The sequence below is a fragment of the Manacus candei genome, unplaced genomic scaffold (assembly GCF_025592945.1).
Source record: "Manacus candei isolate 608988 ecotype Guabito, Panama unplaced genomic scaffold, ASM2559294v1 h1tg000095l, whole genome shotgun sequence".
NCBI lineage: Eukaryota > Metazoa > Chordata > Aves > Passeriformes > Pipridae > Manacus > Manacus candei.
The window spans coordinates 3,593,622-3,665,710 of record NW_026138143.1 but is presented as its reverse complement, the minus strand read 5'-3'; the positions used below and the strand labels follow the sequence as shown (position 1 = coordinate 3,665,710).

General features: G+C 39.1%; 2 protein-coding genes across 6 annotated transcripts in view; one reads left to right on the top strand and one right to left on the bottom strand.

Annotated features, from left to right (window-relative positions):
• The first annotated feature begins 40,234 nt into the window (after window positions 1-40,234).
• On the top strand, window positions 40,235-63,117 carry STARD3NL (STARD3 N-terminal like). Of its 5 annotated transcripts, none has more exons than XM_051768601.1 (9): window positions 40,235-40,331; window positions 51,445-51,741; window positions 53,329-53,406; window positions 55,264-55,341; window positions 57,042-57,095; window positions 57,190-57,307; window positions 58,796-58,894; window positions 61,893-61,962; window positions 62,628-63,117. In XM_051768601.1, the coding sequence occupies exons 2-8, from the start codon at window positions 51,517-51,519 to the stop codon at window positions 61,943-61,945; spliced, it is 705 nt and encodes a 234-aa protein (XP_051624561.1). In that variant the 5' UTR covers window positions 40,235-40,331; window positions 51,445-51,516; the 3' UTR covers window positions 61,946-61,962; window positions 62,628-63,117. The 5 variants fall into 5 exon arrangements, with proteins under 5 accessions (XP_051624561.1, XP_051624563.1, XP_051624560.1 ...); XM_051768603.1 differs by lacking the exon at window positions 40,235-40,331 and adding an exon at window positions 40,415-40,548; XM_051768600.1 differs by lacking the exon at window positions 40,235-40,331 and adding an exon at window positions 40,717-40,888.
• A 4,103-nt stretch (window positions 63,118-67,220) lies between these two features.
• Window positions 67,221-72,089, bottom strand: part of MLH1 (mutL homolog 1) — a 17,552-nt gene continuing 12,683 nt past the window's right edge. Inside the window, exons 6-11 of the mRNA XM_051768592.1 lie at window positions 71,207-71,315; window positions 70,287-70,350; window positions 69,578-69,742; window positions 68,635-68,727; window positions 68,161-68,274; window positions 67,221-67,626 (exon numbers count right to left, since the gene is read on the bottom strand). Of these exons, the coding sequence (XP_051624552.1) occupies window positions 67,459-67,626; window positions 68,161-68,274; window positions 68,635-68,727; window positions 69,578-69,742; window positions 70,287-70,350; window positions 71,207-71,315 (713 nt within the window). The 3' untranslated portion in view covers window positions 67,221-67,458. The remainder of the gene's footprint in view (window positions 67,627-68,160; window positions 68,275-68,634; window positions 68,728-69,577; window positions 69,743-70,286; window positions 70,351-71,206; window positions 71,316-72,089) is intronic.

Genomic DNA, 72,089 nt, shown 5'->3' with positions numbered 1-72,089 from the left:
GATAAATAATTACAACCCCATTAAAGGCTTTATGAACAAAATCCAATATGACAAAACTCTACTCAGCTTTCAACAGATGAGCATGATTTACCATGGAAAGATGTGGCTTTCAGTACCAAGCTGTGACCTGAATCTTGTACTGCCTTCCACTTCGGGAAAAGCATCAGGTATATCTCAGTAAGTACATCTCAGTAAATCAGTCCAAAGTAAACAGCTGAGAAACAAAACCATTTCTCTGCACTGGAAACCTGTGATCACCAACAGCAATGGCTTTATATGATTGACATAGGTGTTAACTAAACCCTGAATCATTGCTTTTCCAGGTGATATCACTGCCAGAGATTGTTTACTCAGACTGACTGACATGGAAAACTACTCATAGACTTTTGCAAAGTGAAAAATTTAGCAGATAATCTTCTCTGAAGAACTTTGCAGAGTTGTTTAAGTATCTACCAAATGTCTCCTAAACGCTTTACTCCATATTCCCAAAGCAGGTCTTAGTTTAGGTGTCAATTTGTTACAATCAGTACTCGCAGAGCAAGCATTGATGGAGGAGCATCAGAGCAAGACAGGAGGATTTATTTGAAAACTTACTGATTTTCTCATCCAGACTATTTGTTAACACTGTCCATCAGTTCACATTGCAATTAATACTTTGAAGGGAACTCTGGAAGAAGTATCCATACTTACTTTCACATAAAAAGTGCGTCTTTGTTACTGACCTGTTGCTGACTTGCTGTGCCTCTTGGTAAATAGATTAAACTGGTCTCGCTTCCTTGTGTACAGAATTATTTGGTAATATTGTTTGCTAATGTCTGTCTTCCAAGAAGAAGACCATGTGCCATGTATATAAAATATTTTTTATTGTAAGTGTTGGCTGATACTTAAATCTGGAGAAAAATGGCTCTCAGAAATTATTTTGTTTTGCAGAGCAGCCAGCAGTATATCCTATCACAGTATAAATAACACTGTGTAATAAGAGGTTCATTAACAACACCCCCTCATCCCCCTCCCCAAAAAAAAGCCAAAAAACCCCCAAGAAACAACTAGGTGTAGGTATAGAACTGGAAGAAATCATGAGAACTATTGTAAAATGTTCTAATTTTGCATAAATGTAGCAAGCACAACAATCAAATGTGCTTCCAAGTATTCCCATTACCATTTGCTCATGATATTTTTTGAAAAATGGCTCCAGAAGATAGATGCCTGTCCATTAGCCAAAAATCTAAATGTTTTAACAGTTATCTACAGAGCTGTATGCCAAGCCAAGTTAGAAAGATGAAGCAGCTCAGAGGTTGAGCAATCTTGGAACCAAACGAGACAAAGACACATAAGATGTGATTGTAAGATGGCATCATACATGGAAGAGCTCCCATATTTTCTACTTTGTCAAATCCCCAAATTACATCACATCTTTTTAGAAGCAGAACTGTTTTCTAAACTTAAGCACAGAGCACATAAAAATTCAAGGAGAGTAAAGGATCCTCAAGCCCAACACACAAATCCTTCTCATGGCTTGAGTGCTGGTTATGACAGCTGTCCTTTTTTAGGTTATGTTGACCATTCCAGATGTTCATCTTCAACATTATGTCACAAAGTCCCCACGGGAACGTCTGTTATCTTGGCTACAGAGGGATGATAAACAGTATTGAGGTTCTGGACATAGATGGTAAAGTATAGACTATTACAGCTGTATTGCAGAGATCATGGGATGTAGTAATAGATCCCCTCTCTTAGTGGAGGCTGGTGGTATTTGATAGTGGGTAGGAAAAACTGACACAGGCAATGCTCGAAGCCAGTTTCCAGCCTTGGATAAAGATCCTATTGTAACAGTCTCAAAACAGGGCAGGCAAAGCACATCCCAAGGAGCCTCCACTGACTCATAGGTGTTAGTGGTGTCAAACTTAACTGGGATCAAGGAACAGTTGCAGACACGCGGTGAATCATTCTTCCAGTTTTATTCTAGGCAAAAACTCCCCACTCCTCCGGCTATATTATTAAAGCATAAAACATTTCAAAAACTGCTTAAAACCATCTTCAAGACAACAAAATGTTTCCTCCCTGCACGCTTCTCTTCCCAGTTACTTAGAGAAACTTGCCTCTTTCTATCATTCTGTCTCATTGTGTCTCTAATAATTTGTCTCTTACAGGGTAGGACTTCACCTTCAGATACCTATTGAGAAATGTAGAATATTAAAGAGAGGCATTGAAACTGTTCCTCAAGAGTCTATTTGTTTATTTTTAAAATTCCATTTGCATTGGTTAGGATAGGGGTTTTTTTTAACTGAAGTTGTAACAGATGATTTGTTATCTGATAGTGTTACCACTATCCAAATTATTAGTAGCATGTTATCTGCAGATGGTTTTACGTGCTAATGTAAAAAGATGTGTGTGCAATTCTTCTATTATCTAGAACATAATTGGTAAAAATTCTGAAGATTTTACCAACAAAATTAAGAACAATTATTTAGGCAGCTAAATTTCTCTTGAGCTCAGCATGAATTTAGGAAAATAAACGCAGTTTGGGACCTCAGAGACCTGGATGACTCAGGCTTCTTTTGGCTTCTCGAATCTACCGTGACAGATAAGGTGAACGATCACTGGTTTAGCATCCCATTTGTAAAACAGACCATATTCTTTGCAAATGCTTTTTTATTATTATTCCAAGATAAAAGAGAAAGAAAGTATTCCCTTCATACATAGAAAGCTCCCGAAAGGAATTGCATTGCAACAAGTTCAAAAAGTTACATGAAATAGAAGTGTGCCAGATGTGCCTGGAAGACTATACACTTCTGATCATCACTTTTCCAGTTTTTGTTGGTCTGAAACTCAGACTAATGACTGTCAAAGTTCAAGCTGATGAAACAATTTTCGTCATGCCTTGATGTCAGGAGAATTAAGTCAACAGCAATTGTCATGTAATACAGGAAAATGTTCTCAAGTATCAAGCATTGAGTGAGGGCTATCAAGGCATTATAACTGTCAGCAGCAATGTAAACTAGCATAAGTGCCCAACCAGAATTATTCACATCACCTTGAATTTCTGATCACAGAAACCTGTGAAATAAGGTTTCTTTCCACTGGCAGTTATAAATACATTAAACTCAGTTCTGACACTACAGTGAACATAATTTTCTTGTTTTGCTGTTTTAGAAGGAAGCAAGGGAAAAAGAAGAGGTCACCACATTAGGATCTAGGAGGTAGAATGTGTTATGGAGCTGAAAGACAAACTGATCAGCCTCATTCTGTTAATCATCAAACAGATGGCAAATTTCAAAACTCATATATAAAAGGTGGTATTCATTAAAGAAATTGTTGTTCAGAAAATAAAACACTTGATTTTGCTACTGTAAGAAAAGAATGAGTTTTTCCATCATCTGTGCACTTCTTTAAATTGAAAATTAAGCACTGCCTCTAACAGACTTCTGAATTTCTTCCCACACAGACTTACTAAACATCCAGATGTGACCACCTCAATGACTGATATTTGACCTGCTTCTCTCAATGGTTTAATGCTTGATATTTCCTGTCTTGTGTACCATCTGGCTGCAATGAAAGCATTCCAGGGATTTGCACACCTTCTCAGTCCAGAAATCTTATGTTAAAACCTGCTTATACAGCTCTATAAATCTGTTAGATCTTTAATATCTTGACCTCTTCAGCAATACCTTCCTCTGCAGGATTTAGTTCCCTGATTTTGCTGACACTGAAGCTAGTACCAGTTTGGAAATCTCTCATCTATGTTGTAGCAGCCTGCTGTGGTGTAAAGGATGAGGAAGACCCCAAGGCTATATAATTCTGTCATTAACCTCAATCCTTCCATGTTGCTGTATGTTCGTGCAACTTTTCATGATGCTCAGATCGGGTTCTGTCTTTTCAGGACTTTTTATAAGCATTATGGAACTTAAACGTCAGAGCTACTCCTTGTAAAACCTTGATGAATAAATGTTCATAATAAAATTTCAACAAAGGCGCAATTTCAGTCCTCAGTGAAACATCTTCTGTAACAAACCATCAAAATAGGATAAAAGAATAAGAGCTATCTGCAGCATCAGACTATTTTTAACCAAAAGTTATTGGGCATGTTATTCTTCACATCGACTCCCCACAGTTTTTTGACACTGTTTTTTATCCCGTTATTATCAAAAGCTGTTTCACCATAAGCATTTACATGGTTATATGGTTGTGCACATTTGCTTTTTTGAGACACAGTGTTTCACTATGTGTCACATATAATTTATTACATAAACATGGCCCAAAAGCTGTATTACTAGGGCTTTAGTAAAATACCAACACAATAGAGCCCTGTCTAACAAAACCTTTGGGAACAACAGCTCATTGCTTCTGAAAGTGTTTTCAGGAGCAGCTCTAGCTATGGGTACCTGGATCAGTTGACCTCAGGATTTTGATCCTGCCTTTTTTTTTTTCCCCTGTAACCTCCAGAGTGATGCAATTGTTATGAGAGACCTGAGTGGTACCTGAAAGGAGCTCAAGCACAGTGAACATATCCAAAGTGGTGGTAATGCTTGATGGCAGCCTCTGAAGTTATCTAAGAAACTGATTTCGATGTAGTTCAGGGCCCTTTTGGAATAGATACCTTATTTTGCATGTACTCTGAGATGTAAACCAATACAAACTAAACTCTATATAATTTTTTTACCACTTTTCTCTTTATCTTAAGGTAAAATGCTGCAAGCTAAGACATGTGGGATAAAAGCTTTCTTGAGATGTTGCAATGGTGAGAAGAGAGTGACTAAATTAGACAATAAAAATTTTTTTACTGCCACCATTGGATGGCAAGCATTAAACCTTTGCTTTCTGTCAATTGCTTTCAAGTGGTGTCATACAGCCCCGTCTCCCCACAACATAACTGCCAGAGTTTCCAGGCAGCCATGAAAAAGAGCTGTGAAGTTGTAGTTTCTTTGAAGTGGTATGGACTTATTTTTAAAATAGTTTTGAGCCCCCAGTTGTATTTCAAAGTGTTGTTTTACTAGGTCAGTGATTTCCACCTCAGCAGGCTATCCAACCCATTTCTGCTGCCCCATGACTCGATCAGCTCTAACTGCATAATTCCTGATCAGCATTTAACCAGACTGCTCCCAGCAGTCTCCAAAACGTGCTTCCTCTGGTTATTTACCTCATTCTTTGCTTCCCATGCTCCTAGGAGTGTCCTAGCTGATGTGCAGCCCAGGGTCATTTTTCTTACCCTATGATACATATTGAAAAATATGTGTCACCTTATCAGCAGTTTTTCATGGTGTGTAAACCTGTGATGTCCCTAATAAGCCATCCCTTCTTCTTCAAGAATAACACAACTAAATCCAGCCTTTCTTCAAAGACTGTATTTTCCAAGTTTCTTCCCTTTGTCATTTTTTTTTCTCTAGACTCTTTCCAAGTAGTTATGTCCTTCTTTATGTGCAGTCCCCCAGCTAGACACAGAGTTTAAGTTTTGGCTGTGCTGTAGCACAATGATTCTTATGAGTCTTATTGGTCACCCTGTTGTTTATGCAGCCCAGTTTTTGCTCTTCATGTAGCTCTACAGCTTTGTTGACTCATGTTCAGCTTGTAGTCCCTTTCCTGCTGATGTGCTGCCTAGACAGTTGTTACTCAGTGTCTGCACACCACACACTTGTCTGTGTTGAGAAGTGTTTTATTTTCTTTTCATGATGTATTTCCTGTATGGCAATATTTCTTTGAGTTCTAACCTTACCCTTCTTCCCAGCTTCGTGTCACTTAGTACAATACTTTTTTTAGTACAATGCTTTATTCTATTATCAGGTCACACATGAAAATATTCCATTGTATCAGACTCAGAGCGAGTCCCTGTGGAATCCTGCTCACTGCATCTCTCTGACTTTGCAGATGATATGGTTTTTTAGAAAATTTTCCCCACCTAGAATCTTTGTTTTGTCTTGACCATGCTTCCCTAGCCTATTTATAAGTGTTATATGAAGCATGGTTAAGATATATGACACCTACTGCTTTTCCTTTGCCCACAAAGTCTATGATTATGGGAAATTAAATAACTTTGACAGACAACTAAGAGCAGAGAAAGGTATCTAGTAGTTGTGGTGAACAGTAATCAGTAAGACCTACAGAAGAACTATCTTGACTGGTATTTCAGATTGGAAATAAATTGAATTTCCAACAATTTCCAAGTGCACCCCAACAATAAGCGTTTCACCAATTTTCAGCTCAGCAGCTGCAGGCCACCCTCAGGGGAAGGCCAACCAGACATAGAAGAGGTTTGGGTGAACACTCATACAGAAATATAGGGAGGTTGTGGCAGCCCATCTTAAGTTAGGCCAGGGTTCGCACTGTGAGAGATGTGGGTAAGTGCTATGGCAGTCACATTTTTAACATTTGTAGATTTTATACATATGCATGAGCCAAACTGAAACCTCTTGATGTGTCTTAGATGCTGGTAGCTGTTGTGGCACAAACTGGTCATGAAATCCCAAACCCGAAAATCCAAGACTTGTTTACCGAATAGTAGGTAAGACATCTGTTTTTGAAAGGTTTTGTTGTTGGGAATTTTTGTAAAAAACAAGGAGCTCAGAAACATGACGCTTCTCTTCAAACATTTGATTATAACTGATGCTTAATTAGACAGGGAAAATGTTCCCAGGGCTTCACAAACCACAAGTCAAAATAAAAAATGGAGAGGCTGCATTCCTTGTTTTGAAGGAGTACTCCATACTTGAAACTACAAGTGTTTCCTCACTCACATTACAAAAATCCATTATAACACATCTACAAAATATGGAAAACTGAATTTGTTTTGCCCTATATGAATAAGCAGCTTTCCTAAACTCACCTTTTCTACCAGTTAAGAGAGGGCTAGGATTTCTTGGACCACCAAGGCCAGATCCTTTTATTACTACACTTCCCTTTCACAAGCACAGGATTGCTCCATCTTAAAAATTATCATATTGTTTTGCCTCCTGCTGCTCCTATGAATAGCGTGTTGCAAGATCTCCCTACTCTAATAGTTAGACACCTTTTACTCTCCAGCTTGACTTTACTCATGTATACTTTATACTCCATTTCTGTATTTTATCACAGAGCACAAGTTCATTTGTGAGGTCCCATATTACTTACATCTGATAGTGCATGCCTCTCTTCTCCTGGTTCCACTTCAGCCCTACCAGGAATGGATATTCAGTGAAGTAAACCAATGGGGAAAGCCACAAGGGTTGTATTGGGATCTTGCATGTACTGAATGTAACATTAACTGAGCAATGTCTGAGTCAGTGAAGCAAAGCATTCACCCTAGCACTGATTATCTTTCCCATCACTGTCATCTGGTTCAGCTGTCTCCCAGAAATTCATTCAGCTTGGTAAAATTTCTGGGAAGGGAAGGTTTCCTCTGTTGCCTGTCCAAGTCCACAGCTCTTAGAGTGGAAAATAAGGACAAGTCACTTTTAGCAGATGGATAATAAAAGTTATCTTTATTTCTGACTCTTTGAAATCTTTTCTTCTTGCACACAGGGTCCACATGTGCTATGCCATCATAATCATTGTGTGTTAGCACTCTCCCATGCCTTTCCCACCTTAAATATAACTCCGTAGGTCAATAGGGAGAATCCATAGGTCTCTGCTAGCCCTCCTCAAGACACCCTTCTCCAGGGCATTGAGCAGTAACAATGATATGAGACCAGAGGAAGGCATGACCCAAAGGTAGAGGAAGTCTTTGAATGTTTCTGATGTGTTCTAATACTGCCCAAGCATTCAGCTGTTCAGCACAGTTCAGCTTGGCTCCTCAGGGCACACTAACCTGGCAGGGTGATCTGGTGTGGGACCTCAGTGTAGTCTCCTGAGGTGCAGAAGGAGGTTACCAAGAAGAGGTCAACACCTTGGAGGCTTTCAAAGCTCAAGCAGACACAGCCTTATGCAACATGGTCTGAACTCAGCTCTGATCTTTCATGGACCAGAGACCTCCTAAGATCCCTTCCTGCCAGATGGACTCTGTGAGTCCATTACACAGAAGACACAGATAAGTGATCTAATCCATGACCAGCTCACAGCTAACATCCTTGCTGCATATAAATTGCCAAGTGTCAGCCACTAACAAGCCCTGCAATTGACAGCTGGAAATGAAGGAAGGTAAATAATCCAACATTGCAAAATACAGAAAGCAAGATGAAAGAGTCATGGTTACTTCAAAGTAGATACCAGGCATTGGAAAACTGAATCAAGCTGAAGGTCGTGTAAAATAAGTTGGCCTCTGCTTTCAGTTATTGAAACTATGCCTTCATTGCCCCCCACTGAGATTCTGGCAGGCATTGTTCCTGGACATCATCTATTGGAAAATTATTGATTCCTCTTTGACACAGCATCAGATCATCTTTGGAAATTAAGTTTCCTTATGTTTGGCGAGCACTTTGAATTAATAAGAAATGGAAACATCAGAATACAAGTGCTCACTACTCAATTTTATGACTGCATTGCCCAAGTGACAGATCTGTGCAAGATTAGAGACCTGTTTATGCTGGCTATTTTGAAACCTAGAGAAGCATTTTATTTCCTTGCAATACTATTATTTTCTGCCAAATTGACCAACAGAATGTTTCTAGATTCCAGGACTTCTCCAAAAAGTTCTTTGCACCTGTTATGTTGCAGGCAGGAAAGTTCAAAAATTACTAAACCTGTGTTGCCATTGCTGACCTCACTTTTTACATGGTCGGTTCAGAAGCTGGTAATTTATTTAACCATTTTGACATGATGACATTTAAAATAAATTACTCCAGAATTATTCTGTACTTGTATTTGGTCTTGCAGTCAGGAATCAAAGCCTAATGGTACATATGAAGTGACCCTTGCTTAAACACACATCATGCTAGTAAAAAGACAATGCATGTCAATACAGCACAGTGCATTTGCAACACTCCTTCAGTTTGTTCCAAAACTCTCATGCTAATGCCTCTTCCAAACAGAATGGGTGATCTCTTTTTCTGTATTTGTTTCATGCAATTCACCTGGGCAAATTCACGAGGTATAAATATTTAATGTGACTAGACTATTTCTCTCAAACCAAATGCAAATTTAAAAGTACAAAAGAACCAGAAAATGTGTTCCATTCCCAAATTAAACATCAGACCATTGCATGTCTTTCCTGCCTCCAATAAAGGCCATAGATTATAATATTATGGAGATTTTAAGCCTTTCACATTCCTGCAAATGAATGCATGTTCATTTTTTACTACAATAAATTACCTCAAATTGCTGCATAAGTTGTATTAAAATATTTGGTTCAAAGTTCTTGTTTGGAAGGAAATTATCTTTTTATGTTAATTTTTTTTCTGTTCATTTTACAGGTCTCAGTTCTTGCTCCTTCTCTTCCAAATGCCATTTGCATCCCTTATCCTAGCTCAGAAAACTGCTGGTTTCTGCTCAGTTACTCGTAGTTGCCATGCAAGAGCATCATGCATCACACTGGGGATGGGCAATCTTTTTAAGGAGGATCTGGAAGCACATGGTTGCAGACACTGAAGGATTTTTTCTGTTTTGAGGTATTGGCCAAGAAGACCCAATATAGGCAGCCCTTTCCTGGGTTTCCAGTCTGTACATGCCTTCCTAGGCACCTCAAGGCTGTAACTGTCGTGCTCATGGAGAACGGGTTGAGCATGAAACCTAACAGCAGGATACGAATGGTGGCATTGCAGGTCTTTTGCAAGCCTTGCTGAAAGCTTTTTTGAATATTTGATCTGGGGAAACTTTAACATTTAAAAGCCATTATCTTGTGAAAAACAATGGGTTTGTTACGGTTTCCTTCAAAGGCCTCAGTGTTTAAGTTCACTTCATTGTCAGTTTGTTGCAAATCAGGCTTCCTCAACTATTACTCCAACAAAATCCTGCCAGAAGCATCCTATTTCTCTTACTCAGGCCAAACGCTTTACTGCCCCAGTCTCAACTTCACCAGCCCCAGGCCTTTTCCAGTCTAAGTCCTAAGCCCTCCTCCTGGGCCAGCACTTGGAGATCTCTCAAAATGCCTTGTATTCCTGAATTGTTTTGCACAAGCTACACACTGGCTTCTCTGGATGCTGGAGAGGACAAATCTGTCTCACAGCAAGCTTCTGATGCTTTAGCCTCACAGGGTCCCCATCACAAAAAGAATATGAAGCTACTCCAGCACGGACAGCAAGTCCTGAGAAAATTTAGTTCTCCCGCAGCTGTGTGTTTAGCTCAGTCGACTTCTCTGATGTATATGTACCATGGTGGCTGAGCAAACTTCTGGTGCTAATAGCCCCGTACCTTTCTGGAGCTTAATTTAGGAAGGCACCCACTGACCTTGGTTGTCCTGGGTACAGTGGCCTGTTCTGATCAGTAGCAAGCCAATGGTAATGGGCTCTTCGCCCAATTGCTCTTGCCACATGGTCGTTGCGATCACATCCTGTCTTTTCACTACAGCTGGGTTCATACTTTGAAAACTCTGCTTTTCATTCTTCAAGCATTTATTACAAAATCAAATTATTAATCTCTGGTACTACTTCTTGATCTATAAAAGTCATGTCTACAAATTTTAGAAGTGTAATTGGAGATGGAGCATGTTTTCCCACTAGGGAAAATCCCATTGGGGTTTAGTTATATACTCAAAGTAGCTTCAGAAATTTTTAGAGAATTTTACTTTTAAGGTAGAAAACATCTCCATAACTTGGCAGAACACACATCTCAAGGAAGAATTTAAAGGGAGATGATAGCGTTGCTGTAGATTTTTTTACAGACAGATGCAGAATGAAGAAAAGTCTCAGCCATAAATAACTCCCAGGTTTCATGTTCTAGTAGAAATATTGCCACTTTTTCAAGTAAAACCGTATTCAACATAAAAATTATACCTTGTCATTTATTCAGACAGTCTGATTTATAGGGACTGTTGTTGTTCTGATCATGCAACTGTTCTGATTGCATCCTTGTATTCTCCATATATTGCTCACAGTATCTCACTTTGTGGCAATAAAACCTTGGTGTGTAGCACTTTTATTGGGCTTCCCCTCATTTATTGGGTAAAAGTTGATTAAACCTAATCAGTCAGGGTCACATTCTATACTTAATAGAAATTTGTTTAAATAAATTAACTATCAAGTTTGACAGTATAGCACATTACGTTTTCTTTCTATGTATCCACATATCAGTTAGATGAGAAATACACAAAATAGAAACAGAATTGCTGCCACGTTGTCATCATCTTTTTTACCTTGAGTAAAAACTTTCAGGGATTATACAGTGTCTTGGAAGAACTAAGTGCGTTGATCCTGCTTCAATATGAGATTTTATGTATCGTACTTCTTGCCAGACTATATAAGATAAGTACATATATTATGTATATAGTATAAAAGTATATGGATTGCCAGACTGTAATTAATTCATGGAAATATTTTTTTTTTCACTTCTTCTTCCAAGAAGGGGGAGTACCGCTCTGTATACAATGAGAATTTCCACCCAGCTGTATTCCCAGTAGTCTGGAACTCTTTCTTGTCATGTGCTGCTGAAGAAGATCATGTATTTGGTTTGTCTGGGAAGGCAGAGACTCTTAAGCACAGAGCCTGGAAGAGATGGGATGTTTTGGAATTTCTAGAAAAGGACAGTGGTTTGATTTGCATAGTTTTGCTGCTGACTGGTGGCACAAAATTTGGACAGCATCTGTTTTATTGCATCATCGTTACTGGACATCACGTGATATGATAAGACTGATCCACCCTGGAATGACTAATCGAGTGGGATGCTTGAAAAGGTTTTTTTCTTTTTTACAACCCTCAATTACAGAAACCACATTTTCCAGGGCAAAAAACAGTAACTTTTAAGCATGTGTGAATGTGTATGTGTGTTGTGCTTTTTGCTTTTTGGATTTTTTTTTTTTTAACAAAAAAGGTTCTCCTGCCCACTAAGGAATTTGGTCAGAGACTTTTTGTTTTTTAAACCTGTAGTGAATCAACATGAATCATCTAATTTTAGCCATCATCTTTATAGTTTGAGACAAAAAGTAAGACTTACTCCCTAGGCGAGGCAAAAATGTATTTCCTGGCTCATGAAGCTTGTCGCCCCATTTATTGTGTGATATACAGCCACGTTAATTTTCCCACTTTCAGCTATGCCTATTGGAATATGTTTGGTGTGTCAGCTAACCTTTAAATATTAAAAATGGAGAGTGGTTTTGACAACTTATGCCAAAATGGAAAGGTGTAAGGAAACCGCAGTCTGGAACACAAGAACTCAACGTTCCTCATGCTGAGGCCTCTCTGCATCTTTCAGCACTGAGGCCATGGGTGGTTTCTAGAAATAATATTGTGTTTGTAGCTGTGCACTGCTAGAAAATGGTTTTCAGACCTACCTGTTTATGACAAAGTCCCAAGCAATAAGCAATGGTCTTTTTTCTCTTCTCCTGCTGAAATTGGCATGTTTAATCCCTCAGTGAGATCTACGTCGCATTTTGCCCCTCTACCCTCCGCAGGATATATGTTCTACTGACCTCAGTAGGGCTTAACTATAGCATGCAGAAGATGGAGTGTGGGACAGCCACCATTCATTTGGAGCTGTTCAGGTGTATTTAGATGTCTTCAGGAGTTTTGTAAGAGTTTGAGAGTATAAATTGACGTGCATCACAGTTGAGGACCTCTGTGTCAGCTTGTCATGGAGCAGATTGAAAAGACATCCTACTAGTCACCACAGTGCAGTAATAACTATCCTTTCAGCCTGGTTGTCTAGGCTAAGTAGAGCAGGCAAACAGTTGCTGACCCAGGTTTTGGACAGCTGAATTTGGAGGAGATTACTGTCTACCAGGCAGCCTATGGAAAACCCCCAATCTTCACAGAGATTGAGAGGTCAGACATCAGGCGTGGCAGGATCCCTGGTGCCTGACCATATCCATAAATAAGTTTGAGGCTTTACAAACCATCTTCATATGTGATACATATGACATTGTATGGTTGGGGTTGTTTTTGTTATTTCTTTCTCTTTGCTTATTTCTTTGTCTTCAACAAGGTTTGAATCTACTCAAAACTGGGGAGTGGGAAGTGGGATTTCTTGCATCTATCCAATATTACTGCAAGAACATATTTCCATAGTAGTTATCAGCCTCTTGCAGGAGCTTCAAGACTTTTCCTACATGTTTTGGAAAGCTAAACTTTTAGAAGTAATGTGGTGATAAACTCTATGTTAGCAACATGCTCAGTCTTTCTCTGCCTGAGCATACTGAGATGACAGAATGGGCCATTGGGGTATAATATTTTACACTGAACAGGGTGAAGAAATGGCTTTCTTCCAGCTCAAGTTTATCTAAAATTCCTTCTAGACATACTTTTTAGGAAGTGCTCTTGGACATGAAAACAGCAATCTCACAGACATCTTCAGGGATGAAACATCCTTTCTATAATTTTTTAACCTAGTTGCACACTTTCTTGGTAGCTGTAGAGTGGGACAACATATTTTCTGCAGATCTCTTATGGTGCCCAAGTTACTTTAAATGAGTACAAAAGACCTCCTACCTCTCTGAAAACCTCCCGCTTTAGGTATCCCTGGAGGGCAGGTCTGCAGCTGGAGCTCTAGGGATGCCAAAATACAAGAATACTCCTTCAGGCAAATTGTGGGTAAATTAAAAGCCTGTGAAATGCTAGAGAAGAATTGGGAAAGCACAGCTAAGGCCTCCGGGGCTTATATTCCTGTCAGGTATACTCTCTAAAACAGTGGAGATGGATTGTGGTTTGTAGCTTGTAGTCAACTGGTGGATTTGAGCTGCCTTCAGGGCCTCCACAGGCTGTCAAAAGAAAACAAATGGTTGCTGCTGTGGCTGCAGCCCAGGAAATCCCTTGGGCCATTGGTCACAGTCTTCACACCCCGAGCTTCAAACTCAGCAACAAAACAAAACACTGCAAGAAGCTTCTCAAGACATCAGCTTCCAGCCCAGAGAGCTGAAGGGAGACAGGTCCTGTAAAAGCATCCAAACAGGTTATGGGAGGGATCCTGGCCTGCTGTAAAGGTAACAGTCTGTCCACAAAAACCACTGGTATTTTAGGGAGATTTCCTGCTCACTACAACAACTCCTTTGGATCCACAAAGCCAGGGCTCACTGGGAGCAGAGCAAATCCTGGTCACCCTTCACCACCTCCCACTCTGCATGAATTGTCTTCCCAAGGGACATCTGAAACAAAAAGTTGGGGATCTAAAGAAAACAGTTATGAATATGTCCCACACTTTTGCTGCTTTATTGAAAAGGACTAGCCTCTGGGCAAATGACCAAAGACTTCCTCTAAAATAATCTGCAGAAAAAGCCCAGGATATTTAGCAAAATCTTCACCTCCCCTTCTTCAGTTTCTTAGCTAGAAACCATTATGTAGCTGAGAGTATAGCTGGAAGGTTATAAAGAATTCAAGGAGTACTCTGTGACCCTTCTTCTTTCTGCCTAAACCTGCTAAGTGATCTGACTTCAGAGACCTTGGAGGATTGGTCAAGGTTTAAGGACAACTCAAAAGACTGTGCCATGCCTTAGCACTCTGCCTTGATGGGCTGAGCAAGTAAAATGCCTGCTACCAGGGCTGCCTCCAGCACATGCGGCTGCTGCCCTCTTCCTCTGCTCCTGCTGACACTGATGCTCTTCAGGTCTCAACAGAGCTTATAGGAAGTGCCCTGGGCTGCACTCTTGGGGACTATTTGCTCCCTATTAGCAGCTCTGACAGCAGTTCCCCATCTCCTCTCAGAGCACAACAATATGGATTACATCTTAAGGGCTGCTCACAAATGTATCAACTACAGTTTTTGGCCTTTCTATTCTTTAGGACACCAAAATAGATTTTAAAGAAGAAATTTGAAAAATTACTTATTTGTGTTCTTGTAAAAATCTGACACACATTTGAAGATACCGATAGTGTTTTTGTGCTGGCTTTTCAGTTTATGCTTTACCACAAATTTCCTATGGCTGTAAAGGCAAACATAAGCATGCAATTATCATGGTTTTCATCATTCAGTGGCATTAACTGGCTGGTTATAGTGGCTTTTATACTCTGGTTCCTAGCCACATTCTAACATTCACTCATAAATTTGACCCCTGAGTCAGATCCATAGTTCATGTCTTATCGTGGTAGATTATTGTTTCCTCTAGCTGTTCTGTACCTCTCCAACCCCGTGTCTACTCACAGTTACTGTATACATACCCCAAAAAAACCTAAAGTAAAACTTAGGGTAAGCACAGAGAAAACTCAGCATGGATACTATGAATGACTGAATTAAAAGAAATATGTGCTTTAATTAAGATTGTTATAAGATGAGCTTTTAAGGTGTTTGATAGAGTAAACCAAAATAACCATTTTGCAGTGAAATCACAGGAGGTTAATGGGACAGTTTTTTAAATATCCACATCCACTGACTGGAAAGGGACTCAACAGAAAAGCACTTGGATGCGCTGGTCAGCAGCTGGCTGAACGTGAGCCAGCAGTGTGCCCAGGGGGCCAAGAAGGCTGATGGCATCCTGGCCTGTATCAAAAATGATGTGGTCACCAGGAGCAGGAGAGTGATTATCCCCCTGTACTTGGCATTAGTGAGGCTGCACCTCAAATACTGTGTCCATTCTGGGCCCCTTACTGCAAGAAAGACATTGAGGTGCTGGAACGTGTCCAGAGAAGGGCAACAAAGCTAAAGAAGGGTCTAGAGAATAAGTCATATGAGGAGAAGAGAAGACTCAGGGGACACCTTATCACTTTCTACAACTAAATGAAAGGAGGTTGTAGCCAGGTGAGGGTTGGTTTCTTCTCCCAGGCAACCAGCAACAGTACAAGAGGACATAATCTCAAGTTGTGCCAGGGAAAGCTCAGGTTGGACATCAGGAGGAATTTCTTCACTGAAAAGGTTATCAAGCACTGGAACAGGCTGCCCAGGTAGAAGGTGGAGTCACCATCCCTGAAAATGTTCATTAAGAAATGACTGGATGTGGCACTTAGTACTATGGTTTAGTTGGTGTAGTGGTGTTCAGACAAAAGTTGGACTCAATTATCTTGGAGGTCTTTTCCAACTTTAGTGATTCTATGCAGATTCTTATTGCAGATTCTATGCAGATTCTAGTGATTCCTAGCAGAAATGGTCTGGCCATGGAGGTAGCAGTGCAGCTCCATAGCTGTGTCTCCTCAGTGGGAACAGATGATGGTAATGGACAAAGGAGAAAGCAAAACATTTCTTTCACTCTTGAGCATCTACATAAATCTGTGCCTTACTGCATTAGGAGGAGATAGAGATTGGGCTACTTTTTCTATCTTTCGTTTTATATAATTGCAATTTTCATTTTAAGGAAAAATGAAAAATGAGACTTTTTATGGGGATAATTAAGGTTTGATCCATGGACAATCTCATGGTAAAGAAAAATTTTAAGTCATTCACCAATGCATACAGAAATATTCATTTTTACTTATTAAATGATACTTATTAAATTATATTTATTAAATAAGTAATATTTATTAAATTAGCAAATAAAATCAGTGGAACATGATTTTAATGTCCTTGAAAAGATGTGACTAGAGCTCTTTCAGTTATAAGGGAAAAACATGAAAGGAATTTGGTATCAGAACAAGCAAGCCTAACACAGTTGGACCAGCCAAAATAAAAGCCTTGCTGTCTATTCATTTGGAGTGCAGTGGAAGCCCATGAGTGCATGAATCTTGACATAAAATTTTATCTGCATCAGGCACAGGCTGGTGCCAGACAGCAGCAAACCCTTTTGTGCAAGGGAATTTTTACTGTGAGCTAGAGGGGAAAGGAAGGTTCAGCAACAGAAATAAGAAAGCTACTTGCATCTTCATAAACAGTTTCTTCTCAGAAACTCTGTGGAAAAAAATTGTCCCTAATATATGAAGACAACACAGCTGAAGAGGTATTTTGTGCAATATATCATTAGCTGTGCTTTTCTTGCAAGAGATAACTGTTCTATAGTGTCCTGATACTAGAGACTATCTGGTGAGCTGAGTAACACAGCTGGCTCTGCCACACTGCCCACTTTCCTTCCTGAACTGAAATCTGCTCCTTGAGCAAGTCTGGAAGCCAGAGTTTTACAGACTAAAACATGACAGCACTGTCTGGCTTGATAAAAAGAAACATGAACCAGTGGCATGGCATAGAGGTCTTCATATATTCTGAGATAAGATGTATCCTGCCTTACCCTTCAAATTTTGACATAGTACTGCAAGATGACTCATACTAAGTAGAATAAAAATGCCAGGCAATATATGACTGCTGGGTGAGTGATCTTTCCTCTTTCCTCTCCATCCTTGCCTTTCTTCCCTCCTAGGTCCAAGAGGTTGCCTGATTAGGGACCTGTAGCATCAAGTATATGATTTCAACTACTACTACAATAAGTTAAAAAAGATTTCCAGATGACAGTTAGCCAGCAATTCTGATTTAATCTCTCAGGGTCATTATTGGCAATGAACACTAACTCAGCACCAGGGTCATGCAGCTCCTTTTGTCCACAAATTTGCTTTGACTGAGACATTGGAAGCCTTGTCCCCCACCTGAATGTCTTTCTATTTAATATTTTTTTAATATATGAAAGTGGTACCTCTGAGGTTCAGTGTGAGGAGTTTTGTAATATCAGTAAAAAACAGAATCACAAAGCACTGTGGCAAGTATCAAATGCTCAGGTGAACAATTCCAGTTGTTTTTAAACTCTGCTGTCTGCCCAAGCACTATACAGCACTAGAAAGCTGTATAGTCTAACTTTGACTCAGGTCTGGCAGGTAGAACAGTTATTAAAAGAAAGGCTGCAGTGCCTGGAGGTTTCATTTTCTTGTACAAACATGAGGGTACATTGGAGCATGTGGTGTTGATGATATTGTGGGGACAAAGCACAAACTACTCGGGCCATTAAAAACCCACATCCCAGACTATGCCACATGGCAGCACAGAAGAAAACCCAAGCACTTCTTGCTAACACAAACCAATTAAATTATTTTTAGCTTTTACAAAAACAAAAAACACAGCAAAAAAGCAGACACACTGGTCACTAAGACAATAAGCATTTCTAAAATTAGCCTTGAAATTCTCTAAATACATGCACCCCCTCCCCCACCTCCCAAAAGGAAAATCATAGTAACCATTAGGGTGTCTGCGTTTATGACTAAAGACCATAGCCCAAAGATTTAGATTTAAGGTTGGAGGTTTTACTTTTCATTCTGCTGTTCAAAAGAAATTGTTTTGCTCTTCTTTACTCCCAATACAATGATCTATGTGGCCATTTTCTGTGACTGCGTTCGTAGCAGAGTGAGCTAATGGATCTATGATATGCTTTATTTTCTTGAGAACCAAGTTAGTGTGTGTGTCTGCCTGTCTGCATATAGATATGCATACATATATAAATACAAGTATATATGGGTTTTTTGTGTGTTTGCAGATGTGTATCTAAGAGTCTCATGTATGGACATCAGGGCCAAAATGTAAGCACAGGAGACAAGGAAAACATTCTTTCATAACCTATAAGAATGCTTAAAAGCAGCCCTGAGATTTTAGGGAGGATAACAAAGCACTGTGCAGGCTCATACACAGTATTGAAAGTATCCAATAAATGTACCATGATAATACTCATTAAAGAAAGATAACTCGTGGAAGACTTTATAGTTGGTTATCATATGACTCCTAGAAACAGCAGAAGAAAAACCGGCAGAACTTCAGATAACACTTGTCAGTGTTCTTTGAAAATTTCCCTTAACATAATAAAAGGTGAACTTGCAGTTCCATTAACATGGAGTGACATGAGCTGTTACTTTTCTTACCTGAAATTTAGCTTGACGATGGTTATTGTAAATTTTGAAAAAATAAATACATAGTTATATATTTTTTAACTCTGAATCTAGCACCAGCATGTAGTTTTCAGAACTCCCAGCTTAAACAATCTCCCTTTGCCTTGCAGAGGTTTGGCTGATCGCGTAGGACAAGAGTAGCTCCTCTCTGAGAGCCCAGGGTGGCTGGGCGCTATCTCCATCTGAGCCCTGGATGGCTCACAGACGAGTCTTTTGAGGTTTGATGCACATGGGCCAGTGAGTGGCCCTACACAGATCTAATTCATGTCCCTTGATACCATATTTTGTGATATTTTGCTTAAAAAATCATTGGGTTCTTAAAGGTGGGGAAACTCGGATATTTACTACCCTGCAGGGAAAACCATAGGCAACCTCACTGTGCACAACAAGCCCGAAGTGAACGGCCACCCTAATTAGAGGCTAAAGCCATAGAGTAGCAAAACATTGGGCAAATAGGGTTTTTTAAGAAAGGAAATGACTCCTTTTAGGAAACCTTCATTTTTTATGTGGCAAGGAATCTGTGTGGATCCCACATGCCACTGCACCCTCTTTAAAGAAATCACTTACTGAAATAGAGTGCTACAAGATCCACCCCAACCAAAATGCCTAGAGGAAATGACTAGTGGCAGGCAGACCAAGCAAGCCAGCCAGCTGCAAAGACGCTCGACAGGAAAAATGGGCATTCACGGTGAAAAACAGTAGCCAGTGGGGAAACTTGACATGCTTAGTAGCAGCAGGTCTCAATGACCTGTGGTCAACTTTTTTCCCCACCACAGTACTCTAGAGCTAAAATAATAATATTTTACAGCCATGCGTCCTCCACAACCACTTTCCACTAAGTGGGATGACAGATGGGGCAGGATGTATTCTGATGGAGAACAGTCGCTGTGTAGGTCAGTTGTCACCAAGAGCTTTATAGGAGATAAATATGTGCAACAAGGCATTACTGTTGGGGTAGTCATCGATGCTTGTGTTTTGTTTCTCATGCTTCTTTCTATGGTTCCATGTTGCTTGCCATGAACACAGTCCTGCATCATCATGGTAAGGCTTGGCTCACCAGCATTTGCTCCTCCGCTCTCTCTGAGCTCCAAGTAAAACAAATCATTGCCCTTCCTTGTGCCAGCCCCTTCAATTTCCCACTTTTAGCACAGCAGCACTGCCTGACACAGTCCATCACCTTCAGTGATCCCCTTCTGTGCAGGCTGGATAAGACTTGCAGACTTAGTTGATGCATTCAGCAAAATGGGGGAATATTTTCACTCCATTTTTTGCATCCAGAACTTGATACAGGTTGTTCCTGTGATGATCAGAAAGAAACCAAAGTTTAAATCCATGTCCATCCGATCCATTGTGATGTCTTGTCTTTTAACTTCTGGTGGTTACAGGTTCTGAATCCTCTGAATTTGTCTATTCTTTCTCCATGTTGTTAGTTCATTTCCCAACAGTGGTAGTATACTTCAAATCTGAATCTCTTACTTGTTATCCCTGATGCTTTGCAGTGACAGTACTTATTTTTTTTGAGTTACAGGGGTTTAGTCATTATGAGAACGCTTTCAATAAAAGTGCATTCTGGTAGCAGAGAAAACATGGCAAGTTCAATGCATGACATAAACACCATATTATCATGCCACGGATTACAAGACTATCCAAGCAAATTTTTGAACACCCTTTTGAAATTCCTTGTTAGCAAGATCACTGGCTGTGAAGTCTAATTTCATGGAATCTAAGCAATCACTTCTTTAGCAAAGGATGGTCAAAGATGGCAAAGCCCAATAGCCAGTCCATAAAACATACATCATGAAGATATATAATACAGATATTTTTAAAAAAATTAATATTAACCAGTTACACTAATGTTTTCATTTCTTTTTAGGGTTTTCACTTTAGCTGTGCTTGTCAACATAATTTCACTTCAGTGAGTTTCAAGTCTCCTTTCAGTTTATACCAGAATTCAGTCTCAAACCCTGGCTTGACAATTCATGTTGCTGACTCCAGGGAAAAAGGAGCTGCTTATTTTAATAAAAATTTTTTTCTGTAGTCTGGGTTAACAATTATTTTTGAAGACCAGCAATTTCACGGATTTTATCTGCCTTTTGCTTCAAATTTAATGATGACTCTGCTGTCTGTCTTCCGACCTCATCCTTCAACACCCTGCTCTCCCGCTGAGTCATTTCAGAAAATTCCCCTGCAATTGTCTGGTGTACTGATTTGTGTCTAACTAAGGGATAGCTGCCTAGGCTGCTGCTGTCTATCAAATATAACATTTATTTTAATGGGTCAATTGCTCAGGTATCATCTATAAACGCATTAAAGACCTCTGTCATTTCTGCTTTTAATTATACAAAATTTTCTGTTGTACAAGGTCTAACATAGTATCAGAATGATTCTGTTAGTTTTATAATGTTAAACAACCCTTTAATACTAATCCCATAATATTGTATTTCACTGATGGCATACATTTTTTGTAGAATGAATGTACTAAATATTCATTATATTCCATTTAACAAGAAAATTGCCTACAAAATTCTTAGTTATATTAAATTTTAAAATTTTATGAAATTAAAAAAAAATTAATGCATTTATGCATGAAAATTTGTAATAAGCTAAGGAAAATCTTATATTTCACACTGTGCTGTATACATAGGCCAGACCCACCATGTGAGTACATCGTCTTTCTTTGTGACCAAAAGTCCTCTCAGAAATATTTTTGGCCACAAGTAATATAAAGTTTCCAACCCTGCTTTGACCACTGGAAAACAAAATACATTGATTTTATACCTAATCATTGTAACAAGACCCTATGTCCGCCTTGTGACATTTTGTTTTGGTTTCCTCCATAACAAATGATGTGATGAGGTTACAGTTGATCTAGAAAGGGTTAAAGCTTACAAATGAAGGAGCTGGTTAATTACACTTCATGGAAGTTATAAGTATATAGTTCAGATACATAACCCCAAAACCCTTACTCAAAACCCTAAAGGAAAGCCCGTTACTCTCAGTGTAACATTTCTCATGTTTATCATCCCTGACTTTATCACATATTTACATAAATTTGTGCATTATGTTTTTCTGAGTGAAAGGATTGTAGCAGATGGCTTAAAATAAAAGAAAAAGAATAAATTTGCTTGTAAACTATTTTCACATACAAAACTGATGATGTCCTTTTCAGCTAAGACAAATCTCAAAAGTGTTCCAACAAGCTTCAGGTGTGACAGCAGTACTTAACCCATGGGTTTCTTGAGCAAAGAGGATAACTCAGTTTCCTTGCCCAAAGCACAGAGATGTAAGACATTCAACAGACCAAACAAATTTTGGAGGCAGTGGACAACTTCAGCCCCTTAGGATGGAAGAGCATAGAAAGCTACATCTGGACAACTGGCTTAAAAGCTTCAGCAGTTGGGCAGGATGTAAAGACAAATGTGAAACTCCACATTGGAATTCAGATCTTATTCAGATCTTATTCAAGAGCTCACAAAACAAGAACTAACAGTAATAGCCACAGCTATTACCCTACTCTCTTTACTTGGACTTTTCTTCTACCTACGACTGGCCTACTGTGCAACCATCACACTACCCCCACTGGTCATGGACTTGCTTCATTCAAATAGTGGAGGTCCTCTGAAACCATAATACAACCTTAAAACAGTCAAGAACAACTGATGCTACAGACCTTGACTGCTGAAATACAGATGCTAGGTCTCCTTTTAGACTTCTAATCAGAAACCTTGCTCTTCCCCTTAATCCTTTCACTGCATAGGAACAGGAGTTGCCAGACCTCAGACAGATCTGGAAGACCTCAGGACTCGTGGAGGCACAAAACTGTTCTTGCAGGTCTGTCGTCTTGCTGTGTGACTGAGGAGCCTGTCCAGAGACAGAGAGAAAGCCATGGAGCATAACTGTCTGCTCCACACAGGCAGTGGTCAGCCTTAACCATGCTTGTGAACTTAAAACCACTCCAGAGTGACTAGACTTTCACCAGAATCCCTGATCTGGGATATAATTTTAATTTGGAGTTCAACACATCAACCAAAGCTTTGCAAATGAGAAATAGCAAATAATCTGACAGGTGTCATTTCAGTAATGTTATCCTTCAGCTCAAATGAACATTGTTTTGTTATCAGTTACTTAAATGGATCTGTGTAATAATGTTGATGTTTAAAGAACAGTTGAATTTCATGATGATAAATCAGGGTAATCATTATGACAGGTCCAATTTCCCAACATATTCTATCTAAGCTCAAATGTGTCAACAGACCTTGGTAAATATATTTGCCCAGTGCTCATTAAAAAAACCCAAACCAAACAAAAACAAACCCCAACAAAACAACAAAGCAAGTACTATATTCACTGATAATCACTTGGTGTACATCCAATGTGGAATACGCACTGCTCATGGGTTTGTGTTTTTTTTTTCTGGTGTGGTTCAGTTATATCTCTCAGTTAGTCTTACAGGATGGAAAAGAACAACCATCTTGCTTTTAGAGTGTTATTGCAATGATGATATTATTCTTTCATTCAGAAATCTTACAAGACAATTTTGTGATCACAGAGGTCATGTCATTGTGGAAACTGAGCTGCAACAAGTTTGAACAGTCAAGTTGACTTCCCCAACCATTACATCTTGTTTTTATAGTGGCCGTGCTTACTGCCTCACTAGTCATACTCCATTTACTTTCAGAGCACAACAACACTGCAGCATGCAATTGTCTACAGATTGGTATTGGGTGCCATTCTGCACATTTGACTCTGTGTGCTTCAAAACTGGTTAGGATTATTCTTCCTACTAAGCAGACTCACATATAATATCATACATTATATTTCCTTGTGGGTTTCTGGATGTATCTCCATTCTGATGCTCAACTGAATAAGTCAGAGAGTAAAGTGCTGGCAAAGATGTGGGAAAGGAGAACCTTAGAACTAAGTCTTTTGGTAAAGTGAGAGGGGTGAGCAATGTGGGGAACAAAAGCTCTTTCAAATCATTATCAAAACCAGTTTTGCCATTGCAATGGGGACTTAATTACCTCTGCACCTCTCTAATAACTACTAAAAACACTGCTTTGGTGCCTGCCAAACCCTCCATGTGGCTGTGTATATATCCACTGCCTTCTCAGCCTGTCACTGACCATATAGACATGGTCACTGTCCCATTGCTTCCCAGTACTCCACAACCACTTGGTCACCACATCATTCCTCTGCAGACCCATGTTCTTTGCTTGACCTCTCACTCATCCAGACTTAAGCTGTAGTAAAACTCCAGCTCAGGCAATGCTGAGAACTGCGAATGCTAGAGTTTTGTGGAGATAAATTTTGTTTTCCTGCCTTCTGTTCTAGACATTTCTTTTTCAGTGGTCACAGCCACATCAAGAAACATCTGTTTCAATCCCTTCAGCACCCACAGATATCACCATGTCCCTAAATTCTACCAAAAATCCTGATACATGTGCCAGAATAGGGATTAGGAAATGCATTAGGAAATTCCACTAGCAAGTTCCCAGGCTGGCACAAATAGATGAAAGGCCTTATTTTGGTTGCTACATTCCTCAGAAAAAGCGGTTTTATCACCATCAGTTTCAACAATAGGCATTTCAAACCAACAGGAATTTATTAACAACACTGAGCACTTCAGTTCTTCAGAGGGGCTGGTAGCAGTAGTGTCTAGTCCTCATCTGTCCCATGGGGTTTCTCTTACAATCAGAGAGAAATGTCTGCTTTTCTTCACAGCCCACAGATGAGCAAATAAAGCTCTCCTCTTCATTCCCTTCCCTCCCTGTCTGATATTTATTCAGAGTTCAATGTGGCAGAGTGAAATCAGCAGCCCAAGGGCCATTTGCTGGATCTGGATACTCCTTACACGCTCTCTGGGGATGACCCATCACCCTCCACTCTAGATGATGCTGCACATAATGCTGTGATAAGCATAACTGGAAAAAGATGATGGCTACTGACATTTATTTGGTAACTAATGCATTGATAACAGTTTGCTTCTCTGTGATAATAGTCTAACTACCTGCAGCTGAGCTTAACTTTACTTTGCAGTGGCTCTTTTTCAGTCTGGTCTGGATGCTGAGGCTTGTGTAAGCATAACATAAATGCAGCTGGAAACATGTCTGCCCTTTGGACTCTGCACTTGCTCTTCCCAGAAGGTCTGTCTTATTATTTCTGTTCAAGAATACATGAAGTTGGCTGCATGCCTAGATCTACATCTGGTGTCTAAAAAGAAAAATAACAATTTGCTTCAACACTGTATTTGGAGATGACAGAGGACAAGAAGAACCTGAGGCTGAGAAACTTTGTCACAGAACTGAGCAGCCACACACCATAGCCTGAAGATGATGATCCTAGGCCTAAGAGCAGGAGTCAGGGAATACAACTCTTTCCTTGTGTACACATCCTTGTAAAAGCAAACTACAGTAGACTAGAAAGTGATTTTTTTTCCCCCCAAGATCCCACGAGCTTCAAATGATATTTATTGGTTGCTTTGCTTGTCAAGGTCCTCCAGACAGCTAGAGCAAAGTTCATTCTCCATAGATTAAAGAAGATTTGTACCAACTTGCCACTTCTACTCTGAAAATTTCTTGAAGGTATTGAGATAGACTCTTGGTACCACACCTCTAGCCCACTTCTACCCTGAAAAGCAGCTGAAGAAAAGGTCTGGTGTCCCCGATCTCCTGGATAATCAAGTCAGCATAAGGAAAACATGTACTTAACTGATCCACAGTCGAAGACTTAATGTAGTTACAGTGTTTTGTATAGTGTCAGCATCTTGGTTAGCTAATAACTAACCTGTAATAACTATCATGTTCTCACCACAGGATGTGCAGCCTCCTAATTTTTGCGGGATAGATGATCAGCTTTTGCAGGATGGGTATTTCCGTGAATGGGATCCTGTTTTGCTCAAGTATGCCTCTGTGAAGAAAAACTCAGTCCTTTCCCAGGCTTGAGATACACATTGAAAAGGAAGACAATATTCAGTCTTCTTAGACTGTTGACCAAGTGAATTTTTCTTTCCTCAGACTATCATTTAGCCAGGATTATCTGTCTGAGTCTTCAGTCACCCTCAGTCTTAGTATTACTTTGGATGCCTCTTTAGGGAAATCATTGTTCATATTACTTTAAACATAGCTTTATAGTAGAAATGCATATTCCAAATATTATCTATGTACTGTAGCCATGATATATTGTGGATGTATTTCTATAAATTCACTCTAAAATAACCCAGAGAAAGAACAGATGGAAAAGATTTTTACAGTCTTCATAACAAATCCCAAGCAATTTTCAGAAACTATGTCAGTTAGTATAATAACATTTGCACCCACAGTTCTGCCTTTTTGAAAGATTTGATATTGTATGTATAGGACTTCTTAGTCCTGTATTGCATTTCTACAGCTTTTGAAGTCTTACTTAAATTTTGGAAAGTGAAGCTATTGGAAACTTGGCTATATCCTTGTATTTGATGGCCAACTAAAATACTGGATATGTCTTGTCAGATGTAAATGATAGGATAGTATGTTGTGATGTGTGTATTTTAGCGACCAAATCCTTGTTTGTAGAGGTTTTATGTTGACATGGGAATCATGCACCACTTCATCAGTAATTTCACTCTCAAACCAAGGTAATTATAATAAAATACAATAGAGTAGAACCAAGCCACAACTGAAACATTAGCTTTCTATCCTGGCCCATCACTTGTGAATGAGATGTGAAAAGTTCAGCCTTACCGTAACTCTTCACTAGTGCCCAATACACAGGATTTCAATCAGTAAAAACAAATATTTTCAAGTCTTTACTGCTTTTTTTTTCTAGGTTGCAAGCAGAAAAGCCTGTAAAAACACTGCCATAATTCTACCAACACGACTTGCTTAGCTTTGTCTGCTTTCTTAAATGCTACTAATACATCAATAGAACATAATTTTATGACTTGCCCATCTCTTCTAAAGTTTTCTTTCTTGACTGTCTTTCTGTATGGTGGCTGTAAAGCATGCTTAACTGAATTCCTCCTTACTAAGGTACCTACTAAGGTACCTTACTAAGGTACCTACTACAGAGAAAAGTTTCTGACACATTTCCATTTACCCATACTGTCATTTTTTCTCCACTGCTTTGCTGTTTTGTTATCTGTACTTCTGGCAACCTTGCCATCCTTAAACAGTCCCTTAGCTGTGTCTGTTAACCTTGTGAATTTAAGGCACAGATAACAAATTTACTGCAATGCTGTGATTCTTGTATTCTTAATATCAGAATAATCCAAACAATAACCTCTGGGAGATCCACATACAGGTAAAAAGTCAGTATTGGTTATGAACTGATTTTGAGATACTGATTTAGTGTCTTGCTCTTGCAACAATTACTGGAGATTTGTCTGGTTTTCTGTAGTTTGTACCTCACCTGCACTTCCATAGCTACCATTCTCCTTTTCCAGGTGTGTTGCCACACACCTTATGAAGTCTGATCCCCCTTCAAAAAGCAGCACCATTACCGTGCCTACAACAAGTGAGTTGTTCTCACTAGCTTTTAGAATTAATTAATGCAATTAAAAATGCAAGGGAATTAGTTCACACTTCACCAGCAGATCAGGAAATCAAAATGTTTCTCTAATTTAACCCTAAATTGTAAGTTTTGTCTTCAAAAAATAAGATGAGGAAAGCTTTTGGTTACAAAAGAGAAAAGCTTCTGGCTTAGGTTAGAGAAATATTAAGTAAACTTACTTCAGCCCTGATACATTGCCCCATTTTAGTGTTTGTTACTGTTTGCTTCATTTTAAATCTCTTTCTAAAGACAAACACTCTGCTCTTTAACCAGAGCAGAACTGCCCCCATTTCCTGTACCATGTGAAGAAAAAAAAAAAAAAAACAAAACCAAAACCAAAACCTAGGCTTAGGTCTCAAAGGCTGGGAAGAAACCAAACAAACCAGCCCTAGTTCTTCACAGAGGCACAGGCAAATAATACTTTTAAAACAAACTTTGTCTGAGAAAGACTTTCTCCTTTGGAAGCTGAGATCTTCTCTTTGAAGGCTGTAACCTGCTGCTCAGAACATGGTCTACTGCTTCTAGCTGCAGCCTTTAGCTCTTTACCACCTTCTGTTGGGATCATGTCTACACATATTTATGAAATCATTATAGTAGAGGTGTATGTACATTTCTGTACTTCTCCATTCACAGATCCTCACTAAAAAAAAAAAAATCTATAAGATAGTTAAAGATGCAGTACCATATATTGCAAATAAGTTTCAATTGAATACAATATCTTCATAAAAGGGAATAAAATATGGTATCTGCATATTACTTATGAAATATTTGTATATGGACCTGTGGTCTATTAATTTGTTTAAACCCCTTTTTGCATTTATCTAAGTGACCTGCTTTTCTCCACCTGCCTTTGCCTCTGTCCCAGGGCTGCATAAAGAATGGCCTATTAACTTTGCAGTCCTTTATGTAGCCTTCAAATTGATTATTTTATTTGGTACAAGAGTGAGATAGTTATTCTACTCTTCATCTGGTGCCTTACTTGCTAAATTGTTGCTCCAAGAAAAATTCAGCTTTGAGAGTCCGTATTTCAGCCCTCCTGAAATAAAGCTACGATCCTCAAACACAGTGACTTTGTCTGCATTTTGAGCAGCTCAACGGAGTGGCTTTTAGATCCTGTATCCTTGAAGAAGGCCCTAAGAACATTCTCTGCCAACAGAGTGGTTATCAAAACAGAGGTGTGCATGTTTTCTAAAGCTTCACAAGACCTGAAATGAGCCCAAGATGAATGACCCTTTGCATCCCTTCAGCAGCCAATGCATCTGCAGAACTGCAAAGGCTTGGTGATAACGCACCCGGGTGTCCACCATACTTAAAGGCAACATCTGCTGCCACATGTGGTCAGACACCAGCTTTTGGCAGATCTGCTGCCTGGTGTGGGAAAGGCTTAAGCTGTCAAAGCCATTGTGACGTGGAAGTTGCCAGCTTGGAGCTGAATAATCACCCATTAATTGCATACACGTTTCTCTCCCTCAAGGGCAATTACAGAACAAGAACAAGACAGTATTTCACAGTGAGGAAGTAACAACATGTAGCTGTGAACACACTTGGGAAATGCATAATTACAGCATGGCTCTACTGTAAATAAGAGGAAAAAAGTCAGTGAATCCAGGAGGAAGAGATCTTTTCCATCAGCCCTTGCTCTGGGAGTGAAATATCCACCACATTTTTCCTGGCCTACTTGTGTGTGGCAAGATGCAACACTGCCCAAGGCAGCAGGATTTCAAGAGAAGTTCAGTGAAGTACTCCTGAGCAAAAGAGGCTTGTGTGAATAATGTCATAACCTGGCAACAATGCCAATCGTTAATAAGGTGTAAGTTCAAAATCAAAGCCTGTCCCCAGAGAGGAAACAGTTTAGTGGGCTTAGTGTCACAAGATAATGATTCAAGAGTTTCTTCTGTGTGCTGGAATGGGAATGGGCTGTGTTACCTAAATGAAGTACCAGTCAAAACATACCTTAAAAATAAAATCCAGCTCCCACAGACTCAATGACAAAGGTTGCAGCCTACAGCTGCCTGCATCACTCTATGCTCTTTACCTAATGGCTGGGATTTCCTACTCTACTGAGGGGCAGTTTTAGGTTTCCATATCACAGATTGAAAGAGACGAGCATTTCTTTCCCCATTTCTGTAGTACAGAGCAGAGTTAACTACAGCACTAGAACAGCAGCCTTTTTAAGTAGCTTTACCAAGCTCATGATTTTGCACTTAAATAATTATCCTTAGCATAAAGAGCCTCAAGCTGCCAACACTTTATGTTTACAGTTTCTTTAAACTACAAGCAGTTTCTTTTAGGAATTTTATTCATCAGGTTTAAGAATTCTTAGTTAAAAACACAAATTGTTATCAACATTTGCTTAAGATATGGAAAAGCTTGATTTTCTAAAACTAAGGTTAGATTTTTTGAAGCTCATAATTTTGTTACCTCTTCTTTAACTTGTATTCTCTCATCTATATAATGTCTATATAGTATTCTCTCACTTGTATTACTATCCATATGTGCCAGTATAAGATTATACAAAATGTATCACTATAAAAATCTGTATGATTTTAAAGTTACAGAACCATTTATTGCAAATGAATTACAGCTGAAAGCAACCTCAGCATAAAAGGGAATAAAATATGGTGTCTAGTCTCATATATGAAGCATTTTTCTCTAACACATATGTGAAGAAAGATTATGCTCTCAATGACTGCTTAATTAATTTCTTTATACAAATTAATCCACATGGGTACAATTTACTATGAAATGCAATATATTTTCACTAACTTAAGAATCCTTTAATGTCTGTAAAGTACATGAATTTGACCTATTGCATCCAGCCCTGTTTTCTGAAAGTTACAGACTACTGTGACACAGATGATGAAAATGCCTTCTCTGATAAAAAAGATGGCTGCACAAAACAAGGAGTTTGCCCTGCAGTGTGTTATTTCCTGGAAAGAAGGAAACACTCCTGGACAAAAACCTGGAAATAGTGTTTGGTGTTCTTTTTTAGAGCTTCTACAAGAGGTAGCTCAGATACAGCTGTTGTGGGTTAGACGCTATTTTTTAAACTTCCATAGATTTCTTTTTCCTTCTCTTTGTAGTGCAGTAGTTCAGGATTGCTAGACAACTCTAAGAACAAGAATAGAGCAGTGTTTTAGCTTGGCTGACAATCAAATGAACGCTGACAAGATATTTCATGCATCTGAAGGCCTTTTGTCAGTGGGTGCTCTTCTTATGCATCATCATCTCACGTCCAGCATCCAGCTTCTACATAAATGAATTTCTGACTTTCATGCTTTCCGGGTACCTTTTTCCTGACGAGAGAGGCTGCTTTGCCTTGCATAGCAGTGTTTACCACCGCGCTGAGCCACAGATAAGTGTCACGGTCCCTTTGTACCACGGACAAGAGCGATGTCTCCGCGTGCGGAGGTGACACGCCGAGGCTGATCGAGCCGAGCTGTCGGGAGACAGCGCCGATGCCGCGGCGCAGGGCTCGGCCGAAGCCCAGCTCTGCCTTCTGGGATGTGCCGGCGGGAGCTGAAGGTGCAGCACGCCGGGCTGCCCAGGAGAGGGGGCTGACTGACCGGCCCCGGCTGCGCTTCCCGAGCCTTTTCCCGGGAGAGGCCGAACCCCCCCGAAGCCCGAGCTGCTCCTCACTGATAGCGGCTCTCAGGCTCCCGGGGTAAGAAATCGCCAGGTTTCTGGGCAGAGTGAAAGATCCTTGCTGCGCACCGTAAGTGGAGTTCTGATGTGCTCTCTTGGTTTAACTTCAGTGGGCAACCAAGTACCACGCAGCCACCCTCTCACTTCCCTTTTCCCCACCCCGTGGGATGGAGAGGAGAATCAGGAAAGGAAAAAAAAAATCATGCGTTGTGATAAGAACAGTTTAATAACTGAAACTAAGTAAAACGATAATAATTATAATTATTATAATAAAACATAATAATATTAATAATTATTGTAACAACAATTGTAAGTAAGGAAATCAAACCCAAGAAAAAAACCCCAAGCAATTCACAATACAGTTGCTCGCCACCCAGTGACAGATGCCCAGCCTATCCCCAAGCAGCGATCATCCCCTTCTAGCTGACTCTCTCCAGTTTGTAGGCTGAACGTGATGATGTTCTATGATATGGAATATCCCTTTGGCCAGTCCAAGCCAGCTGTTCTGGACATGGTCCCTCCCAGTTTTTTGTGCACCTGCTCTCTGGCAGAGCATGAGACACTGAAAAGCCCTTGACTTAGAGCAAGTGCTGTTCAGCAAAAACTAGATTATCAGTGTATTATCAACATTATTCTCATACTGAATCCAAACCACAGCATTGTACCAGCTACTAAGAAAAGAAAGGAACTCTATCCCAATTGAAAACAGATCATATGCTTTATATCCCACTCAGGCCAGAAGGGGTTTTACAAAGGACTATCTGAAGAAGAAGGTGCAGTGCCAGCACAGGTCCTGAACAGTAGCTTTAAAAAGAGGATCTTGATTTGGAGTGACTCAGCTAATAAGATGCAACTGAAATGCATCCAATTATTAATGAGGTCCATGTATATTATTTTAGAAAACAAACCTAAACTGCATGGGAATTGCACCAGAAAATGCAGTTGTGAGAGCAGTAAAAAAGTTGGAAAGGAGTAGATGACATCTTTCAGATAAGAGTAAGTTAAAAGAACAGAACACATAACCTTCAATAGATTTCATTACAGATAATTAAAAGATGGATTCTGCAGTTTATTCTGCTGGCTTTGTGCATAGTGTTTTGGCGGAAAAGGCTGTAGATATTTTAACATCTGATACCCACTTATGTGATCATGTGCTAAAACACAGAGAGAAAAAAAAAAGGACAAGATTTAGTAATTTGGGAGGTTCAGTTTCCTCGCCACTTGCATTATTCTCCTTTTCTCATTTTTTATTTGCATGATTAGTATTTTATAATCCACTTACTCAGAATTCCCCCACAAATGTTTTGTTCAGAAAAACATTAGTCATACATACAGGAAAGATGTATTTGATGTTAGTGGTATTCCTACTAGAACATCTTTAAAGCAAAATGGAGAGGAGTAAGAGGAGAGACGAAGTGAGGGCTAGAGAAACCACTCACTCTACCGCTGTTTAAGATGAAAAGATTGGACAGTAGATATTTCAGCACCACTTTAAACGGTTTTGAGCACCTTTTGCCCAAACACCATTCTAAGTAACACTTTTGGTAAAGCAACATGTCAGCATTTTCAACCTTTCTATAACTGACAGTGCTTTACTCATTATTACCTCGTAGATCAGTATATTTATGTTCAGAAAAAGTTATTGAACATAACTTGAGGCTGAGAACTTTGCACATATGGAAATTATCCATGAAACAGTTGACTTCTTGTTAGTACTGCATCGTTAACCACGTAAATCTAAAATCTGAAAGGTATTGACTGCTACTGAGGTGATGATAGTCATACTGATAATACCATTTAACTACAAATTTTTTATTGAAGGTTGCAACTGTACTTAACTCTGTTGGTCCAGTGTCTCAGGCTTTGTGGAATGAGCATTATAAATACTTCTTGAGTAAAGTCCATTTTAGTGGAAAACCCTGTCTTGCTAACAGTGCAGTTTCTGCACAATAATCTAAACATATTTCCTCTTCTAACAGAATAAAAGGTAACAAAGGATCACACAAAAAATCTCTGGTCAAGCGTGGTGGGTTTTTTCTTTTCCTTATTTTTACTTCTCATTTTTCACTTAAACATTCTAGATTCAGCATGTCTGGTCACATGAGTGGCAAAAACAATGTCTTCCTTTTAGAGGTTCATGAAACTACCAGAGGTTTATTTGGTTCTACAAGCATATGCATGTATCCCTAAGGTTAACATTAGTAGATATATTTCCATGCATAAAGAAACTTGTTTAGGTGGACACCATGGACAGTTAAACACAGAAATACATAAAAGCAGATAAAAGAAAATAAAGCAGATCAAGAGTTGAGTGTATATATAGCAGTTTATACACAAAAAAGGTAAAAATGGGGCAAGTATTGACGTATGTAAAGACTGCAAATAGAAGGTTTCACCTAAATATAGAAAGACAGTTTTCTGTACAGGTAGAGGGTTTATCATCAGTTTCTAGGAAAAAAAAAGCTGTAAAAAACTCCATTAATTGTGTGAAACTGCTTATTTTTTGCTCTCATTAAATTCATAATCTGTAACTGTGGGTGAAAGCACTTTTCCTGAGGAAGAGGAACTTGATGTGAAACAAAAAAGAAGCGCAATCTCAAAAAATCATTTTTTCATATGTCAAACAGGTCATCTATAGATGGAACAGAGAGGAATAGATGAGAGAAAATTAATGGATAATAATAATATGCGTTAGAAAGATAAGGCAGAAGAAGTGGGAAAGACAGAGTTCTCAGAGAGACAAACATGAATGTGCATAGCCAAAAAAATGAGAAATTGGCTGTGAAATGGCCCAGAAGCATTCTGCATGCTCAAAGCACTTTCCAAAAGCCAACAGAAATTCAAAATGGTCTTTTGTTTAAAAGTAAAGTACAAGCATTTCTTTCTTCTTCCCAAGTGAACAAGCTCTTATCTTTAAGACAGAATTTGTCTTGAGTTGATGACAGACAAGAGCTAAGAGAAGAACATTTCTGTCATTAAGCTGACTAGCAAACTGCTGTGGGTTTCAGCCTAATAAAGTTCCCATTAACATCAGAGAGAGTGGGATTTTTTGATTGTTTTTTTCCCAGGGAAGAAGAGATTCTCTTTAGAGCACAGGATTGTAAAGTTTGATTCAAGTGCATATTCAAAATTTGGGGACTTTTAGCATTTGATAGAACATGCATAGGTGGGAGGTACCTAATTTCATGGAACAAAAAATAAAACAACAACAAAAAAGCCTGCAAAAGCAGCATGACAGCCTTTTAGTATGGTTGTTATGGTTGTTACGAAATATTCTGAACAGTGTTGCTCAGCTGCTGTGCTGAATATTAAGCAGTTATTACTGCTTGCACTAATACCATCACACTAACTTGAAAAAAAGTCTAAAAAAAGAATGTGTTTTATTTCAATACCTGACAAATGTTTGGAGTGTGACTCCTGGTTTCACTGTGTCATTTTTTTTTTTGCCACAGAGTGAGATTACAGTTGCTACACTGGGGGGTTCATTCGCTTAAACTGAACCACATCACAGAATAAAGCATTAACATCAGCTTTAACACTAAGTGTCATAGATAAGTTATGTGAGAATCCTAACTCTACACTTGCCTTGTAATTTCTTGGTTAAGAGATTTTTTTTCTTTCTGTTCTATTGTAGAAATACTTAATCACATCCTACACTTATTATCTATTTCAGAGGCAATCTTATCACCCACAGTGCAACCTACTTCTCTCTCCTTGAAGGAGAAATATACATTAAGTGCTCACCAGCTAGAGAAGCAGAAGTATTAGCTCAGCTAGCCAGGAATGTCTTTGGTTGTGGCTTTGAGGATTGAGAACCACTTTTGCACGGGATTATGGACCTCCTATCACATCCTTACATGTATTTAAGCAGTTCCTTTGATTTCAAAGAAGGTCTCAGAGTGTGATGACTGTGTACGTCTTAATGTCTATCTTTAGACACCATGTGTAATTACTAGAATGTGCATCTATATTCTGTTGCAGAAACCAACCCACTCATTTCAACTGTTTACCACCCCACGAAAGGACAGAAACAAATAGTTGAGACACTTGTGTCAGAAAGTGGCTCATCTTACATCCACTTACTTGATGTAATGAGGCATACTAGAGGTAACCGTTGCAGTGCCTAGATTTCACCTTACAGCATTAGCTGCAGGGTGAACTTTTAACTGATGTCCCAAAGCCAGTGTGAACTGCAAAGAGCTATGACCTGCCTTAACTGAGACGCTCTGCCTTTATACCTGCTCACTGCCCTGGGTGAGGGATCACGTGTAAACAACAACCCATATTTCAGCCCTAGCACAGTCTAGGAAGCTCTATACTGCAACCCATCTCCTGGAAAAGCCAAGTGACAAGAAAGCCACCTTCCTCCTTCCAAACTGCCCTCCACTCGTATTGCACTGACACTTCCTCTTTTCAAACAACACCGTTAATAAGCTCTCAGGCATATTTGCCTCCCTTTGGCATCCCTCTTGCCCTACTCCTGCTACAGCTTCAGGCTGAGGAATCTTTAGAAAGTAATTTATATCACATGGCTTCAATCAGTTTTTACTTATTATCTGTCAAATACTGATAGCATTTTTTAATATGGAATTAGGATTCTTTCATCCTCAAAGAAGTACTGAACCCTAATTGTCTTTCTCCAGAAAGAAAGAGTATAAAGCTGAAAAAAAGCATATTGAGAACAATACTGAAATATTAACCTGTACTGATTGCTAGCTACTTATTCTGCCAAATAACCTATTATTGCTACACACTTTTTACAGTGGGAGCAGAGCTAAATACTGAAAATATACTACCTTAAATAGAAGCAGAGGAAAACCAAATGAGGAAGGCTTTAGGATGTAAATTATGAGTATTGTTACTGTGCTTCTCTTTCCACTTTTCTGGCTTCAGAAGATTACAGGCAGTCTTTCCTTAATGCCCTGTAATAAACACACATGAACACAGTCCAAGGTAACAATTTAAGTGGAATGTTGTCTGAAACCCACATGTAACCTGCTCCACTCCTTTGGAAGGTGGAGCAGGCACTCCATTCCCTGCACATGAAACTCAGTTGTTCACATTCAAACTTCAGCATCAGGACAGAGAGATGTGCCTCTGCTAGTAAAGCAGTTTTCCTGTGTTTGGCTGGGATAGAGTTAATTTTCTTCTTAGTAATTGTGGTTTGGATTCAGTATGGGAATAATGTTGGTAACACACTGATGTTTTGGTTGTTGCTGAGTAGTGCTTACCCTGAGTCAAGGACTTCTCAGTGTCTCAGATGCACAAGAAGCTGAGGGGGGAGTATGGCAAGGATAGGTGACCCAAACTGGCCAAAATGGATATTCTCTGCTATAGAACATCATGGTCAGTATCTAAACTCAGGGGAGTTGGCTGACTGCTGCTTGATGATGGGCTGGGCATCTGTCAGCAGGTGATGAGCAACTGCTTTGTGCATCACTTTTTTCTCTTGTATTTTATTCCTTTCTATATTTTTCCTTTTCCTTTTCTTTTTCCTTTTTTACTTTGTTTCTATTAATTAACTGTTCTTGTCTCAAACCAAGAGTTTTACATTTTTCCCAGTTTTCCTCCCCATCCCACCGGTGGAACAGGGGAGTGAAGAAGCAGCTGTGTGGTGCATAGCTGCAAACTGGGGTTAAACCACAATGGCAGTATTGAAGAAAATGCAGAATCCTTCCTTACATAACCTAACATTTTCTCTCCTTCCCTACGTTCAGATTCACTGACAGATAGGGAAATACCTCTGCACAGCCTGGAAAACCTAGCCCATTAGTCCATGCTCAGCTCATTTTTTCTAAATCTGCACTCTAAATATCCTCTCTTTGAACAGTATTACAAATATAAGATTAGCCGGGTAGATTTCTTTAAAAGGACTTTCAAAGCCAACTGCTATATAATTTAATCTTCCTGAAATCAGGTCCCCAGTGGTTACTGAACGTAAATGCAAAAAATCTCTCAATTTCCTATCCAAAGGCAGAAGCAGATTATAAAATCAAAATTAAGTTCTTGTTTAGTTCACTAATATGATCTGAAATAAAGACATCTAGTAACAATACTCTGTGTGATACACAGTAAGATATTTTGTCTCTCGAAGTTCTCAGTAGATTAGAAAACATAGCCTTACCATATTGTGCTAAGCACTTTAATTACTGTTTTTAGTACAGCTTAGTAAAGTGTTCTCAACAAACCTGACCTGAATTTTCTTGATTAATGCAAGATGTGATGTCCTTGCAGTAGGAATTGAACATTTTTTTACCCACCAGGAACCCCTCCATACACCCTGCAGAACAGGAAAAGCAGAACAAACACTCTTTTTGACCGATTAGGATTCTGTAAAATAGTATTTTGACAAAGTTTGCAGAGGAGAGGAGATAGGCCACCTAGGAGGCAGAGACTCCAACGTTAATCTGACAGATGAATCTGTTATCTTAAGACAGAGATTTTTCATCTCTGTTAGGTCTGATCCAGGATCCCTTTTCCCCCTCCCTTCCATAGTTGCTTCATGCCTTTCCCTTAAAGCCAACCATCAATTTTCCAGTATTCCACCTCTCTATAGCTTAAACTCACCCAGTTCTCATCATCTCAGTCATCTAGACTCAACCCTCTAGAAGGGTTGTCAACAGGATGAGAAGACTGAAGAGAGAGTCAAGTTGCACTAACAGACACAAGTAACTTAAAAAAGGTTTTTTTCTCTATTGAAGTGCTACTTCACATTACTCCTAATACTGAAAAATTTATATTATTTGAAAGCAGCTAAGTGTTTGCTTGACAAAAGTAGATCGAATTGTTAGGCTGCAAGATGAATTTATCTGAACTCTATGGCTAGGTTGTATAAATCAAAGATGGATCCAAGTGAAACCTGGAGCTAACAATCTGAACGTTAGTAACAGGTAGACTAGACAAAGCCGGCAGCTTAACTACTACTTCAAAATTAATAGCTAGAGTGGAAAGCCCATAGATTGTGGTATATGAACTGCAACAACCGTATTACAACATAGGCTACAGAACTGACCGAAACCCCCACCGAAACCTCCATAAGAGGATGTGAAGATGACCACATAGCAACCACTCAATAATGAAACAGAAAACCAACGAAGAGCAAGAAGACACCAGACACTAATATGGCTGTTGGTCCAGACTGTCACATGACGGATGTGGAGTTTAGATTGTAAGGGTATAATTGCCCAGGGATTTCTTTGTTCATGGTCCCTCGTTTAGGCAGTTGGCTTGAGATACCAGATATCACAAGTGATCTGTGCCAATAAACCTATCTAATGGAGATGAGAGCCCAGTGTCAAAAATTTCTATAACATCTACATTTTCAGGAATTTAGGTTTTGGGGCTTTTCTGCTATTGTTTTAATCCTATATCTAGCATAACTACAAAATAGAAGAGCCATTCTAGAGTTACAATCTAACTCTCTTCTACTTAGTCCTTTCCTTGCAGTCAGATCTCCTTTTTGCCATTAACCAGCAAGCTCACTATCAGGCCTAAGTCTCAGCTGGTTATAACTACCAAATATATAATATTTCATTATTGGATTATAAGAAATCATTCCATCAAGAATATGCAGGAATATTGAGGGTTCTGCTTTCCTCATGATGCTACTGGTTACACACAACCTGCACAGGCTTTAGTCATCTGAAAGCTAGCCTCTATTTATTGGCTATAATTTCAAGACATCACTGGGCTTGTTTTATATTTTATAACTACTAATGAGGCCTAAAAATGGTGGCTTTTCATGTGTTATCACAAATTATGCTCCTCATCTGTTCAGCTAAATTTCAACCACACTTTATTCCAAAATACGTTTATTTCAAAGTATGCTGTGACAGAGGGCTGCTGCTTCCATTTTGCAATGTGTTAAACAACTTGTATCACACCTATTTGGCGATAGGTAACTAAAATACAGGCTGCCAACTGAGGTTCAAAAGTCTTTTTCTTTGCATGAAAAGTAACAGTAATTCCTAAAAATAGTTATATGACTGAAAGCCTGAGGTGATCTTTAATACAATAACTGAAAGAAATCCAAAACCAAAGCCAAAGATAGACAATCAAAGTAAATAAACTTGGGTAAAAAGCATAAAAGTGTAAAGTGATTGCATGTTTACAAACTTAGATTAAAAAGAAATGATTAGCAAAAAAAAAAAAAAAGTAGAGAAGACATTTTATTGTGTTCTGGATTTGTGGAACAAAGATGAAGCAATTCACCTCAGCTATCATTTACAATGTTTTTTTATAATAAGTGCTTAGAGTATTGTTTCCAGCAGTGTTCTAACTCCAGGTTGAACACCCAGCATTCAGCATCACCTTGCTGCAGCTACTGTGCACCGATCTCTCTGAAGAGCTGGGGTCTAGTGGAGGGAGCCAGGCAGGGTGGAGTGGGTGCCTTCTAGCTGGACAGTTCCCAGACCTATCTTTTAACTCTTCTTCCTCCACTTCCCTACTATATAACATAATAGCTGTGACAAATTTTATTTTGTTCTTTTTTTTCTTGGTATAACTTGATATGTACAGCATACATACATTTTTTTGTTAGAAGAGGTGTATCATGGATCTAGCCTGCGTCACTGAACTGCAGACAAACCTTATGACATATGTAAGCATTTGACAAGCTTTGGGTTTCAATAAGGATGGAGACAATGCTTCCCAAAGGAAAGGATTACTTTCTTCAGCGGCTGGTTGGTTGATTTTCTGCCATAGTTTCACGATGCCAACCACACTTGGATGTCTTCTTTCCAGCAACCGGTGACAGGACCTGAGGGAATGGCCTGAAGTTGTATCAGGGGAGGTTTAAGTTGGATATTGGAAAAAGGTTCTTCACCCAGAGGGTGGTTGGGCACTGGAGCAGGCTCCCCAGGGAAGTGGTCACAGCACCAAGCCTGTCAGTTCAAGAAGCATTTGGACAATACACTCAGGAACATGGTGTGACTCTCCGGGATGGTCCTGTGCAGGGCCAAGTGCTGGACTCAATGATCCCTGTGAGTTCCTTCCAACTCAGAATATTCTGCAGTTCTAAGATTTTCTCCTGCTAATTTCCGCAAAGATAAGGACTATGCTATGACAAGACAAGTGGAATCTGGGCCAACGACAGCTACCAGTCCCGCCCCGCTCGTTTCTGTAGCTTTATTACATCGTGGGGTGTTCACGTCGGAAGAGAAGAGCCCCCACCGCGGGGCACACCCGGGCCACCCCCGCTGCCTCCGCCCGGGCTCTGCCCCCAGTGCCGCGGGGGTGTCCGTCCCGGGCCGGTCCCGGCGCATCCCCCGCTCCATGCAGGGATTGAGGCGCCGGGCCGAACCCCGCCTCCTGCCCGCCGGCCCCGCCCGTCCCCGCGGCCTGCGGCGCTGCTGCGGCGCTGCCCGTGTGTCCGGGCCGGAGCGGCGCTGGGTGAGCGTCCCTGCCGCCCCCGGGGAGCGGGGGGCGAGGGGAACGGGGGGGGAATGGGCCGAGGGGGATGCGGGGCGTCCTGCTGGCGGAGGGGCGGCGGGGCCGCCATTGCGGCCCGGCTCTTTCCTCCTTTCCGTTCCCTCCCTTCCCTTTCCCCGCCTCCCCCCACGGCGGTGCCGCCGCTCTCCCCGCGGAGGGGGCGCGTTTGGCTCCCCAGGTACGTCGCCCGCTGTCCTGGGACGGAGGGGGGGGAAATAAGCGGCGCTTGGCGGGGGCAGGGAGAGGAGGAAGAGGAGGAGGAGGAAGAGGAAGAGGAAGAAGAAGAAGGAGGAGGAGGAAGGAGGTCACATGCGAGAGGCGGGCGGGGCGGGGGTCCCTCTGCGGGAGGGGGGTACCTGTGGGTCTCGGGGGATGCTCGGCGGGCAGTGCCGCCTCTTCTGCGCCCCCGCCTCCCGCATGCCCTGCGCCGCTCCTGCTGTTGGCAGGCCTGGAGGAGGAGGAGGGTTGCTTTTCCCCTCTCCTTGAGATCCTGGTCCGGCAGATACATCCTCACGGAGGTACGGCGACCTGTTTGTCCTGCTGGTAACGGTGTGAAACAACCCGGGGCGTGTGAACCTCCGGTTTCCACCGCGGGAAAATGTTATGCTGAGGGTTAATTTTAGCGTCGGGCTGGATTTAGGCAACTTTGGAGAGGCGCTATCCATTTTCAGAAGCCGAATTTAAAGTGGGTCATTCATTCTTGGAATGTGGCGTTTTGCATGTATCTGAGGGGTCGCCCTGGTAGATCTGCAGAGCGAGCTGGCGAAGCTCTTAATACTGTGATTTAATCTTCATTATCAGTTCAAGTTACGAATTGATGAAGCGCTTATGCTGAGCAGTTCCCAACTTCGCTGTAGTCAGGTGTGAGTAGACGCACTGATTGACTTTAACGTGGAAAATATTCACCACAAATGCTAAACTTGCAGAAAGAGGTTGTTTGTATGTTTGTTTGTTTCAAATCATATTAGCGTTTTAAATCATGTTAGTGTACTTAGAGGTAAAAGGCCATTGCTGTGTTTCTGCACAGTGTTGCCAATGCATTTTATTTTGTGCATTTGTCATCTTGGTTTTTATAATGCAATGTAGAATTGTGTTGAACATCAATTGCTGTGAAAATTGTCGGTTTGTGCTAGAAATCCTAGTGTTTTGGGGGACTGTTAGTAATCCAACATTGCGAGAAAGCCCATTTCTATTTATAAGTCAATAGCGTTGTTATTATTTTTAGTAGGTGTTTTTCATCAGCTTTGCAGTTTTAAGTAGGCCAGATGCAAAGTGATTCAATTTCTCTTGATTTGTTGACAGTGTTCAGGGCCAGATACTTTGCACCAATGGTCCTCTTGTTACGACAGGAATCCGTGACTTTAAATATTTAAATATTTGACCTTTTCAATGATGCTGAAATTTCTGAAATACTAACCTTAGTTCAGATGGACTAGGTCTTCTTTTTTGGTGTATTTGAGTGTGGTTGGCTTGATGCAATGTGGTTTAATTTTCATAAATTCTCAAGTGTTTAGCCATGATTTTTTCAAACTGAGTTTAGCACAATAGTTCTAGGCCTTTGTTCATGTGAAAGAATGTATTTAGACTACCATATTAAACTTTGTCAGTCCATCCTAGTTAAAACATTAAAGCTTTTTTGTTGAAATGTTTTACAGGACCAAACCTTATTTCTAGTAAGCAGGACTAATGATTTCATTCAGTGAGTTAAGTCAGCATACACAGTATTATCAGTGCTTTTTCAGAAGATATTGATGACTTGGTAATGGTAAAGCACACTTGTGACAGCAGGAACTGTGATTTGACATGTTTAGGCAGCAGCATCCAGCAAACTCATCTGAGTCACTTCAAAGGATCACAGATTTATTGCTTGTTAAATGTTCTCTGATTTAACTGTATCTGTTAAAAATCTGTTCTTAATTTGAAGTCATCAGTGATTGTGTTAAAAGACAACTTGCGCATTACCTCTCTGCCTCGCTGTCTTAAATTCAGCTAGGAGAGGATTAAAAATGAAAGGTTGAAAAAAAGTAATGTTAGTAAAGAACCAAATAAATGTCTTGTAATGATGTCATACTTTTCATATGAAGTTCGACTGCTCAGTCATTGGCTGAAGCCCTGAAGCAGCATCCCTTCAGACATCAGGAGTTAATTTCTATCTTACACTGACAGCAAAACTAGATAAATTATGTGGAAGTGTGTTAAAATAAATATTTTCTGCTGAAGGTTCAGATGTAGGTCTTTTCTAGAACTTGCTGCTGTTTGGACTGGGTAATTATTTCCTTACAACGTCCTTTAAGCCTTAAGAAATAAAATGGAGGTAGTATGTAAAACCTGATATTTTCTTTTGCTTTGAAGCATCTTCAAGTGATATAAAATAGGAGTTAAGCATGAAAAAATACTTTAAAAGTTTGTCCTGTATTCTAAAGTGGATGTCAATTTCTTAAAATTCTGCATTTTTTAAGAGCTGTGAAGAATTTTTAGGCCTCGAGTTTGCCTGGGGTAAACTTTCGCACCATTTTGTGGAATATTTTTTGAGTGGATGACAGAATCCTGAGTGTTTCTCACTAATACATAAAATGACTGACCTGTTTCAGGAAGAGTCCCACAGTTCTGTGCTAGCAAAAGAATAACTTTGCTTGTCCAAGTAGTATCTGGCTAGCAGCCCTGGGGCATATGTTTATTGTTGCTCTGGAGAAAAACAAGCAAACAAATGTGTATGAGTAGCCAATGTAACGAACCAATATAGTGGAGAAAGTTTGTGGTGAAATCTTCATTTCTGAGAGCTCAAAGCCCAGTCCAACCTGGCCTTGGACACTGCGAGGGATAGGGCATCAGTAACTTCTCTGGTAGCCTGTGTCAGTGTCCCACCACCCTCACAGTAAACAGTTTCTTCCTAATATCTAATCTAAACCTGCTCACTTTCAATCTGCAGCCATTCACCTTTGTCCTATCAGTACATGCCCTTGTAAAAAGTCCCTCTCCAGCTCTCTTGTAGGCCCACTTTAGGTAGCGGAAGATGCTCTAAGGTGTCCCTGGAGCCTTCTCTTCTCCAGGCTGAACAACCCCAACTCACTCAGCCTGTCTTCAGCTTTTCAAGCTGACTTGCTCCAGCAGATCCACATCCTTCTGATGTTGAGGGCCCCAGAGCTAGATGGGGGCAACCAGAGCCGGGTGAGGATGACTCTGAAGAGCTGTTCTTTCACATATCTGGTTTGAGTTCATTTTAGAAGTGAAAGTCTGGGATATGCTGTTGAGAAGGAGTCCTGAGGGGAAGAGACAATGGAGATAAAAGTAAGGGCAATGCTGATGCCAAATTTACAAACTGTTTACTCTGCCATTTTCTCAGCTCCCGCAGAATAAAAAATGAAGTGTTTGGAAAAGGACAGCAGTGTTTTGCAGGACATGGCTCAAGTAGCAGGGCTTCTTCAGCTGTAGGGAAAAACTAGTCCAAGGTTGGAGGACTCTGATTTGACTTTATGAATCTGAATCTCACTCTTGGGATGGGGGAAGGTGACACTTCTGTTTCCTCAGATGTTCTACTAGCCTAAAAAATTTATTTCCTTTTTTTTCTTTGTCTTTTTCACCTTCTTTCGAAGGTCTGAGAAAAATATCGTTCCGTACGAATGCAGGATGTGTGCAACTGCCCTGTTACTTTTGTTCGGTCACCATTAGAGCATAGGAAATTGGGGAAACATCTTTCTCAAGGAAACTGGTGGTTTGTTGTTTTGGTTTTGTTTGTTAGTGATTTTGGGTTTTTTTACAGGTAGAAGTTATTTAAGGTAAGAACTGTTACTTCAGGATCAAGCAGAGCTACTCTAGGTCTGAACACTCAGATAAAGCCAAACTCTTTGTAAGGAGTTCTCTCCTGTGTGCTGGTAAATCTTGCCCTGCCCCTCCAATGGGAAACCTTCCCAGTCTTTAAATGTGTTGCATATTTGTAACTTGTAATTCCTGCTGTGTTGCTTAATTGAAAATCTAGAGTATTGCCACAATACTCTACAGTATCTTCTGCTTATGTTCGGGGAATTTTGTGGGTGTGTATCAGTTAGAAATTTTCGGTCTTATTTTATTAAAGTGTCTAGTTTGGTTTGGTTTGTTTATTGGTTTGGTTTTTTTAAAATATTCCCTCATGTTCACTAAGGAACATTTGTTTTGAACAGAACAGTGCCTCAGACTGAGAGGTATTTTTAAAGGCATTGAAACCTTAAAATGCTTCTGAGGCAATGATGTGTTACAGCTCGAGACAGAATGAGTGCAGCTTGGAAGGGATTTAAGTGCCCTTCAGGAATGGGAGCAATGATATCAGGAGGTCACTAGTAATGTATCCACTACAAGCGGATTTCATGAAAATTAGTTCTTGCAGTTATATAAAGAGAAGAGGGAGAGAGTATGTCAGTAGAGTGGGTTTTGTTCATTTATAGCATTCATAGTAGAGAACAATATAAAAAATGTGTCCAGGAAAGCTTTGGAGGCAGTCTCCAGCTCTTTGGGATTTTTATTCCCCCTGATTTACAATCCTCATTGCTTCATTTTAGAAGCAAGAAGCCAATCTGTGTTGGCTCTTAATCTGGGTGCATGCTAGGGTTGTTAGAAAACACACTGAGAGAATTCTGCTAATACTCCTTCAAGTTAATACAACTTTATACCAATTAGTCTCATTTTCTTGGACTTTGAATAAGCAGTGTACCAAAGCAGTATACTCTGTCCAAGATAAAGGTGTCTCTGCCTAGATAAAGAATGACGTTTGACTTCGTGATGGTGAAAGAGCAGATGGTTATGACACTTAGTTCCCGGACCCTGAGGTCTTTCATTGGTTCTAGAGAAGGTATTTAGCAAACTCAGGTCTGCCCTACTGTACTGCACTGGGTGAAATCCTGGAGTGCCTGTGACAGGCTGTTCATTGTGAGGTGGATACTGCCCACTGTTGCCGTGGGAGTTAGGTGCTGAAAAAATCTCCGGGAGCAGTTAATTAGGGGTGAGATAAGAAAGGGTTTATTATGCCAAGGCAAGGATGTTACAAGACGCATGCAGGCCGTACCTGAGATGTTACATTTTATAACACCATCCATCCAATCCCAGATGTGTCCACCCTGTGGCCTTTACTCTGGACCGCCCCGGGTCCACCCCCTGAAAAATGGGTCTGGGGGCTTTCGGGACCCTCTGTTCATCCCATCTTCATCAGAGCACAAAGGGTACATAGTCACCCAGTTTTTGACCGTGTTCTCTGGTTTAGGCCAAGATACAAGCATTCTCCAAACAATCTGGGCCTTGCCTTGACAAAGGACTAAACATTTCTGCTGTTTTCGGGGGTAGGAGTGATATAGGGAGCATAGAATGGGGTAAGAGGGTTAAGGAATGTGTAAACAAGGGTGCTAGAGGGAAAGGGACGAGGGATGAAGAGTTGCTGCTTTTAAAATCTACTTATAAAACTTATAAGGCTTACCAATATTAGAAAAATAAAAAAAAACCATTAGGGGCTTAAGGCATCACCACCCTGGCTGTGGGATGGGATATTGCCCAGGCTCCTCCTCACACAAAAAGCTGTCGACTCAGAACTTGCTGACTTGAAGACCATTATCTGAAATTGCCTTTAAGTATAACTTAAATATTTGAATGTTAGTGTTATAATACCAGTTACTGTATTAAGCTCCGTTCTTGTGAGAAATTTTGTTTTTATCTGTGCCATGTGTTGTGTTCCTACAGAATAACAGGTAGTGTAAGCAGCAATGTAAGCCCTTTTATCAGAAAATAACTCTTTTAGTAAGGAGAGGAGAGGCAAAGAACTGGCATATGAGGAAAGTTTTTGGCAAGGATATGCGTTATTCTTTTGTTTTGTTATGAATGAACTTTACTACTCTCTCCATTTCAGCTTTTCTGTGACCTTGTAGTTTTCACAGTGCTTCAGCATCTTGGCCATTAGATTGGCCATGTCATCCTATTTTACTCGATGGAAAGAAAAAATATTTTCAGATGAATTTTTTTAGCCTTCACAGAAAAGCTGTTTATGGTGGCAATTCTTGGGCCATATTTAGTGTTGTCAGAGACATATAATAGGTATTCTAGGTTTTAAATATGTTTCAACAGCAGCTGTGACACAGTGTTACACTGTGTGTCTAGTTACTTTATACAGATATGATTTCTCTGGTATCTTAACCTAAACTAGTATTGCCTTTTCCAAAAATTGCATCTGTGTGACACTTTCAGTTTTGATTTTGCTGAGCTGTTGATAGCCTTTGAGTAAGCCTTTTTTTTTTTTTTTCAATCACATCTGTTATCTCAGTTAAATTCTGCTCTGTGTTTTTTTCCTTGGAAAGAAAAAAAATAACATAAGAGGTGCTGTTGCTCATGTGTGATACAGTAGTATAGTAAACACAAAAATAGTTTAAAACAAAGACCACAGAATGGAAGGAGAGGGTTAGAATAATGATAGAAAAGAGAAGTAGTGTTCTGATAGTGCATCTCTAAGATATGTGTAAAACTGACACATGCAATGTGTGCCATGTGCTTCTCTCAGTATGAATGAAAATAATTACATTAATTGTAAATCTAACCTGAAATCATGGGCTAGCTCTCACTATGTATTTATTAGTCTTTATTAGACTTTGAGGACAGGGAAGGACTGCAGTCCTAAACTTGATTACTTTGCGTTTCACTTATTATACTAATTAATACTATTAATAAGTGTAAAATCTTTATTTTACTAGGATGTTTTGGAATTAATTTCTCTGTTTGGAAGCTTGAGTCACAGCCATAAGAATTAAGTGTTAAAACAAACAAAAAAACCCCCAACCAAACAAAAAAAAACCCCAAAACCCAAAACACACAATTGCTTTAATTTAAATAGATGCAAACTTGCCTTTTTTTTCCAGGAAAAAAACCATTGTTGTCTATGATTTGGAATAGGTCAGTACATAAAACTTACTTAGCTAAATATTTTAGTGGTAGTTGAGTGAACGTATGCAGTTATGAAGAAAAGAAGAAAGAAACATTACCACCTCACATATCTTGAAATCAAGAGGAGTGAGGGTAAAGTATATCACCAATATACTGGTATGGATTCTTATTTCAGGATTTTTGATTTCCCTCTTAAATATTTTTACATTTCAATAAGCTTATAGATTCTATCATTTCACCTGCCTAGTAGATGAAGGGAGATTACTGATCTCCCCTCACTTGGTACCCAGTACCAGGGCACGTGGGAATAGCTGAAAGCTGCATCCATCAGGGTAGGGTTAGATTTGACAGGAGGAAACATATCTTTACCAAGAGGGTGGTCAAACCCTGTAAGAGTCTTCTTTGAGAAGGGGTTGATGCCCCAAGCTTGTCAGTGTTTAAGAGGCATTTGTGTATTGCCCTTCATGCCATACTAAAACTTTTGGTCAGCCCTGGAGTGGTCATACAGTTGGACTAGGTGATTGTTTCTCTCCCTTCCAACTGAATACTCTATTCTATTCTGCACTCATGATGAGTCAAATAACAATAAGACTGTTATTTGGCTGAAATGCCAGCAGTTTTTTAGCTCCAAGACACTTTCAAATACATGTAACACAAACCTTATGCATGGAAACAGGATTTTATTTTATTTTTCCAACTGTTTCAGGACAGGTGCTCCCAAACATTACTGCAATGTGCAGGTGTAGCCAGGAGCAGGTTAATGCAATCCTCAATTTAGCTTGAAAAACCATCATGTAAAGTCTGGCAAAGGAAAGTCAGAGCCAGAACATTGCAAATCCCCTCCATCTTGTGGAGAGCCATATGCTATTGGGACTGCATGGGGAAAACCAATTTCTGTCTCACTCACATGTCTCTTGTGGCAAAGAATTAATGGCACAGTTTATATTCAACACAGTTGCTACGAACTCCACCTCTCCAGGCAAGTTTGCCCATAGGGTTTCTGGCAAGATTATGAATTATGGGCTGTTCATCTTCCTGGTAAGAGTCCTTCACCCAGGCTCTACAGAGAATGAACATGCCAGTCTGTAAACATCATTTCTTCATAGGACATACTTTTTTTTGACTGCACATCCTTCCTGAAGTTTGTCATATAGAATAACCCAAACAATGGGACTGCCTGGAGCCAAAAGAAGTGGTGCCAGGTGCGCCCAGACTCCTTCAAATCAGAGGCAGACACTGGGTCAACCTAGAGATGATACAACAGTTCTGATAATACGTAACTCATGTTGAAAACAAAACAAAACAAAATTATCTATAAAATATTAACCTTTATGAGAAACAGGAAAGCAGATAACCCATGCACAAAGAAGGCTCTTTCTAGAAAAAAACCTCAAAAGTTTTAAGAATGTGATTTTCTCTCTTTATTTGCTAATGCATTTTTTTCTGCGTAAATTTATATTTTGGCATTCAAAAATGCCAAACCCCAAAACTCTAGTGTATAATTATTTTTTCTCTTTTAAAATTATTTTGTTTTTTAAAAAGAACAATAACCAGTGTCATATATCACTTTGGATGCAAAAACTCAAGTAATATGCATGAATATGGGCGAAGCAGTCCCTGTTTCCTGAGGAGTGAGAATGAGGATCAGTAACAGTCACACACAAAAGAGTTGTGTGGTATTTTCAAAAGTATGACACATCTCGATGACAAGCACGCTTTTTTTGCCTTCCTAAACTCTCTCCACCACTGAGTTTCTTGCCCAGGGATGCATGAAAAGCACTCTCGTGCCTGCCTGGCACTTGTGTTGCCCATGTGGAGAGCTGAAAAGTGGCAGCTCCTGATGAGGCAGCAAGTCTGGAGTCCTTCCAAACACAGGCTGTTTTGCGCAAGCAAGAACCTATGGAGAAATGGAGCCAAGGAAAGAGAAGAGCTTACTCCCACTACAAACTTGTAATGGGCAAGAGAGCCAGGGCATGAGTGGTGCCTTGGAAGTGCCAGGGAAATGTTGTTGCTGGTAATGCTGAGATGGGTATGGAAATGTCTGGCCAGGTGACTGTATGACATTCCAAGGCAACTGTTGCTTTTTAATAGTCCCCAAGTGCCTGTAAGATAGCTGCCAGAAAGGATTGAAGATTTTGCTTTTTATATGCCTACTTGAAACCACCTGAGAATGTTGGTGTGATGAAATGACTGATTATGTCATTCAGGTACAAAGGAACTTTTTTTTTTTATTATTAATGAAAGAAACTATAGTAAACAATCCTCTAGCACACAGTTTGTGATTAATCAGTTTGCAGAGCTGGTGGTATGAGTGCATAAAGCTGCCAGGTGATGTCTGTTCAGGTAAAGAATCTCAACATTTTGATGGCAGCTCAGTGTGACGAGACAAGCCCTGCCATATGTCCAGATGTGGATCTGATGGATCAGCAGGCAGAGCAAGGCTGGAGACAAATTCCCTTGCTGTGAGTATCCCCCATCCAGGGGGCTTTAAGTCTGTGCAGACTATATGGAATTTATAAACTGGATCTGAAGTTTTGAGTCACACTTCAAAACAAACTGGTAGCCAGTGCATTTTAAGACTATGCTTTTCTCTTTGCAGAGGGCCTCACAAAGCAAATGGATGCTGAACTAGCACATCCTGAAACAATTAGCTCTGGCTGTACTAATTACATTTCCATACTGTGCTGTATCTAGCAACAATCCAAACTGGAAGTAACAACTTCCTATATAATTGGCATTGAGTGCCACAGCAAAATAAAAAATTAGTCATGTATTTTAGCCAATGTAGATGGAAATTTTTTTGGAGGTGCACGTGTTATTTGGCTTTTTTCTTTTATTTTTATTTTTCATTATTGACATTGATGGCCTGATCTGATGTATCTCATCACAGACGTTTTCCTATGACCTGCTGGGAGGACTTCCAGTACAAAGCAAGTGTTGTTTATAGCACTCGAGTGCAGTGATTCTGCTCACACCCTCGGCCCAAAGGTCATTGTAGCACTCAAGACACCTGACCAAACACATACCACATATGTCTCTCCCCTCTACAGTTCTTTACCACCCATGTTTGAGGCAGCTGCTGTAGAAACATAGGAGGAAGATTTAAGGTTGTATTGTGCTCGGCCATCCTTGTCTGGTGCTTTCAATTGCCGTAAGGATGTTCTGTGTGACTTGACCTAGACCTTGACCATCCCTGGTTGGCTTGCCTCTTCCTCAGCTGTGATGTCTGTGCAGCTCCCAGAACCAACTTTAGTTTCCCCCTGTGCCCTTGTCTCCTCCCTGGTGTTTGCCTAGTGGTGTGTTACACATCCCCTGTTGTGCTTTGACTGACTGTGTTCTTGCAGATTGAAGTTGAAACACTGTTGAAATGCAGGAGTGGGGAGGAATTTCTTTTTTGTGGTTTACGAAAAGACAATCCCCACAGGAGGAGGCAAAGTTTTGTTCTGAAATTTCAAAAAGCTGTTCCCCCAGCGTTGCAAAAACTTGTCTGATGTGATTTGTACCACAGGATATATAGCTTAATCTTCTGAGCATTTTGCGGAAAATTAGATTTTCTGTGTGTTTCCATGAAACTTTTGTAACCTTCTTAGTCCACTCTTTCTAGAAGCTTTAATTGGAAAAAGGTTCTCATGGAGGATTTGAGGGAATAATACATCTAACTGCTCCAGTTTTATAAGAAATTTAACCTAAAAATTCTTGTTAAAAGCCTTGTAGTCAGAAGATGCTTAGGGTAATTGCATGACCTTTGACCACTGCTTACATACTTTTTTTCCCAGAGAGATGCTGTCTAGCAATCTAAGTTGTCACAGCAGCTGAATTTATAGTGTATGTGCTTTATAGAATGATTACTACAGTATTCAGGGGCTGGACTTCTAATCTTCTGGTTATGTCAGCTCTGGATGTGCTAGTAGCTAATACTGCCATTTTTCTGGAATTATATGTAGATCTAAATCTGGACAGTGCTCCCTTATTTCCATCAGTCTAATTGAACATTAATTCTCTTGTTTCACAAATACTCTTGAGAGATGAAGGGAGAGTAGACATTATTTTAGGAACAATTTTTAGAGCCTACTCTCCTAATTCTTAGTCATGAGTTTAGCAAAAAGAGACCTTACAGAAAAGAAAATACCTATTGGAATTGCGAAGGTTTTGTGACTAATGTGTTTTGGTTTTGTTTGTTTAGAAATCCTTTCTTTATGGATCAGCCTTCTAGTGATGGTGAAACTGGAAGAAGACCACTCTGAGCAAACCCAGGATGAATCGGGTGCCAGGTGACGCAGAAAATGCTCACAGTAGCAGTGTGGAATCTTGTCCTTCCTTGCGGGATGTCCACTCCATCAACCCAGCGCAGCTGATGGCAAGGATTGAGTCATATGAAGGCAGAGAGAAGAAAGGCATATCGGATGTCAGACGGACTTTCTGTTTGTTTGTTACATTTGATCTCTTATTCATAACCTTGCTGTGGATAATAGAATTAAATGTGAGTTGTCTTTTCAGTACCCTTTAGACTTTATTGAAGTATTTATTCACTTCAGAGGTGGTTAATAAGTTGCTTCTTTCTATCCAAATTATATGCTATTTGTATCTATTTGAATTTAAGCAGCTTATTACTTTTAAGCTTTCATAACCATGGTATCTACTCAACTGCATCTACTTTTATTCATTAGGATATATGTTTATCTTCTTATCATGAAAGCTTTTCATGTTTCCGTAGTCCGTGAGCCATGATGAAGAAACCACTGGAAATCCAGTTAACTCCTCAGGCATCAAATAAACAAAAAAGTCACTGTACATCTTTGAATTTGGCAAAAAGTGTGCATTTTAAATGCTGCAGGGAGTAGCACCATGGCATTTTGAGCAAAACACAAGGCTTTCATAGTTACATTAACGTGGTGCTCACACAGCCATGCAGTGAACAGCTAGGAGGGGGGGAAAGTTGATCTTCCTTGTTTATGCTGGAAAGAGACAATCACACCTGATGCAGTAGAGTAACCAAGAGAAAGCCATATTTAGAAAGTTATTTGTCAGGTAGTCATAGAGACAAGGGAGAGGAGAAGAAATAGAAGAAATTTGGAGTTGGAGTGAATAGTTTCAGGAAAACACTGTCCAGCAGTATAGTTGGAAAAGTGTGGAAGCGTCTAGACTGCATTGCTTTGAGATGGTGAGCATATGTTGTTGGTCTGCTTTGGTACCTCCTTTCCTTAAAAAGATGACAGTAGTCAAACCCAAAGCCTTCTGTTGGTGTTGTTTTACATAACTATTTCATGCAGTGCTTAATTACAGAATTTCATGTTAAAAACAATACGAGTTGGACACTGAGGTTTTTAATTTTCCACTAAGACAAATATTCCTCTTGTTCTCTGACCCAATACATCTTAAATTATTTTCTTCCTAAACCTGTTTGAACAGTAAAGTGATGAATCCTTCTGCTAGAAAGAAAGATGGTGACTAAGGAAGATGTAATTTTGTATCTCTTCAGCAAATGAAAGAGTTAAACTTGCGTGTTAGTTATTTGTGGGAGAATGGTCTAATAGTTGCAGCTTCTGTGTTTTTTATAGTGGGTCCTTTTGCTCAACTTTTCTAAAACAAACTGAATGTGTGCTGATAAGGAAAAGATCTGAAGTATAAATTCAGTTACTGTTTTGTTTCCTGTTTGCTAACATGTGACTAATGACATCTGGTTTTTGGGTGGCTTTTTGATCAGCTGTTTTGATCCTCCTTATAAGACATAAAATGCTTTGTGAATTCATGTAACAGACCTTACATTTAATCATTTCTTCTTCCCTCAACAATTTGTTTGCTTTTATTTTGGGCCAGTCTGAAATGTAACTTGCCTAGGCCAGACAATAATCCTAAATGTTTTCACTTTGAAAAGTGTATATAATCATGAAAAACAAATAACAGTAATCTTGAAATTAACATTCTTAGCATATAGGTCCTCTGTATTTAGTTTAAGGATGTTCTTGTACATCATCAGGGAACTATTAGTTTCACCCTTCACATTTGTGTGTATTTTGTTTTCAGTAACTTCTGTTCTAAAGCTGTATGCGGTGTTGTTTCTTTGTAGGTAAAAGGAGGCATTGAGACTACCTTAGAGAAAGAAGTCCTACATTATGACTACTCTTCTTCATATTTTGATATATTTGTAAGTGTTCTTCCAAAAAGAAAAAAGAGCAGCAAAACTGTAGTTTCTCTGTTCCTCCTTCTATAGATGTTTCCTACTTTGAGTCTTGTGAAAAGGCTGATCTTTTCTTGATAATTTAGATCAGAAAGACTTGTGCAAAGTTTCACCCATCTAGGGTTTGCCCAGTCCTGCTCTGGAAGCAGGCTCATGGAGCCTGTGGATGGAGAAGCTTAGAGACACTGAAACTGCATCTTCAACTTCGGGGGGAATGGAAAAGCAGATGAAAAACTCAGTGAAGAATGTGAGACTGGTGTAACATAAAGGCAGTTCATTAAGAGGACAAGACCTGTAGTCCTCCAGCTATAAATAAAATCATTTTGTTTAAACCAATGTTTTTGTCCTTCCACAGGCATAAGTTGGTTGCAGTCAGGAGACACTTGTTCACAGGTTTTTTCAGATTTCTGTGTTTTAACTCAAACACTAAGAACAGATTATATTCTACTGTATTAGGAAATTCCTGTCTTTCAGCAGCGCTGTAGCTTTGCAGTTGCAATGCATTTTGCACTGCATGGCCCAAATAAAAGGTGTTTCTTTATGGTTTTCCTAAAAGGCCCCATGTTTTTGCAAGATCGTTAATTGTGCCAGAACTTGTTTGCCTGGCAGAGATGACTTGGTTTGCCATCAGTCATTATGTATTAATGCCTATATGCAGAATCTCTCATTGAAATTGGTGTAAAAACCCATCCTTGCTTCTGCATCAGACCGTTTACTCTGTCAAATGGACTTATGTACTGGATACAAAAATTTCATAAATTAGCAAACTATGATACTTCTCCCTTTCTCACTGTTGCTGGCAGGTTCTCCACAATATACCGTACTGCAGAAGGCAAAAAATGTTACCTGTAAATATTGATGCTCTGGAAATTATTTTGTCCCATAGTTGAAACAAGGAATAAGAACATGTAATGCAAAATAATAGATTTTTATTCCCTGTGAAGGGACTAGATCATTTGAATTCTGCAAAATGATTTGTGGTCTCATACAGGATTTCCTCTGTTTCCACTACACATTTGCATAAGATTAAATGGGTTCATTGTACTTCTAGCCCTAGTACATTTTTAAGCATTTGTTTCACATTTTTTAGATTCTGAACACATCTTTAAAACAAGTTGGAGACAATCTAATACGCAAGAAACAAGGAAATTGAAGGTTAGGGTCCCTGATCAGAAATCTCATCTGTCTGCTATTGATTTAATTTTCTGGCCTAGAAATACCATAACTTACCTTTCTTTACTGCAAAATAGTCAGAATGACTTGATAGTGCAGGCATTTCCATAAAGAAGAATGGATTTTTGCAATGTTAATATTTAAAAAAATACTAGAAGTATAGTAAGTAGAAAATTGTTTTTAAAAACTCTTCTCATTTTCTAGTTGCATTTGTGAAGTCTTTACATTTTTAATGATATTCTTGTGCAGTAGCACACCACTAAGATCAGTGAGATGCACAGTGATGCTCAAGGTATTTGCTGGAGTAACTGCATCTAGATTTAACTGCTTAGATTCCAGTCAGGTGAAATGATCATGAACATACTTTGTGTAGTTTTCTTATGTTTCTAACTTATTTGTGGAATTGCCCGTGCTTGCATATCTGAGCCTATGTAGTAGGCATGTGAGTGTTGTAATTTGCTTTACAAATGGGAAATTATGTTCTATTTCTGTTTTATAAGCACACGTTCAAATTTGTTTCTTGATAACAGAACTTATATTGTCCTGTTTTAAGTTGTTTTGTACGCAGTCAGTATATTCAGTGAGATGAGAATCTCATGGTTCTTCTGTGTTCTGAATTAACCAACAAATATTTTTTTCCTTTCTCTATAGCTGCTGGCAGTCTTTCGATTTAAGGTGTTAATACTTGCATATGCAATGTGCAGACTGCGCCATTGGTGGGCAATAGCTGTGAGTAGTAGCCAAGCATAATGGACTTTTTACTAGAATGGATCAGACAAAATTTTAGTTGCCACTTAACACTCGTATGCGAAGAATCCTCTTGATGCTATATATAAAAATTCATTGTACAGTAACATATTAAAAACTTCTTTTCTGGAAGATTTTCAGCCTAGAGGCAAGAATTTAATAGTACAGTGGATGTGGTTCTTATTAGGTATCATGTTAATACAAATTGAAGACTTATTTTTAATCCAGTATGGATGGCTAGTCATAACTGCTTGTTACCTCTGACTTGTTAATTAATGTTGGAAATATATTTGCATTTGAAATAGTGAACCGTATTCAGAAACAAGAATTGGCATTATTGTACCAGAGATCCAGCTTCCATTAACTCCCACATTCTTTGTTTTTAAAGTTTTTGGTGCCACACATGGAGCACTAGTACCTGTATTGCTTCATGCTGCAATATAAAATGTTGAATATGCATCCCTTCTTAAAAAGGAACCTCTTGAGAACTGTAGGCAATCACAGTGGTTTGGAGCCAATATCTTTAGTGCAGCTGTACTGTGTTGATAAGAAGGCAAAACTTGGTGACAGATTCATACTTCCACCAGTCAGTACAATTACAGATTGTAATACAACAGGCATATTGCTGGCTTAGTACTTTGTGGATCAGTAGATCAGTTCTTTTTTTTCCCTTGCACTGTGTTAGGTGCATGTAGAACATGTTCACGTATAACTTTCTCCAGGTGAGTAGCATGCAGTTTGTTTTGTAGTCTGAGGCTACATGCCATGATTTTTATAAATTGTATTACTAGCATGGCACAAACACATACATAATGGTAACTGCTGCTCTGACTGTCCTTATATTTAATGCGTATCTTAAAAATCCTTGCTCTTGGTTGCATAGCTTTGGAGTATTTTTTAATCCTCTAAGTTGATGCCTTTGTTTGTGAGAGTAAACCCATCATGGTAGTAAGCAATTAGATATATAAATCTCCACTGAAGGTTTTGGAGAAGCCTTTGATCTTAACATCCTACCTGTGATTGCCAGAAGCTAACTGGCTAGTTAGGTTCTGCTATTTAAAGAATTGCTGGACCCAAATGCACTAGTAGAGATAGAAGCCTTGCTTAAGTGAACAATACTTGTCCACTGCTTTTTGGGGACTTTTTTAGATGTTTTATGCAGCCTGCCATTTTTTAGAGAGTATCAAGTCTCCAGAGATATAAATTTTTCATAGTATCAGTGTGTGAATAAAAACATTTATTCAAATTTACTCCTGTGAAGATGTTTTGTTCTTTGAAATGGATCTTTTGATTTGGATAGTATTGAAAAGTGTTTGAAACAATTGCTGTTTTCTTTTTTCCCAAGTTCATAAGTAGTTTGGGGTTTTTTTAAGGGACTTGGTGAATAGAGAAGTGCATCTGCATTGCACAGTAAGATCACAATTTATGTAATTGAGTCAGTAGAGATGCTACACAAATGTTATCTGCTGTGTGGAAATCAATGTTTGGAGGTGTTTGTATTAAAAGTTTATTAAAGAGGTTATTTTAATAACACTTTAAGTTAGTTGTATCATGCTTGTTACATTTTATTAATCTATGTGATCTTGCTGTTGTTAATAAATATTTTAAGTTGCAAATAATGCATAATGGCAGAAATGAGAAAGTAAATCCATTTATTAGTTTAACTCTTCTGTCTCTTTCAGTTTACAACAGCAGTGACCAGTGCCTTTTTATTAGCAAAAGTAATTATTTCACAGGTATATATTCTAATAAAATGTTTGTTTCACTTTGTTATTTTCTTAAAAACAAAATTCTTCAGAATAATTTTTGTAATGTTTTGTTTCCACCCAGCTGTTCTCACAGGGTGCTTTTGGCTATGTGCTGCCCATCATATCCTTCATACTTGCCTGGATTGAAACTTGGTTCTTGGACTTTAAAGTGTTACCACAAGAAGCTGAAGAAGAAAACAGTAAGCTCTTGATATTTCCCCTCGATTGCTGCAGTTGGCAGTGTTTGATCCCCTGTTAGCTGGCATAATATTGCTTCTTTCAGCATCTCGAAATTTGAAGAGCTGTGGGAAAAATTAAATCATATGGCATGATTTTTCTTTTTTGGGAAAGGAACATATGCCTTCAAAGAAGTGAGGTTTTAATTGATTTAGGGAGGCAAAGTTAAAAGTTACAAGGGCCAGATCAACCATTTCATTCAAGCCGTTAGGAATGCATATCATTTTGTATCCTTAAGATACAAAACTTTAACTGACTTGGGCTTGTAAAACTTTATTTTTTGGGTAATGCATAGAATAAGTGTCTGGTTCCTCTTTTAGACACAATAAGTAATTCAATGTCACTAACTCTTCTTTTGAGGTAGAAAAGGAAAGGCAAACAAGTGTTGTAGAGAGTCTTCTTCATGCACAGGCGGAATGAGACCAGAGCGAGTATGAATTTCAGCCACTTCAAGATGAGGCAGCAGGTCATCTGATGCTCGATGTATTCAACTAAATGGAGGAAACCATTGTTTTAGTTGAAAGAGAATATTGTTTAAGTGGTGAGGAAAAGAAAGCATACAGGTGCTTTGTGATTTTTTCAAAAGCAGGAGAGTAATTATACAGCCAGCCTGTTGTTTATGCATCATTACCTGAAATACAGGCTGAAACTGTTGGAAGGGCATGTTTATCTGTTAGGTATACTTTACATAGGCATGGATACCTCCATGTTTTTTGTGCTCTGAATGCAATCTTTCTACTTTGATCCCTTCCCTCTTCTGTTTCACCACTCTAAGAAGCTGGTTAAGTGAGAACAGTGAATTTTGCCTAGAGAAAGAAAAATTTAGGGTAACTTTTTTGTCTTTTGAGGAGGTGAGAAAATACAGCTGCATCAGACCATTATCTAATTAGATAAGAAATCTAACAAGTTCAAAGACTTTTGCATTTTTTCATATTGAATTTTTATAGGCAAGGAAAGTATTCTGTGCATACACATGTAAATACTTCATGAAGGTTGCAGAAATTAAGTATGTTGAGACAGATAGGTGAAAGCAAGCCATTAATGAGAAGTCATAGTGGCAAGTGAGAAAACATTTGGTTGGTTATGTGTGGCACTTCACTGATCATTAAAAATATACTCCAGATTTTTCGTTAGCCAGTGAATATTGATGAATTTACATACGGCATCCTAATCATGCAATTGCACGTAGTAGAAGGAAGGATTCCTTAATTCATGTGTACAGTATCTCTGTTTTGCTAGTGCATGTCACCTTAGCTGCCTAAAGTTAAATAGAAGACATAAATGTTAAATTAACTGTTGACACTTTTTAAAAATATATTTATCTAAAGAAGTAACTAGTTAAGAATGCTAATATATAATACATTAGTCTTCAAGATTCTTCATTAATATTTGATTTTTAAGATGCTTTGTATTAGCATTGAGGAATTATTTTTGGATTTTTTTCCTTTTAGGATTTTTGATAGCACAGGATGCTTCTGAACGAGCAGCTCTTCTTCACCCAGGAGTCCTCTCTGATGGGCAGTTCTATTCTCCCCCTGAATCTGTAGCAGGTAGTTATGTTCACATAGTGAATGATTTTTCATATTCACTTTGAAGTCCTGCATGTTCCACCTCCTTCAAGAGGGTAAGGGGGGAAGGTTAAGGGGGAAAAAACATGTTTTTATTTTTAAATGAAAAGTGTACTTTACCGTCCTAAAATGCAAGATGCTTTTTTATTCAGTATATTCTTTTTGTACAGTAATTCAGTTTAGTTACTACCTATCAGACGGGTTACAATACACGTAGTTAGTGTATTGTACATCACGTTCTGACTAAAAACAAGATAAATCTGAAAGAAAATGGCACTGCAACTGAAAGGAGGCAGTTATGGATTGCTTCTGCCATCGATGATCCTTACAAGTCCCTTTCAATTTGAGATATTCTATGACTCTGTGATCTCTTTTCTGCTTGCAATAGCATTTATGCAGCCATGCACTATTTAATCCAGCCTAAACTTGGAGCTTTACGGTATCTTAGAATAGACAATAGACTTCACTGCTATAAAGCAAGCTGAAGTTTCAATCAGAGGCTTTTTCTGTTCTCATAACAAAAAGAAAAAGCCCCCTCTGTGTAAAAAAGCTTAGCTGTGCGGGTGTATTAAACTGGTGGCTACTGTTAAGTACATCTTGACTCTGCGTATCATATGCTTTGCTCTAGTTGAGGTATGAGCTGAGTAAGTCAAAAATAAGTGTAAATACCGCAAGATTTCAGAGTGTGTTTGCAAGCATCTCAAGGAAATGAATAATTTCTTTGTGGGTTGACTGTATTTCAGTTACCTGAGAACGCACTGTGAACCCCCAAATCCTATGTCAGTCTTTTTATCTTAAAAATATAAATCTCTTCTGTAAAGCTATGCTGTATTATGCAATATAATTAAAATAATATCTGCTAATTGCTTCAGATAAGTTTGCCTATCTTGCATTATATAGTTATACACGGTGATATTTTTCATTTTAATGTCTGTCTCTATGGTTTCTCTGTGCTGAGCATTTTGGCTTAATGAATGACTTCGAGCTCCATCTAGGGGTGACGAAGCATTAATGTCGAGTATAACTAATAATTCAAAGTCAAAATGGATTTTAGTTAAAACTGTGAGTTTATCTTGAGGAATAATGGTTGGAAGAATTATGCTGGATTCAGCCTGGGGGGTTTTCTTGGCAACAGAATATACAGTGTGAGAAGAAATATAAGTGGAGCTAACATGTGTTTTTTAGATATTTTGGCTGGGTCAGTGTTGCAAGTGCAGTGAGGTATCACATCTGTGTTGCATGTGTTGACTATAGGTGTATGATTGTTCCCTTCATTTCAGCTTATCAAATGGGATTCAGTAACAGCTTAGGTGCCTTCTAGTCTGCCCTGACTGCTTTGTTTAAGCACCCTTTGTTGGTATGAGGATTAAAAGAAACAGTCATATGGATATGTTTGAACTAAACACACACAGTGGTAGTCACGAAGTAAAACTGCTAGATAATATACAGCAAAAATAGTTCAAAATTAAAATATTTTCTTTAAAAATCTGCATTTCTTTCTGAGAAGACAAACTATGGATTGGTGTAAGAGAGCAATTTTTGGTTAGTTACTCTTACATATTGATTTGAAAATATTTAGGAAGAAACTCTGTGATCGTGCAGAGGGGAATAAACCCCTCTGCTGACATGGCAACATTTCTAAAAACAAACATTTGCTTTTAGGAGGTGATGTTTAAAACAGACTGTTGGAATTTGCAGCATATTTATCTTTCTTGAAGGCACACATGTCCAGGGCTATACCCCAGGCCCACTTCTTTATATGGATTGATCCTTCATCTTTAACATCAGACCTGGTTACCAAGTAACTGTTCTGGAGGTAGCAAGTGGAAAATCAGCCTGGAAAGAGTAAATTTATTCAGTTTCTGTACAATTTGAGCTTCAAAACAAAAGGCAGATATGCTATTACAAAAAATGAAAAAACTTCAGAGTAACTTTTCCAGAAAAAAATGCTTAACCCCTTTGTCTGTCCCTTTCCTTTGTGAGAGGGAATGTGCATACATAGTTCAACTTTAAATTCAGGCCAAAAGCCCAAGTAAGTCTACAGGCCTTTTATCAAAGACAGTTCTTTACTCACCTTGTTGGATTTTTTTCTTTGGGAGTCTCATTTAAACTGCCCAAGGCATGTGTGGTGAAAGGCATGTGCTGATAATTTCCTCAGCTGTCCCTGACAAGGGCTGATTGCTGCAAGGGCTGACTGCCACCTCAGATGTGGGCACAGAAATCTGTGGCTTGGGCTGGAAGTCCAGGAAATGGGGGTCAGTGCTGCTCACCCTGCTTGCTTCTTGTCTTCTTGCTCTCCCTGAAAGTGGCTGATCCATCAAGCCACCTCCCTGCAAAGCAGTGCCTCCAGCAGGAACTGGCTCTGAGCAGGTAGCCCTGTGACTAGCTAAGGTTTCTCTTTGATGCCTTCCAGGGCTTTGTCAAAGCAGAGAGCTGAGAGTGGGCAGGGCATGAGGAAAAGAGAACTGGGCAGGGAGAGGCAGAGGGAGCTGGTTTCCGGCTTAGAGTGAGACAATCTCTTGCCAAAACACTAGATTATAGAATTTATTAATTTGTAGCAGCAGTATTTCTGGTTGCTATGAAAGTGTCTTCTGAAGTTGTCTTCCAAGGGGCAGGGTGTAACAAGTGGGAAAATCTGCTTGTCAGTGAGTAAATGTGGAGTTGATTGTCCTGAGTATGTTGTCATGAAAATTTGAAGTCTAACTGAATCCGTTGACAGGATATTTCAAGAAGGATCCCAGTGCTGGGGTTTGGGTTTGTTAACTGTGACAAAAAAACCCACAAACAACTTTCAGTGTGAAACATTTGAAAATGTAAGAAATCTGAAAGAAAAAGTAAATATTTTTATGGGAAATAGTTGCTTTGAATTACCTTTTGATAAGCCAGTACTGGTGGTGGTCTGATTTTTTCTTTTTCCCTTCATCTTTTTTTTTTTTTTTTCTCTCAGCTGATCTAATAGTATTTTTGTCTTCCTTTTCAGGATCTGATGAAGACTCAGAAGAAAAGCAAGACAGTGAAAAACCAATTGTATAGCAAATATGAGAAAGCAGGTAAGTTCCTTTGCATAGGACCTGGATATTCCTAAAAGTATGTTTTTCTTCTTAGTTCCTTCCCAAATAATTTGAATGGTGGTCTAACTCTTAGGAGTTCATCTTTTTTGAACTCACTTTGTCTCTCTTAGCAGTTTCAAGCAGGAAATCCTGCCAGGCTCTTGAAAGCCTGGAGGTGGGGTCCTCAGCATTTATTCGTTGGCTGTCCTGGAAAGGACAGTGGTGGACCAGATGTGTAAAAACTCCTTTCTTTGCTAGGTGGCAGAGATACTTCTTTGGAGATGGCAGTGCAAGAGTACTAAGAAGAGATTTTCTTTGGTTTAGGTCTAGGCCAAGTAAAGATTTCATGGGCGAAACTACTTTGGTATTTCTCCTCTTCAGTCTGTTTAATACTACAAGTGGGTTACATTTGGACCAGCTGCATCTTAAGATTTTTGTAGTGTACTTTGTTTAAATATGAGAGATTATTTCCTTATTTTGGAAATTACTTCATTTACTTCTGGAATTATCTTGCCCCATGCTTTCTCTTCACCACCCACAGCAAAGCTCCAGCTATGGGAGATATAGCTGGAAGCTGAAGCTTCTGATTTGAAGCCTCTGTGTTTACAATGTCTGTTTTCTTTACTCCCATCTTCATTCATCCTGACTTGTGTAATCTGTTGCAGAAAGAAAATCTTGGAAGGAAGTTGTTGGGGTTTGGAAACTGGCAACAGAGTCTGTGGCTGACTTGCTGGTGGAGCTGCTGACAGGAGAATTTACTCCTTAGAAAGTAAAGGGAATGGTTCCCATGTACTGTAATACCTCATGAAGATGTACCTTGTTGACATATGTATATTAGGTTGCCTCCCAGGTGGTATGAAAGTATTCGTCCACAATGTATTTTATTATTCCATGATTCCTGAAGTTGATCTTCTAATGACTAGGTAATTACTGGAAAGTGTTGTCTTGTGTACCTAATCAAGAGACTGGTAATATAATGAAGTAAAACTCCTCTGTGGTGGAAGTATATTTAATAATTGTTGGGGCTCACTAGATAAAATTATTTTATGTTATTGCAATTTGTCATTAGTTTTATGTTTACTTTTTTTTAATTCCATGCATTTCCTTTTTTTTTAATGGATATGTTCACTTTCTAAAATAAAATGTTAAAACATGGGTAATGTATAATGATATTTTGTTGCTTTGTCATTAGAAAATCTGCATATACCACTCCTTTATTTCTCGTGGGGTAATAAGAATTCCAGTTTGCATAGATTTTGTGCAAAACGTGTTGTAGGGCTGATTGCCTGTAGGGATGCTGCGATAGTGGTAGTGGCACGTCAATACTTTGTTGCATATATGATATCAAAAGGATGCAAGGAGCTCTTTGAAGTAACCTGGTTCCCACTCCTGTACTGGTGGTGTTCTTCAGGTTCAAGGAGGAAACTGGAGTAAGTGAGCCTTTGCAAACAATAGTAGTAATTACACCAGTAGTGAAGTGAAGGTAGTCAGTCAGCAAAATCATCACCTGCCTTTTTGTTCCAAATAACAGTTCTGTAAATAAGTGTGTGACTAAAAGATTAGGCAGTCTAGCTTCCTTCATATTGAAGATGGATATACATTGAAGGCAGCAAGCTGTTACATTGGCTTCAGTCTGCTCTTTCTAAAATTCTCTTCTGTGATTACTGAATGAAAAAAAAAAAAAACAGGATGAAGTTTATCACTTACATTGCTTCAGAATATCCAAGTCTGTTTCAGAAGATGCCAGTAAGAATAAACCATTAGAAGCAAAAAAAAAAAAAAATTCAAACTCTATCTTTTAATAATGCTATGTTATGTTCCTAATGTTCCTAACCAAGTATTAAACTCAGTGAGAAAAATGCATCTGGGATAGGAAGGCAAAAGGTCCATTAAACCTACCAACTTCATCAAGGTCCATGACTTGTGACTTTACTTGAACACCTTCCTCAACCTGCAATATGGAATTCCTCTGGATATCAAAGAAATTCAACCTATTCTCAGTGTCTGTTTCTTCCTGAATTTCAGTACTCGGGGGGGAAAAATAGGAAAGAGGAATTGATACAAAAGCATTAACTGCAAAGCAGAACAAGCCATATGCACTAGTGCCAGAATACCCTTGGGGGGGGGATATTTTGTTACACCAAACATGACTAGTTATATTTGCCAAATGTAAGGTAAAGCTTTTGTAAGCCTTTCCTAAAGGAGCATCCTTTCTTCCTGTAGCATATGGTTTTCAACTTTTCTGTATATTGAGTTAACTGAGATGCCACATTTTCTTACATGGGAAGTTTGCCAAGGAAGTTATTCCCTTTGGTGCATTCAAAGAGAATGACAGTTCTGGTTGCTGCCATGAAAGGCTGCATCTCCTATAAATTTAAAATGCATCAGTTATGGTATAGAAAGGAGTTAAAACACTCAATCTGGAATAATTTTCTTCACTCCTCTCAAACGTACCTATAAAACCTGCAAAGTTGACTCAAAAACTGTTGTTCAATCCTGCCCTTCCCAGGGATGATTCTGCTCTCCTTGAGTACCCCGAAGACATCCTCAGAAGCACTTTCTACCAGCCTTTTCTAAAGAAACCTGCTTGCTTTTGTTTCTAGTGAAAATGAGGTGATTGTTCATGTGAAAGGCCAGGTAATGCACTGGTTGCTTGGCGTGGCAGTCTGACAGCAAGCTGACTTACCACGTACTCAGAACAGCTCTCAAGTGGTCAGCGTTTATCCACGTACCCCAGATATGTATTGATTCCAAGATGTCCTTATGGGACAGTATACCAGCTGCTCAGGGATGGTTCCTCTGGCAGTAGTGTCCTGCAAGCATACCCAGTAGGAAAAATACAGCAATTGTTACAGTAAAGTCAGGGTGAAGCAGCTGTGTCTCCCAGCTTGGGAAAGTTTTTGTTTCATGGACTCTCCTTTCAGAGTTAGAGAACTGCATTTGAAGAATGATCACTGCTCATTTTGGTGTCACCTAGAGAAGTCACCTGGCAGTAAGGTGAGTTTTGAAATGAAGTAGCACGATTGAACTTTCCTGTTTCAACAACTAGAAGGAAGGAGCTTGAGACGAATGACCTTGTCTCTGGCTTACTGAGATGCAGAGACAATATGATACTGGCTGTCATGGTAGATTTCTCAAAGTTCTTTGTGATAGAAGTGCTCAGAAAAACAACAAAATAATAGCAGAATCTAGACTTGAACGTGTTGAGCATTTAACTTGGCTAATCTAAGGTATCTTAGGCCTGGAGAAGTGTTTTCATATCATTCTTCTGTGTTCCTGGGAATCACAAGTATTTGAACTGATTTGAGCAGCTAAACAAGCAAGTAAGAGAGCAGTTCACCCTGAGGTTTTCTAGTTTTGAAAAGCCGAATCTGTGAACTGTTGGAAACACAGCAATGCGGCTGTGTGGACTTTGTAACGTGTTAAGTTTTCTTTTTATTGGGCTTGAAAATGAGATTTAAAAAGACATTTGTTTCAAGAAGCAGATTTGAATGAAGAATCTAAAAGGAAAAAAAAACAACAGCAAGCTGTTGACCAAACTGATTCCATTAGCTGCTTGTCGTGTATCCATGACGAGCTTAGTAATGTTTTGATTGATGATTTATTGCTATCTTAACTTCAAAATATATTTTGTAAGAAAGATTTCCTGCCCTTTTTACCCATAGGGAGGTAGTTAATCTGTATTAGGTTGCTTAAAGCTCTGAAATATATAGATTGAAAAAAACCAAAACCAAACTATTTCAGCTTTCTTAAGAGTAGTTTTCATTTTGTGCAAGGAACTTGGCACTATGTAATCAGCTTTCTATTAAATACCAAAAGGATGAAAAAAATACCAAAAAGGGGAGAAAATAAACATAACTCAGAATGTACTTATGATTTTTGGAGTTATTAGCTTTGTGAGGGTCAGGAGCCTGCAGAACAGTGTGATCAGGAGCTCGTATTTTCACCTGGCATGACAGTGCACATGCTGCCAGACTTAACATACAATTTAAGCATGTCTGTGGTTATCTGTAGACATTTCTCACATGTACATGTCAGAGTCCAGGCTCTTTTGGATGTTCCACAGAGGGAGCTTTTCATGTTTAATCAAATTTACTTATTTGATATATTAAGCCATTATATGTGATTTGGATTTAGGAAAGTGATACAGCAGTATGCTGAAATCACAAAACAAGCACACTGTAGCAAGGGCAAGATGCAGTGGAATCACAATACAAATGTAATTTCCATTAGTAGTTCCTATATTCTTCACCATGACGGTGCCACCTCATTGCCAGGAAGTAATGTGGGCTGTGGCCAGCTCAAGCCAGTGGCTCGCTTCAGATTTCATTTTCTGGGCTGGCTGGCTCAGGAAGACATGATTCTCCAGTAGTTATGCCATTGACAGGATTGCCATCAAAGAGAGGGAGCAGAAGGAAGAAGATGCTTTCTGGAACAATGTGGATTTCTGTTATTAAGAACTTCACTCTTTTTAAGCTGGCACATCACAGGCAGGAAATGATCAGCATCTGCACTTGACACCCCTGAAATTGAAGTTACACAGCCCTTGTGTTAGACTTTACTTGAAGCCAGCAGATGCCCCTCTGAGAGGAATTATCCTTTTGGACTCATATCAAATGCTCTCCTGCTGCAAACTGCTGCCCTTCAAGAGTATTTCTCAAAGCAAGGCAGGGTTTAGGACCACTGCAATCCAAGAGCATTCATGCTTCTGCTTATACCAGAGCTGCTTTCAAATGGAACAGAAATCTTTACACTGCAAAACTGAAGCTTGCTTTCCTTTTTGGTTTGGATGCTAGATGCCTCTTGGACTTAGAATAATGCTTTCCTTCTTGGGACACAGCCTTGTATGTAGCAGATCTCCCAAGCCCTGTTCATTAAATTTGAGACAATGAATATTATGTTTGCATGCTCATTTACTATCTGCCAGACCATTCCCATTTCTAATTTCTGATTCCTTAATTAAGAGGGAAGGGGTTTGCCTTATATCAGCAAGGGGCCTGAAGTACTACGAGACTAACTTCTCCAGTAACAGATGATTTTTAAGTGCTTTGCATGTATATTCTCATTGCAGATACTGCCAGACAACAGTCATAAAACAGGTTAGCTGCCTTTTTCTGTTTCACTTTCAAGAAGCAAACAAAGTTAAAGCACTCACATTTCAACTAAATTAAGCTCCATCTTCTTTCACAATCACTTAACCCACTTAATTTTCTGCAGTAGAAATTGTATTCTGTTAGCAGATTGGTTAATAGGGAAACTCAGAGCATAAGTGGAAATTTTATTTTAGGAACTTGGGCTGGGTTTAGAAAAAGCTAAAATTATTCCTTTTATACTTTGATCAACAGAAGGAAAATAGACCACTTGCTGTCATGTTAGTAGTTTAGTCCTCTCTTTTTCTTTCCTCCATCAAGATTCCAGCTTTATCTTCTACTATGTAAAACTGAACATAAAAGGAATGGTGCCTATCTAAAAAAACGGTCTGTAATAACTACTTGCTCAACATCTTTCAAAAACTTTATACAGGTCAGGCAGGTTAGCAAGCTGCAAAATGTTGCCATCTTCTGCAAAGTGTTCAGGAGGCAAAAGATGAGTCCTAAAAGCTTTGTAAATCACATGTTCCACAGTCCATTTCCATGTTTTTGAACCAGAGTCAGAATCTTCATTCTGAAATACAGGAGAAAAAGGACAAACAATTAAACAATTAAACTGAAGTTCTCTTTTACCAGAGAACATTCCTTAAAAGACTTTATAATGTAAGACTACAGCAACTGTAAAATTCTGCTAGTATTAAAGAAGTTCATTCTATGCAGTCAAGTTAATTTTAAGCTCTGTAAAGTAATTGCAGAGTGGGTGAGAATAATGGAATAATTAAGCAGGTATTTAGACACAGTCATTTTTCATTTATATGCATCCTTATTCTTCTGTAGAAATATACCATAAAAATACATCCCAAACTCAGAGGCCAAGGACTCTTGTAATAATATAAAGTACACTGCAATGCCCAAAGTTAAAAGGTTCTCTCAATACCTATAATACCTCAGAAAATTTAAGCCTCATTGTTTCAGAACCTTGCCACAGTACTATACTTGATTCACTTCACTGAAAGAGCTGGGATTAGAAGTCTGTAGCTGAAAAAGCAGAAGTTTCCTATAGGTTGTTAGTTGTCTGTTCATAGGACTAGTTACAGTATTCTTGTACCTGAGAGTTTGTTGGATTGGCTTCACCTATTATATACTGCTTTCTGATGGAGTAGAACATGGAAAGTTCTTTACTTAGGCTTTCAAAACACTCCTTTTCTTCATCCCAGTTTACCTGTTACAAGAAAAAGAAGTCATTTTACAGAATCTGGGTTGCAGTCAGAGATTTGATAGAGAGTCTTAATATGGAAAAATCATAATAATGTATTGGCCATTTTTGTGCTGATAAGGTAAAGGAATAGAACAAAGAAAGTGTAGGAGTGCAGGCTTTTAAATCAAAATACAGGCTCATTCAGTCAGGAGTTATGAATACAGAGGCAAAGCACAACTATTCAGTAACCATAGCAAAAGTGTCTGGAACACATAACAGTACATTTAAGCTGCACCAGAAACTGCAAAGAAAGGGCTGGAGTTGCTTAAATGTGAAGTAAAAAAAAAGTAATTGCAAATTAATAAAATCATTGATAGAATATACCTCTGTGGCCAATCGAAGGATAAACATAGGCAGTCCTTCAAGCGGTGGAACGTAGTTGTCTATCAGAAGTGGTAACCCAATAAGATTTCCTTCCTGCAAGGCAACATTGCTGCTTCAGTAAAAAAAAAATGTTCTTTCTTGCAGTTAAATGCATCAAAACTGTCACGTACTGTAAGACTGATTCTTACCAAACTCCGTGAGCCTTAGGAGTAGCTGAAGCTACAAGTTTTTAAAGCCTGATGCCAGGCAGACATTGCAGGAAAAAGGTTACTGGCATTGTTTAACTTCACAAGGCATGGATTTAAGCCACTTGGCTCAGGAAAACCTGAATTCAGCCTCTTCCTCTAGCTCTAGCCACTGACTACACAGATCCCACTTCCCAGGACAATATCCAAATGAAGTGCCTGGGCTTGATGAAGCTGTTCGCTTCCTTATAAATTAAGGGATGCACACTTTGTTGGTTAAAAGATCTGCATTCTAGTTATGGAAGCAATGACTAAACTGTGGATTGCCCAGACATGTTGCCCAGTCTCCCTCGCTGGAGACATTCAAAAACTGTCTGGATGCAATCCTGTGCAATGTGCTCTAGGATGACCCTGTTTGAGCAGAGAGGTTGGACCAGATCATGGACTGGGAATGGGTTCCAACCTTACCCATTCTGTAACTTGGTAACTAGTTAAATATAAACTTTCTGTAGCACCCTTCTTAAAGGCACCATAAGTCCTGAGCATTTTTAATGAAAGGGGTAAGCCATCTAAATTGTACTGGAGCTAGTTCTTAGTGATACTAAGCATTGCAAACAAACTATTGCAGTTATCTGTTACCAAAATGTAAAATCATGGAATCATTTAGGTTGGAAAAGACCTTTAAAATCAAGTCCAACTGCAAGCCTAACGCTGCCAAGTTCACCATTCTTACTGTCTATTACTATAGCAGGAGTCACCTCATCAATTTCAAGAGAAAAATAATCCTTCAACATCTCAATCTTCTGTTTCAGAAACTCCACAATGTACTCAGCAAGCCCTTCTTTTGGGCCATCTTCTTCCGTCCAGCCACTTTCGGGATCCTCCAAAGCAAGCATTGAAAGTTCATATAAAGGAGCTGGCTCCTAAAAATGGAGAAGGCAAAACTTTTGTTAACAAACAGCATGGTCTATTGGAAATCTATAGCTTCTTTCTTCACATAATAACTAATTGCAATATGCCACATCTGCCCTGCAGAACAAACAGTTCTGTTTATCATAACCAGTCTAAAAAGGTTTTAATTTCTTTATGATAGTTCTGTGCAGTCCCCAATCCTGCCAAGTACTGCAATATTTGCAGGATAAATACTGGCAATCAACACTATATTTCTGTAGATTGTGTATTCAAATTAATTATTTGTCCTGATGTAATGAGCAACAGCAAAACTTGGTGAATATCTACAATTGGCACTAATAACAAGCAGCCAGGATGACAATTTAACAGTAGAAGACACAAAAAATCAAGAGTATTCTACATTCTGTTCTTACCGTAAAAGAAACAAAACAACGCTCTTGTAGTGGATAATAACCAACCTGACTATGCAACCAAAACTATGCATTTGTCTGACAGGACAGACTTTTTTTTAAAAAAAAACTTGTTATATAGGGTGTAATGTCAAATTATACTTACAGATAACCTTAAGACTCCAAAGTTTGCAAAGTCATAAATAAGTATCTGGTAGAAGAGTTCTTGGCTAAATTGAAGCACAAAAATTAGTTGTATGGAGAGGATCACATATCTTCAAGTTACCATAATTAAGAAGGGAAAGTAAGAATCATCCTGGAAACATCAGATGTACATATCCAGTCATATTAATAAATATCTTACTTTAACTAAAGAGTTTAAAGATTCACATGTACTATCTAGATATTTACAGTTAAATCTATTTCTTGGTTTCTGACATTATCAGCCACACCGGTGCAGAAATGTTACATACTGAGCATCCAACCAATATCTATTTATTCCCTGATAACTTATATTTCAACTTCTTTACTCCTTTGTTGCACTGCAAGAAATGCACAGGAGCTGGGAAACTGATAGACATGTGTATCTCAAGTATATTTTCTGATTTGTTACAAAATTTATGTAGCTGGCCCTGTAAGGCTGCAGATGCAAAATTACAAACTTTGTGTTACAATCATGTCCTGCAGATACTCTTAATCCAACTGGATACAATGTTTTACAGGACTTTTCTGAAGCTTCTGCTTGCTCATCTTTATACAATGTGCTGTAGATGATCCTGAATCAGATCATGATAATGATCATAGATCATGGAGACAGATGATCATAAAGCAAGAAAAAGCCTTTTCCTTCCCAGCTACAAATACAGTAGCTGGCATTTTAATTACACTGATTCCCTGAAACTTCTCCAACGTGGGCCAGAATTCCTTCCACTGTTCTGAACTGAATGCTTAAATCTTTAGCCTTATGACTTTTAGGATAGCCAACAAGCAAACGGTGCTGTTTTTCCTCTCATTTCCTTCCTTCTTCTAATTAGCTTCGTAATTGGTACTTATTTCAGCTGCCAACAAGTCTAACAGCTTCTTTACCTGAGTTTTGTTGTATTGAGAAGGTACAGTTTTGTCTGATATTGGGCCAGAGCCCACTGTGGACTGACACAGCCAACAAAGGAGTGATCACGTAGCATTTCCTGAAGTTCTGAAACAACACAGGAGTGTGGAAAAAACAAAAAGGATATAATTACATAATTATACATAAATTCAGGATTTGCAACCCTGCTCTTATTTATTCAGTTGAGTGGTGTCTTTTTAGCATTAAAGTCTCAGATTATTGTTCAGTCACTACTATAATCCTGCTTCTTCTTATAGGCCTGTCCTACCAATTATTCACATGTTTTGAAATATTAATAATTTCCATGCACACTCATACTATTAAAACAATTATGAGAACAGTTATATAACAGTTAAACTACAAATGCAAATTAAAAAAAAAAAAAAAATTAAAATCCCTGTGTTTGAATAGCCTTCCAAAATTAATTTCCAGCCATAGGAGATTAGTGAGGGAGAACTGACAAACTTCAAAGAAAACTGCAGATTTAAACCAGCTTTGCAACACAATCTAGTACTGTCAGATTAAATGCTGAAATTGTGATAGAATAGGTCCATAATTTATTTTTGTCATAATTTTTTTATTTTTCTCTCACTAAGTAAGTTTTAGTATATATAAATGAGAAGGCTGGGAAAGATATGAGAAGTCAGATTCCATAAAAGAGTTCATTTTAGGCATTCCACAAAGAAAATTCACTGGTTGCCATCCTTGGGAGCAGCTTCGTTACAGAAGCTCAGCATTGCAGTCACAGCATGTACAAAGCACCACACTACCCTAATTCCACCAGAAAAGGTAACATTGTGAGAAGAGATTTCTTTCTTTCCGAAGTCTCATAGGTATTTCTTACACATGTGAAGGCAAGAC

What these genes read in the sequence shown, in the direction of transcription:
- STARD3NL (XM_051768601.1), top strand. Translation starts at nt 51,517, where the DNA reads ATGAATCGGGTGCCAGGTGACGCAGAAAATGCTCACAGTAGCAGTGTG. An exon ending in TGTGGATAATAGAATTAAAT is followed by an intron (nt 51,742 to 53,328) that starts GTGAGTTGTCTT and finishes GTTTCTTTGTAG; the next exon opens with GTAAAAGGAGGCATTGAGAC. An exon ending in GCCATTGGTGGGCAATAGCT is followed by an intron (nt 55,342 to 57,041) that starts GTGAGTAGTAGC and finishes TGTCTCTTTCAG; the next exon opens with TTTACAACAGCAGTGACCAG.